The sequence below is a fragment of the Tyto alba genome, unplaced genomic scaffold, assembly GCF_018691265.1.
Source record: "Tyto alba isolate M040663 unplaced genomic scaffold, T.alba_DEE_v4.0 Super-Scaffold_2, whole genome shotgun sequence".
In the NCBI taxonomy this organism is placed as follows: domain Eukaryota; kingdom Metazoa; phylum Chordata; class Aves; order Strigiformes; family Tytonidae; genus Tyto; species Tyto alba.
The window spans coordinates 3,121,227-3,192,299 of record NW_024881282.1 but is presented as its reverse complement, the minus strand read 5'-3'; the positions used below and the strand labels follow the sequence as shown (position 1 = coordinate 3,192,299).

The 71,073-nt window shown below is 46.3% G+C and overlaps 2 protein-coding genes across 2 annotated transcripts; both read right to left on the bottom strand.

Moving 5' to 3' along the window:
• Positions 1-2,727: 2,727 nt before the first annotated feature.
• DGAT2 (diacylglycerol O-acyltransferase 2) lies at positions 2,728-24,784 on the bottom strand. Its single transcript, XM_032991145.1, has 8 exons — positions 24,643-24,784; positions 16,816-16,935; positions 15,695-15,802; positions 14,743-14,813; positions 7,908-8,112; positions 4,658-4,832; positions 3,853-4,055; positions 2,728-3,049 (listed from the first exon to the last, which is right to left on the bottom strand). Exons 1-8 carry the CDS (start codon positions 24,680-24,682, stop codon positions 2,895-2,897), a joined length of 1,077 nt encoding a protein of 358 aa, XP_032847036.1. The 5' UTR covers positions 24,683-24,784; the 3' UTR covers positions 2,728-2,894.
• Positions 24,785-45,144: 20,360 nt separating this feature from the next.
• Positions 45,145-69,777, bottom strand: MOGAT2 (monoacylglycerol O-acyltransferase 2). The gene is made up of 6 exons (XM_009972970.3): positions 69,641-69,777; positions 61,271-61,449; positions 49,738-49,942; positions 48,070-48,244; positions 47,711-47,910; positions 45,145-46,173 (listed from the first exon to the last, which is right to left on the bottom strand). The coding sequence occupies exons 1-6, from the start codon at positions 69,732-69,734 to the stop codon at positions 46,019-46,021; spliced, it is 1,008 nt and encodes a 335-aa protein (XP_009971272.2). The 5' UTR covers positions 69,735-69,777; the 3' UTR covers positions 45,145-46,018.
• Positions 69,778-71,073: the final 1,296 nt, after the last annotated feature.

Below are 71,073 nucleotides of genomic sequence, written 5' to 3'. Positions count from 1 at the left end.
GGAGGGCAAGGCAGCAAGAGTGTAGTGACACCATCTGACACTGCTCCAGCAACATGTAGCACGGTCACCACAAGTCAGAGGTGACAACTTTAATCTCTATTATCATTTAGATTATTTTACAATATGATCTTTTTTGTTCTGGATGCTGTGTACATCAAAGGCAGCCCCTTTCCAAGAAGTCTCTGTGTTACATACCAAGGGAATAAGTAGGAAATTGTAGACACAGGGGATGGTATCTACAGTACCAGGATGCCCCCCAGTGAGTAGTTTGCTAAATCAAAGTCATTAAACACACCACAAGTCAGAGATGAATTTTAGGTAAGGCTCTTATCACTACTCTCCTAAAACTGGCAAGAGAAAGGAAAATCAACTGCAGAAAGACAGTTTGGAAGGAGTCATTTGTCCATGAGCTCAGCTCAGAAGGGTGCTTGAAACTTGCATGAGACTTGTATGTCCTGGGCTGGTACCTTCAGCACAAGATGAGATCAAAGGAAAATTCCCCTCCCATAGACTGGTGGTAAGTATGTAGAAAAGAACAATATTCAGTGGCAATCTTAAATTAGACACTAATTAATGAGACTTCCAGCACAGATAAGAGTTTTGGGCATAGCTGGTCCAACCTCACAATATAAGCATTCTATAGTGCAGCCCTTTGCAGGAATGGATTCTTATTTGAAATAACTCCATCCCCCTCCTCCGCTTCAGGGGGATTTGCTATGCTTTGCTGTAAGTCTTGATAATTGAAAACATTGCTTGGAAAAAGCTCTGCAAGAACTGACCTCCTCCAGTTTGTGCCAAGGGTGGTTTCTAGGGTCTGTCCTGTCACAAACCGTCAAAAGTAGTTTGGGCCTTTCTTGCTGTGCATTTCCAGACCAGTCACTGGAAACCCAGCCTTCATGTTTGCTAGCAGCAAACAGAGGGCCAAATCAATTCTACTTGGGTCAGGACAAGGGGAAGGGAGCAACACACCAGGTTTGTCTTCTGGAACGAGCAGGAAACTTTCAAACTCCATTGACCAAGCCTGAAAAGGGCAAAGAATAAATTTGGCTTTCACCTTGAAGAGCAGCAGTGTCAGCCTGTGAAAGTCAGCCAGCACTGATGGACCACTCTCATGGCTCACTGGCCAGCCCCAGGCCAACAGATAACAAGTTAAACCCTCACTTGTTACTAAAAGGGCCCACATGAACTTTAAAGCAATGCATGCTATTTCTGGAGCACTTTGCACCTCCGGTGGTAGAAGGTTTGGGCTCTGACAGGAGCTGGAAGGATTTCCTCAGCTGAGGACCAGGGATGCAATCCAGCTCTTTGTGCTAGGCAGCAACAAAACCCAAAGTAGTTTGCTGAAAGGAGCAATAGGGCATGAACTTTCTGTATCTGCTCAAAAGAGGTCCACAGATACAGGCCAACTTAGCTCCTTATACACTGACAGGCGAAAACCCACCCTAAAAGTACACAAAGATTTGCTTAGCCTATCCTGGGAGTTCCATGCAGGGACAGTGCAGATCACTGTGGGTCTGCTTTTGGACAGAGAGCCATTTTCTTCCCATAAAAGCCAAAGCACGGCTGCAATCATACAAAAAACTGCTGTAACATGACCCCAGCCACATACCACTGGAACACCAAAGAGAACAAAGCAGCCCACTATTTTTGCCCAAGTTTATTTCTAGAAATTTGTACAAAAATTGATACTCCCTTATACAATAATCTATCAAATATGACAGATGTCTTTAGAGGCAAGATTACAGGAATATGAAGTACCATCATCTTGCATGGAAGAAAGGCACATTTTGGAGCTCAAAATATACTCAACTGAACTGTTGAAAAGGCAGGTCAGACATGCAAGTAGTGCAATGTTTCAGGTTTACACAAACACGTTGTACTCTGAAGAAATCTCACTACAAGCAGTGTTAACTTCCACGTAAACATTTTATCAACACTTTAAAAAGCCACTCACTTTAGATCCTATGTGTGACAAGGCTACTTCTTTACATTCACTGATGGAATATTTAAAAGCCATCTTTGGGCAGAAGTCACTCCCAGTTTTCCCCAAATGCTTTTGGGATCCAGAACACTTTCACAAATAGTCCCACTGCATTTACCCCCACAGGCAACTTTAAGGGTCTGCAACACCGGGGCCACATGATTGCACCATCCCACCACTCCTAGAACTTGTCCTTGGAGTTTTGTGGCTACGAAGGAGTCCCGTATTTCCAGCTACATGCCTCTGTGCAAGCAGCACCTGGGACAGACCTGCTTCTAAACTGACATTCAAAATACAAGTGGTGAAGTTACAGCCACCAGAGCATCCACCACACTACGGATTGAGGTCCACCAGACTCATAACCTTTGGTTTCCTGCACCATCCACAGTAGGTGCCACACCAAGGGGTTTGGCAGCCTGCTTGTGCTTTCAGAAGGGGCTTTTCCAAAGCAGAAATGCCCCTGTTCTACGCAAGCATGTCTCAACACAGCTTTTGTGCAACACGCCTGTAATACTGCCGTCCTGGTCAAGTCAACCTGCTGCTTTTTTGACTGAAAACCAGATGGATTCTACTCTCCCAGAATATCTTGTGCTAGTGGGTACAGTAGCTGTAGGAATGCTACTCATCCATCGCTGGCAACCCAACAGCATTATAGATCAGATTACAAAGGCAACCATTTCCCCATCCAAATCCTCAAAGCAATGGGGAGGTGTGCTTTTTTGGATAGAAAGACATTTGTAACAGGATTTATCCAAAATAAAGCCTTTTTTTATTTTTGAAAGTGGTCTAGCAATGTTTTAAACACTTTCTTTGAGACATACACCCACACATGCTTTCAAGTACACGATGACAACTTGGACTCCTGGAGAAGATGTGTTGATTCTGAGAAGGAGATGCCGCCAAGCCAGTCCCTTCAGTTGACTTCCAAGACCTCAGTCTCTGGCAGGCCAAATTTGCTCTTGTATTTGTCAAAGAGTTTGATCAGGGAGTCCACATAGATGCTGTGGTAGAAGTCCACTTCCTTCTGGGATGGATTATCGATTTTGGGGACGGTGATGGGCTCCCCAACTGATAAAAAGAGGGAAAGATCCACATGTTAGGTTGAATGCTCCTATACAGCCTGGAGATTTGTCCTCTATGTTCACAGCTATGCTGGTTCAGCACGTCCACCCTGGCATAGCACAGCTTGCCATTATAGCAGAGGTTTGCCCGATTCCTCCCAGCTTTGCTAGGTTCTGAAGCCCCACCACCAGGACCCTCATCCCATCTGCAGCAATACCCAGATCCATTTTAGCTATACAAATGCCAGCAGTGCAGGCCCTCTACTATGCAAGGTGGTTGGGAAGTCCCACTTGCTTCTGTTTACAGCAGTGATAAATCCCTCCTCCATTAACAGGAACCAAGACCAAAAGCTGTAGTTCTTGTGTATTCCCCTATACATGTTGCAAAAGCAGTGCTTTTTTCCCCTCCCTCAAAGCCTTGCTGCTTTGGGTTGAAAAAACTTAAGTGCAAATTTTAGGGTTTACTTTAAGATTCAGCTATTGGACAGCATCACATTGCCAGTCCTGGGGGGACAGGGAGGCAGGCAGGCTGCTTTTGATTTCAGCTATCCAAGACCAGAAAAGGTAGCAGCTACAGCATTTTGTCCGTAAACCTCAGTTGCAAAACTGGCTGTCAGTAGAGCATGAGGAGAGGCTTGTAGCACATGGAAACTATTCTAGCTTCTTCTCAGCTGTGCTGGAAGGTTTTATATAGAAGGGAAAAGAGTTTTATAGTCAAGACTCCAAGACCAACCTAGAGTAGGGGTATGGCATAGGCTCAAGTATGCTACTACCTAAGAAGCACACAGCATGTTTATACCAAGACCTTACCAACAGTAGTGATGGGCTTGGAGTAAGGTAACAACCCCCAGGTGTTGGAGGAGAAGAGGCCACGGCCATGAAAGATACATGGAGCAAAGCCAATGTGCTTCTGAAACTTCTTCTGGACCCATCTTCCCCAGGAACCCTCCTCAAAGATCACCTGCTTGTACACTTCATTCTCCCCAAAGGAGTAGACAGGAACTAAGTCCGCACTAGAAAGATGGAGAGATGTTAGGACCCCACACCCCGGTCTGCAGTCAATACTACAGCACCACACCCACTGCTGTGTACTCTTTCAGGCTGCCCATTTGCAGATTTTACTGGCCAGAGCTGTGTTTGCAGCACAAGGCACTGACATCAGTCAACCAAGCTTGACATGATGTAGCAGATACTTTCAGGGCACGCAAGAGAATTGTACTGGCAATGGGCCCATGAAACACCACCCAGTCAAGCTTTGAATGCGTTTCCATATATTCTCATCTCTGATTTTTTTTTTTTTTTTTGATGGACATCCCATTTCAGACACATGGGATCCCTGGAGATCACAAGGGCTGCAGAGGTGATGCCCCATGCGCATGACTGCCACCTGCCTCTCCTTGCCCTGGAAGTCCCCTGCTATCCTGGGCATCTTCTTATCTCATCCCCTGCTCAGGGGCAGAAGCCAGGCTCACGTGTCTGATGCTCTGGGCATACAACGACACAGCACAGCAAGACTGCAGGAAGGAGAATCCACCCAAGAAATCAGCTGCTTCAGGGGATGTGCATGCCTTTCATCTGTTAGCAGCACTGCTCTGACATCGCGGTTGCCTCTTACCCATGTCGGAGAGCCAGTTTCACAAATCCTTTCCTGTTCCTCAGCGTCACAGAGTTCTTCCCTGGGATGCAGTTCAGGGACTCTGCTGCCCCTCCGACCACGATGATGATGGCATTGCCGCTGCCGTTCTTGGACAAGATGTAGTCTATGCTGTCACGGTTCACAGGACATATTCCTGCATATCCAGAAAACAGACATAAAGCTCAAGCTGCAAAGTTCAGATGATCCTGAAAACAGCCATACTTGTAGCAAAGTTTGTGCCTTGATTGCAACTTGAGTTGTCCAGCTTCCCCGTGGTCACAGAAGGTTGGATGTATTATTAGACAATCTGTTTCTCGACTAAACAATCAGTTAGACCTGGACAACCCTAGACTTCATCACAGACAAACTCCAACACTAGCTCCAAAAGCTGCCCTTAACACAAAAGACATCAGCATGGAATTTCTTCTGTGCTTAGTGATGCCAAAGGCAATTGTTTAAGACGTCCTCCCTCCAAGTGAAGATTGTAGTAAAAACTGGTTTATCCTTAGGGGGAAGCAAAGTAGTTCTATTATTTTGATGGATAGGAGTCTGAATTTGACCAGTTCCCCAGCAAAATCAAGTAGTGGAATAGGTTGTTAGTGAAATGAAAAGAATAAAATGGACGAGCCTTTCCAAGACAGATCTATTATGAGTTAATTTTTTAAAATATTTTTCTGAAATAACATCAAGCTCTTGCATGGCAAGAGAGCAATCCTTTGCTGTCCTGGGAAGGAAGAGAGGTATGGGACACAGTACTCAGGTAAATCTGTACTCCAAGACAAGTGTCTGGGAAGGTCTTTTATTCTACAGTTGTTGTCAGAGATTGCTCATGCCTCACTTTTTTTTTTGCCTAGGATAAGCCAAGAACTGACATGCCATCTTTTACATTCCCATCCACACAAAATGTCTGAGTACTTAAGGTCATTGCAGTAGGAAGGGCAGTATTACACACAGTTTAATTTTAGAAGCTGATTCTGCACATCTAGTAGTCATCGCGTGAACCAAGAGCTAAATGATGAATTAGTCTCATGGAATTATATGGGACAAGTTTGCAAGCCTTCATGTGTATCTGGGCATCAAGGTCACCACCTAATCCCAGCTCCAGGCCACAGGGGAACAGACCTCACTTAAGGTAGATCAGCTGGATTCGAAGATGAAAAATTTATTTCTTTCAGCATGGCTACATCTCCCTGACCATGTTGCCTTTCAAACACTCAGGCTATGCTTGCTGTTCCACAGGACAGACAGAAGGCTTTGTACTTCCCCCATTCTGCACACCAAGACTACACAGCCCTGGCTAAGAGGGCAGCACAGGTTTATGTTGAGCCATTTGACACTTGTGAGCCGGAGATTACTACTGCTTACAGCACTGACCACTGAAATCCTTCCTCCAGCAAAATGCAGTGAGGCATGCAGACAAGTAGCAATTGCTGAATTGTACTCTTTAGAACATTTACACAGTACATAGGATTTTCTGGCCATCTCCTCATGCCTGAGGAGATCCCTGCTGTAGCTCTAATCTCTAGTAGACCATAAAACATTGTAATATGCAACAGTTGGTTATAAACCAACAAAGTACATGCATTGGTATAGTAATATTTGTTAGGATTTCACTTGAAGTGGTTCATCCACAAAACAAAGGATCAAGGGAACTATCAGCACTTCCTAAGCAATGTTAAAGCCTTCGTAGTGACACCCTTAAATTCCCATATAGGAAAGAAAAGAGAAATTATGGCTTTCAGAGTTAACTTTGTCCAGTAGATCACACCTATAGTCTTGCTTAAATCCTAAATAGAGAAGAAGCAGAATTTCTCACCAATTTAACTGCAGTGCTTGGGGATAACCAAGCCAGTCCTGTCAGCAGTGATGCTGCTAATGTCTACTCCCATCTTCCTTCCAGAAAGAGGGAAGCAGCTCTGGCTGGACACAAAATTTGTCTGCCACTCGTCTTGAGCAGATTGAGCTTCTTTTTAAATATAGAAAGGCTAATGCTGTGTGGAAACTTAAGCAATAAATGAACTAAGTTTATGGACACAATAAACTGGAAAGCAGATCCCAACTTCTTGTGCAGTGCTGTCCTGTGGAATTCTCAGATTATGGGAATTATGAACTCACACAGCAACTTCCATCCAATTCAGGAAGATAGAAGCCAGCTTGAGATACTGCCCTTCCTAGGCAGGGACAAACACCTTTTCTGCACCCAGTCCAGTTAGTTTTCTTCTCCTTCACCAAATTAAGAGAGTAATCTTGGAAACAAATCTAGCAAGTCTGAGCTAAGTATGGTTACTCCTATCTTCTCACTAGCCATAAGTCAAGTTCAGCCAAAATACTATATATATATAGTATTTATATATACCTGTTACAGTAATTTATTGGTGAATCTGCTCCAGGAACAGCAAACAGGGTACTGGACTATGCAGTTTGTGGTCTTTAAGCATTACTTCTTCATATCTACCCAGCTGATGAGCGTCCTCACTCTGAAAAGGAAGCTCAGGCCATGCAGGAACGTGGTTTCTTGAGGCTGTCACCACCGATTCCTCTACCTAGTCATAACCTACAAGCCCTCCATCATGAAAATACTGGAATCCATCAGAACAGGCCTATTAATGTCATTCAGCAAACTTGTAGCACTGCCTCATCACTGCGAACCATCTGTAGGAATATGTTCAGGGAAGGGGCTCTTCTGAATAGCTGAAAAGCTGAAATCATGGAATACCCTTTTTATGCTTGGCAGGCACCTAAAAATGTAGTTGGGTGAAAAGGGCATCTGTCACCACCACAAAACCTAGACACATGACAGCTCATGGGGTAGCGAGCCCAGGAGTAGAGCTAGCCATGGTAGTCACATCTCAAAGGCTAATGAATACTTTATATTTTCAGTCAGTGCAACTTCTTCATCTACCAGTACCTCCTAACGGTAACTAGGACAACTTGCTTCTATATCTCCACCTTCCATACCAACTGCAGATGTGAAATATCTTCACTATGCCTTTAGACAAGAGTATCCTTGAGTTAAGGATGACTGCGGAGGAACAACAGTCCCCACAGTCCAAGGTAATCACTTTTATTCACAGCTTCCTCTTGACAACTATGCAAAAGCAATGTTTGTGTGACACTATCAGGGAGAAGTGGTTACATGAGCTTCTGCCACAGCTTTTCACTTGAAAGAGGGGAAGGCAGCTTGAAGAAAAGGGCATGAGTAGAAGGAGCACAGTGCTCTTGCACTTACCACCAGACATTAAGTAGTCCCTCAAAATGGGCATCCTGAAGTTCCCAGCCAGAGTAGCAAGGTATGGTCGGATCCCAGGGAATTTCTGACTGACACCTGTGGCCTCTGTGCTGAAGTTGCAAAAGGCACCCAAGCCCATGATGCCATGTGGATGGTACCCAAAAATGTAATTCCTCGTGGTCAGCAGATTGTGGGTTTTAACCAGCTAGGAAAGAAAAGAATGATGTCACATGAAAACAGATATTTTCAGGTAATATGAAAAAAAAAAAAAAAAAAAAAATCGAGAAAAAAAAAGTCAAAGTCCCCAGCTTTTATCTCTCTTCCTACCAGGAAGAACAGCCTAAGAGCTGAGGTATGGGCTATACTGGATTTCAGAGGCTGTGGTAAGAGCAGCAACTCAGACTTCAGTTCTCCAAGCAGAGGGAACAGAATAAACAGGCTGATCTTAAAAGCAAGAAGACTGCCAGACAAGCAGGAATCGGGGTTGGGCTGCAGTAGCCTGTGCCCTTTTCTCTACTCCTCCCAAAGGTATTCTTGCAAGCCTCTTGCCCAAACCAACCAAGTTCTTCATGGCCCTATAGCCACAGCTATGCCTCCTTCCAGGCCCCCCTCTCAGCACATTAGTGGCTCACATCCCAGTATGAGAGGGGAAGGAAGACAGAAGGGGGGGGGGGGAAAAAAAAAAAAAAAAAAAAAAAAAAAAAAATCAATGTCCATAACAGAAGCAAGTATGCTTAAAAACTGAAAAAAGACCCAAACACTTAATATGCCTGCTGGCCACCATCCAAGAGGGAAAATGTGCAGAAGGGTGGCTTACCACTGGAAACTATCCCTCCTTTCAAGAGGTTTTGCTCTGGCCTACATGCCAAAGGACCAACAAGACACTTCACGCCAACCACAGCAGCACTCCAATTCCTGCAGGACATGCTCAAGGACCAGGGATCATATTGTTTTGGAGTTGTGCAATATTCCTAACCATTTACTCATATTTGCCCAGCATGGACACTCCAAACCTGCCATAGCCATGCACAGCACAATCCATGCCCTGGTATGGATTTTTTTTGATGCTGTGAGTAGGACACAAGCGGTCTGAATAAACATACAACAGGACTGCTGCAACACCCTACAGAAGTAGGGATAAAATTTAATTTTTAAGGCCGCAATGGTGCCAGTTTTTGCTGACAGCAACACCCCAGCAGCTCTCAGGTTGAGGCAGGACCTATAAACCCCAGCTGCACCTTCATCACAAGGTGCTAAACAACTGCACCCCATTCCTTAAATTGTATATGCAAAGGTCACTCTGTCAGCTCCTGTAGGAAAAAAAGTGCAGGTTTCCAAGACGTCACATCAGCATTACATACCCTGCTGTCTTGGCCAAGAAGTGCTTTGGCAGTAAGCGAGCAAGTCTGGTTTGTTGAATCATGCTACAGGGAGCTGAAGTGCCATTGCGACACACTGAAGCAGCGTGCCCAGAAATTTGATTCCCTCCTCCCTGCGTTCCCACCACTGTCCCTAGATAAGGCTACAACACTTGTGTTATTTAAGACAGTAGCTGCAATATAGGCATGACACAGCAGCGGGTTAAGCAAGCTGACTACCCTTCTCCATGCTTTCCTCCAGATTTGAGGTCACTTAAGGCTCCAGGAAGCGTGTGCAGATGCTTGTGGCTGTAGCAGCCCTGCAGAACCCCATGGCCTGTGTCATGCCAAGTCATCCTTTCTCCCCTTTCCCTTCTTGCCCAATTAGTAGATGACTTTGCTGTCACTCCCCAGGCTCAGAGGGCTGTCCCTTGACCAGTGAGGACAAACAGGGCTCCCAGACTACAGACTGGAGACCACTCTCCAGGAAAGACTGAAGGGGGGGAAAAAAAGAAATAAGGTAAGCGACCCCTCCATCCGTCAGCTCTTGCTCAGTTGTAGGAGAGACTGAAGGCCTGGTGGCTAGACACACATATCTCGGTTGGACCTTTGGTGGACTTCCCCCCCCTTAGAGCTCTTCTCAGAGCAGGGTGGTGGTTTCCAGGCTCCAAGCCACATCCTTTACCTGCACTATGCACAGACACTTTAAAAAGTAAACTGTCTGAAACAGAGGATCTGTCCTTGTCGCTCTGGAGCATGAGGCATCGGTGAGCCGAGCTTGGCAAAGCCACGCATCTGCTCTCAGAGAGAGGACACGCTGTTCTGCCACTGCCAGCCGTGGCAAGCACCCTGCTTCAGCCCCTCCAACCACGTGCAAAGACACCCAGCTCCCAGTGGAGCCCATTGCTTCTATACCTTGTAGGGGCCCCAGCCAAGCTGCAGCTTTATCACTCTGTTTGCTTTCCAAAGCCTCCTGTGATGGAGGCAAAGGGCTGGTGCTACCCACCACGCTCACCCACACCACTTGCTGATGCAGTGCAGGAGCAAGGCGAGGGGTATGCAAGGAACCAACCCACCTGCACACCCACAGCAAGGCAGGAGGGGAATATCTGAGCCGCACTGGAGTCTCAGTGAGAATCAAATGCTCACAACAGGGATTTACAGGTCAGAGTCAGCCTGGCATTCATATAAATGTGCTTTTCCCCAGTTTGTCCCTTGCAGTCTGTCACTGTACTCCATAGATTGTCCCCCAACAGATAGGTGCACAGAAGGTGAACATGTCTTCCTCCACCCCAGTCAAGCCAGGGCAAGCAAAGACTGCTGGGCATAAGACAGGTTTGTGCCTTTGTCTGCAAGTGGTGCAGGTCTTAGACCTGCCATTGCATAAACTCAGCCCAGGATCTGACCTTCCAACAAAGACAGAGCCTTCATACCTCCCTAAATTTAATCTAGAAGGCATCATTTCTGAAGTGCCGTGCTCACTTATTTCTAGTCTCAAGCAAGACTGAAGCTTTCCTTAAGAGGCTGATCACTCACTACTGGTTTTCTTCCACCTTTCTACTTGACAAGCAAACACTGAGCTGCTGGGCTGCCTTACCAGGTTGGCCTAAGGAATTGGTGTAGCTGTCACTTGACAACACCTTTGCAACTCTGTTCTGAACCTCCAGCAGGTTTTCCTTCTGCCCTCAAGGTCTTCTCCAGTCCCACAGAGTCCTCAGCTCCTTAAAGCCTCAGTGCTCCCATGGTGAGACAGAGGAAGCATGTCCTTCTGCATCCCAGTCAGATGGTTACAGTGCTGGGACAGAAGCTGGACCTTCACCCCACTGCACTAACATGCCTGCTCCCAGCTGCTCTTTGAGACCAAACCTGTTTCAGTGGGAGCAAAGGTCCATCCATTTGTTCTAGGAATAACAAATTTCTTTAAACAGATCTAAGTCTGCCTACAGAAGCAATAAAACAGTGCAATTATGGTAAAAAAAAAAAGAAAAACCAACAAAAAACTAGTGCTAATATTTGTGTGCCAGATATGCCCACAGAACAGTATTGCCAATTTTATTTGTAGGAAAAGGATGAGCAAGTGCCACATTCAAGTGTGGAGAAAGGGGACTGCAGAGACACTGCTGCTCAGCACCAGGAGCCAAAGAACAGGATGAAAATGAGTGGTCTAGGTGGGTGCTAAGCCTACCTGTAAGCTGAGCAACACAGTGACGACAGAAGCATGCATAAAGCATAAAATTAAATGCTCACTACTGCTGCAGGGTGAGCTCTAAGCTTTCAGAACAACCAAACAATTGCATTTAGCTTCATCACCCCCAGCAGCACTATGGAAGAAATTATCTTACCTTCCCAGCAGTGCAGGCCAGGACTTGACGACTCCTCCAGCCTCTCAATATTATTACTATACTACATCACACACAGGAAGCAAAAGCCTCCGTCTCCATTCTAAGTCATCTACAACAAAGGAGAATCTTTGCCAGGAAGCCAGTCAAGCCAGAGTGCAAGACAAACACTGCAGAAAAAGTCAGTGTCTTGCAACAGTCCCTGCTCTGGCATGCTGCCGACTCTCCCATCTCAGTAAGAGACTGAGAAAGTCTCACTGCACACATCTGAAATGCTCACTGCTTGATAAAGGTGAGCCAAAGGTCTGCACTCCTTGCTATCTGAAGTGTCATTGCCTATGGCGATAAGCAGGGGCTGTGCCCACATGCTCAGGTGATGGCTTCTTTACCTAAAGATGACCTTTAGATTGCTGGCACTCCCCACACATCCTCGGATCATTAGGATGTGCTCGGGAGGCTGCTGGGACCTTGCCTGCCTCTGTAGCTGTGGGGGTGAGTCCAGCCAGGCACAGCACCATGCTCACATCTGCAAGAGCTTGGGCTTTACCTGGCACTTCAGCACCAGGATTTAGCTCACTGGCAGCTTCCTCAGCTTAAAGCACTGCTTAGCTTAAAGCACTATTTGCAAGGCCAGTCACTAAGCAGCAGACAAACTTAAGCTTCTAGTGCCCTAAAATAGCTTATTACTGTCAGAGCAGCTGCATGAAGCCCCAGTGAATGTGGAAAACCTCTACTCATGCTGAGGAACTGAGCCAGATCCAAGCTGGTTCTCAAATCCACCAGGTATTACAAAACATGACCTGGTATCTCCAGATACAAGTACAATAGTCCTACTGATGTTTCAGGATGGGAGGCACTGCTGACTCGGGTGCGAACAGAGCATAATCATCATCAAAAATGTCAGAGCCAAGCCTGCTTCTCATGCAGCTACTCTGATAAAGCCAGCCTGATGCCAGCAGGTAGAGCTGTGGAAGAACACAGCAGATGTAGCCACAAGTTCTAACATACAGCTTTGTCAGAGGTCGATGCTGGTGGTGTTTCAGTCTGGCCAGATCCAGCCTGCATCCTCAAGACTGAGCTCACACCAGCTTGGTACCAGGAAACCTTGGCCTTCAGGTCTGCAGCCACTGAGGAGCTCGCAAAAGCTGAGTGTAGCATTACGAGTGCCACTGGCAAGATTGTCACTGGTGTGATCTGCCCTCATGGTGCTTCTGGCACAGGATGGGGTACAGATGACTACCCCAAACCACCACGAGCCAGGGAGGCAAACCAAGCTCTGCTAAGCCTTTACATCAGACAGCCAGGATCCAGTCAAGAGGAATTTTGCAGACAGAAGATTTGAGGATGTAACCATCACTATACCAGTCTCTCTCTTGACTGAAGATGGGTAAGTAGTTTATCCAAGGAGTTCCCATGATTTTAGCAAGTTCAAGCCCAAACCATTCTGGTGACTGTTACCACTCCTTACAAGATACTATGTTCATGACCACAACTGCAGACAACCAACTCTAGCACCTCGCATCCTCATGGTTTTAACCACCATGCAGCCGTATGTTCCCCCACAGCAGGCACAGGAGTTACCCCACAGATGTCAGCCTTCCTGTGCTGCGTTTGCATACCATTTACCTGCAGGCTCTGCAAACCTTGCACAACTGTACCCCTTTAGTGACAAAGGAATTACAGCCATAAGGGCTTCTCGCAAATGGACTGTGTGAACTAGCAAGTATTTACCTAAAACAGCAGAAGTTTTCAGTTTATCTACCCAATCTCATCTCTAAACTGGCTTGATCAACCCAACTGTTTGGCAAACTTCTAATGTCTACAGTGGATCTGACCTGCATGGCTGGTACAGAGTGTGTTTCCATGAAGACACGGGCTAAATACACCATCGAAGGAGTGGTGAAACAAGGGCACCAGCCCATTACTGGTGACCTACTTGAACCAAATCCCGAGGAGAACCTAGCCCATTTTAGCCTTCAGCATTATCAAGGAGGCAGGGTTTAGTGCAGTACTGAGGACTTGGTGCTAGAGGACAACCCATTTGAGACCCTTCAGCACCAGAGCATGCTCTATTCCCCGTTAGCTCTGATACCCGGGTTGATCAGCCACTTGCAGCCTGTGCAGCTGTAGTGTATTTGTCCATGTACACCCGTATTTGCCAAGAACAACCTGTTAATAGCAGCAGGAATGTTCACCAGCAGCATGGTCAGGCACCCTGAGAGTTCAAGGGACTTTGCAAAGGAGGAATCCAGTCTACACCACTTTGGCTTCCTACTGGAATTGGTTTTCCTACTGCCTTCTGAGGATGGAATACCTTGGGGCAGTGGTTCATCAAAAGCCACAGCAAGGTCCCTCAATTTTGCTCAGGCTGAATAAAACTTGCCACCAGCCTTACGTAACAGTCCTTTCAGCTGTGTGTCCTTCCAAAGAGGATTGAGTTCCCTCCTAGCTGAATTTGGCCCCTGCTCCCTTCCAAGTCCTTCAGATAATTCTGTCGTCCCCAGAGCAGACTGACAGCCCTGTCCTCTGTCTGTAACACGTCTGAATTAGCAGGGAAAATACAAGCAGACTGTGAGCAAGTTACAAGCTGGAAAAGTAGAGCTACTCCCACTGCTGGAAGCCACCCTTCCCCAAAGCAGCTAGACTTCAGAGCTGATTTCACTGCTCCCTGTGAAGTGGCAGGAGTTTTGGTGCACAGGGTTCCCAGCTATTCTTACCCAATACACTGCTGCCCTAGGCTGTAACTGGAAAACAGAGCAAAACTGAGCTAGATTTACAAGACAGAAACAGAGGGAGGGCTAGGCACAACACAGGACTGCTGCAGCACAGAAGAGAAGTTGAAGAGATGAGCAGGGAGCCTTGCTGCTCGAGGGCAGATTGCCTCAGGAAGTCTGGTGATAAGACCAGAAGAAACAGCAGCTTCTACAAATCATGATACCACCACTGGTGATGCATTTCAAATTTTATAACCACAGCTGCTCCAAGCAGTAGTATGGCAATAGTAAGCCAGACATGTCCTGCTTACAGTTCAGTGTCATGGACAAACTAGTGTAGCTACATCAACATCTCCATGGGTGTTTATTACAAGTCAGTCTAAAACAGTTAAATCCCAATGCATAGAGTTAAACTGTTACTTACTCTTATTGGAAAATAATCCCTGAAGTACCTCCATATTGTCCAGTTTCTCACCCATTGGGATCTTCTTCCACCTAAAGAGGAAAAAAAAAAAATGTTTAAGCTCTTTCCACATGGGTGCTGACCAAGAAGCCTAGAGGACTCCAGATTGTTGATTTCTCTAGTGATACAGCAAACTATTTCATTCATTTAAGTAGAACACTTCCATCTTTCATTAAAATCAGGTGAAACCATCCATACTTAGGACTTCAGAGTGCTTCAAGCTAAAAAAAGGCCTGACTACACAAAAGGCCTGACTATACAATCAGAGTAGGATCTGACTTGATAATCTGTTGTAGCTGGGCAGTGGACAATTCCAGCTAGGAACAACATGATGTTAACCTCAGATTCGTCATTTGGGAAAGACCAAAATCCTGGATTTCAGTGGTCTTGAAGCAGTGGAGAATTGTGCTAATCTGGCTATGAAAGGAGCTGCCAAAGCTTGTTGCCATTGCTGTAGTGGGTTCTTAGAGCTGGTTTCTACAGGGCGTTCTCTGAAATAAAGTTTTCTGCTTTATTTGCAGCAACACTGGCTCCATAGGCAAGACGCATCTTAATAGTCATGCCACAATCTGAACCTTGCAAAAGCTTGAGAGGACACCAGGATCTTGAGTTTTTATGTGGATCTTTCTGATCTACAGGAAGAAGCTTAGCTTTATATATATGTTGCTGAAAGCAAGCAATGGCATGATATTAGTGAATGTTATCTTGTATTACCCTCGGTATCAATAAGACCTGCAGTCACTGCTTATGCTGAGTGCTGACATTTGTATGCTTCACTGAATAATGCTTTCGGTCAGTGATTCAGCCAAGTCCCACTAAGCAGGGAAGTCACCCCATTATAAGGAAGTGTTTCTTTGTCCAAATATGAGGATAGGGACACTTAAACAGCAAGGATCTATTCTGCAATATTTACCTTTCTTTGGTGTATTCCAGTCAAATACCAGCCAGGCTAAATATAGAGCAGCAATTGCCCAGCAATCTGTGCACAGTATGTACATGAGGATTAAAGTGCAGGCAACACCTGGATAGGTCCAAGGAAGAGAAGAAAACAAGGTTGTATCAGGTTTTAGTCTGCATTTACACTTGCATTAAGAGCCCCTTGCCTTTTGACCCTTCTATACTGAAGCCTTAGTCTCAATCTGATGTCATTAATCCTCAATCAAATCGGATTTAGCTAAAAACCCCTTATGTAGGGCTGAGAGAGCCTACTCTAAAGCTACCTGAAGTACCTCAACCTCCCCTTCATGGTTTCTCCAGGTCTCTCTTCTATAATATCTCCAGGTAGGGCAGCTGCTTCACCAGGCAAGAGCAAGACTTCACAAGCATCAAGATTTTTGTGGTCCACACAGAGGAGGTTACTTCCACACATCACACCAGCTCTACACCAGCCACCCCACCAAGGTGCCAGAGATCCCACCCACAAACGATGTTGCCATTTTAACACAAACTAAATTGAGAAGGAACGGCAAGACTGGCTTGACTGACTGCAATCAGCATCTTTCTCCAGTTTAATCATCGACAATACTATGGAACAGAACAACCTGAGGCTTCACATAACAGAAGCACTCAGAGACAAATAGTCTTTACTGTTTTACTGGTCTAACACAAACACTCCTTGCCCATCTCTGGTACCTCCTGGAAGGAGACCAAGACAGGGGGAAGGCACTCCTGTTAATCAGTTGCATCAGTTATCAGTTGTTTCTAAGATATTTCTTCTCTGTGGACATTCCCATGAGTGAGTTGGGTAAGATATTTCCAATTGTTCCAGTCTTATTTGTATGCTACAGAGTTGAGCTAAACATCAGTAGGTCCTTCCATAGCTCCTATGTTTCTCTAGAACCAGGTAAAGTCATTTATTGCCAAAATATCAAAGCATGAAAGTGTGCTTTACAATATCCACACACCCCAGGAACCATCCTGCTGCAGTACACATACAATAACTAATGCTTATGTGAAAGTTGACATTTTTGCATTAATCTCAATTCTGGAAGAATTTTAAAAAAGCTTTGCTTTAAGCAAAAAGATGTTACTTACCCATGATAAGGAAAGTGAGAACCCATTGCAGCACAGAGATGATCTGGAGTTGTTTCTCTACTTTGGATTTAGACAGCCAAAACAAATCCTGCAGAGCAGAAAGAATGCTCGATCCTGTGCCTAAGGAAAAAAAAAAAAAAATAAAGTTCAATTTGCACACTGAGAAAAGATAACAATATTTTCCTTTCAAACAGGAGGTTTAAAATCAGTGTTCATGCAGTTTGCTTTTAGAGCAAGGTTTGTCAAAGGCTAACATTTCCCATGGAGTTTAAAGCATCCTGGAAGGGGAAGGTTTGCCATCTGCAAACGTCTAGCTGTTTTGGGGATACTGGAGGGGATTAGTGAGTAACATTCATTCCCACCTAAGCAAGCCTCCATTCACTTGACCACAAAAGCACAGAGGACATTAACCCACAGTCCTAACACATGTCCCTGCTTCAAACTGGCAGTTCCTGGAAGTGGTGTTTGATAACACGGAAACCCGTGAGTTCACCATCAGACAAAGATCAGCTGCCCCAAGCCACAGGCAAGCACACAGCAGGCTGCGGTCTGAACTCTTGCTCATCCACCTTCCACCAGGTCTGTTGCACAACTCCTACCTGCATGTTCAAGGAAAGCTCTGCACTCCAGCCTTACACAGCACAGCTCGAAGGCTGGTTGAGCAACACCTCAACCCATAACCCCAGGGATCCACAGCTCCAAGGGTAAGAAAACTATCACAGTGTTTCTAAAGCAGTAAAAGAGGAAGGAAGGGGTTGAAAGCCACTCTTAGAAACTTATGCTATTTGAGTGGGGAGAGACTCAAATAAAATACTTAAGTAAAAGACTTGGCTTCTATATGAGGAACCACTTACTGCAGCATTTGCTGATATGCTCAACACCCTCAAGAAAGAAGCACTTGCAAGCATGTTTTCCTTCTCCATTATTTTATTTCACCATAATAACTGGCTAAAATGCAAATCAAGCTGCTGGCCTATGAACAAGCCAGGAGGTGTTTACGTATTTCCTTTTCTGTTTAAAAATCAGCCTGTTATTAGAAGGGATGTGATGCTGCTAAGTAGCTATTATACTGAATGGGTTCAGTCCTCACTGTTGCTGGCAAGACATGACACTGCTAGTGGTGACACCACAGCAAGTGCTCACACTCAGTCAGATGAAAGTCTGATGGAGAAAAGGTTCTTCTCTAGAAAGAGAGAAGGTACTGTAGCTTTGGCAGTTTCTACAAAGTAGTTTTCAGTTATGAATCCTTTAAATATGTGAAGCACCACTGCAGCCTTTGCTAACTGTTGCCCTTGCTGATAGTCTAGGCAATAGGATTAATGCACAGTAGCTGCACCTGCAGAACTACTACTGTATTAGTTTTGCAGCTTCTTCACTGACCCTTTTAAATGCCATTTAATGTTAAGCCTGCACATGGTCCCTACACTGACAGCTACATGGCTTCTTGAGCATTTTCTGGTAGCAATGAACATCAACAGGGAGCCACACCAGGCCCTTGCAGACTAAATCTAGCGCCAGTCTACCCAGCTCAGACCCTTGGCTCTGCTTAGTCTACATTGAACGAGCAATCCTAGCAATGGGTTAGGCATTAACTACCCCAGGCAGACCAAGTTTTGGTCTAGGATGGGTCACATCACTGCAACTGTCAGTAAACTGAAACCTACAGCACTAATCCAGTCTGAAGGATCAGCTAGAGTTGCAGGCAGTTCTTTACAAGATAACATAGTACAGTATTAAGTGTGAATTCAGCAAGTAAGTGTATCTCCCCTTTGAGATGAGACAGGAGAATGAGTTAAACTGTCACCATGCATTGATTTGCAACACTAGAGTACCTAAGCAGGAAAACTCAGAAATTCCCTGCTGCAGCTCTTCACATTTGGCAGCAAATCCCCAAGTCTGGGGCAAGCAATAAACTCCACCCTTTTTTTTTATAAAAGCCAGAGTCACTTGTCCAGGGGTAAGAAATCTGTCATTCCTGCCAAGGGGTTACAGCCTAGAGGCAGCCTCTACTGCACCTCTAGGAACCTGCTGTCCCCAAAACCTGGTTTACAATATCGCACAGACAGATCTCAATGTGGTCCAAGTACAACTAGTTACTAATTTAAAGGAAGCTTTCAGCAATGGTGGTATCACTGGCCATATTGATGTCCTCAAAATAAGCCAGAAGTCTTAGAGAGGACTTGTGATCCCTAATAAAAGCCCAACCCCATGTAATTTATCCTTCCAGCACCTGCACTTACACTACCAAAGCATCTTTGGATTGATGAATCCAACACTCCAGCCTTGGATCGGCTAAATCCCTATCCTCTTCCCCTGAAGAGAACAACTGTTTATCCCTCCAGATGAGAATTTGTACTTCAGCATTTTCTAGATGCTTTAACAAATTGTAGGCATTGCTAGCCCTGCAAATAGACCAGTATTGGGTAGCATAAGTCAGCCTGTCAGCTCACTTCCCAAACCACATTAAGCTTTTTGTGGCAACGTTCAACTCTCGCAGACAGAGGGAAAGCACAGGTTTGGCAGACAGCTGAGCACCTGCCCTTGGACAAGTGGTGTCCCGGGTCAGTTATTTGCTGAAAGCAAAAACATCCTTCAGAGATCAAGACTTCCAACACCAGAAAAGCCAGTAGTTACCATGGGCTGAATAATATTAACATTTAATTCCTGGTTAAGGACATCCAAGGAGTCCAGTGGCAATGGAAAGGACTGTAGGAAAAGGCAGAGGTATCACCTGGCAAGTGCATCTGCCTGTGCACAGTCTACCTCTGCACCAACAACCTGCACGCTCCAGATGGACCCAGTGCATCAACTTCAGGCTGGGCAATTACAGATTTTAGTGCCGAGACAGCCATTTCCAGCCAGTCCTGAGCTTTCTGTTCATCATGTCAGACTTAACACCTTATGTACTCAACCCTCCATGCAAGCCTTGCTTCCTTTCTCCTTCAGCTGTAGTAGCCACAGGACATTTTGGGGAAGATCCTCCATGCTCTGGAGAACCAGGCTGGTTACTGGGGACAAAGCAGAAGGGCTTTGACAATTCCACAGAAATGTGTTTTTTGGGGACTCAGCCACAGCAGCATAATGCGACACTGATACTTAGGCTCAATTCTTTAAAGAAAACTCCTCCTTTTAAGGGCTCGCCTGGGGGCCCACACCAAACACCATTCACATACTAAAAACTCCAAAGGAGAATTAAGCATATGAAAGACAATTTCTCTAACTTTCAGGGAATACATTAGCCTAATAAAGAAGTTTAATCAAGCCCATTAGACATAGCTATGATTAATTTTGAGATGAAGGATATGACATAACCGAGTCTTTGGTGTCCATTTGTATCAGTCTTTCCAAGGAAGTATTTTGAATCCTGGAGATACAGACCTCCATCTTCCACTGCTGAAGCCTGTCTTCTACGGATTATCTTGTTCTGGCCACCCAGCCAGCCCCTGGAGCGTTTCCCAGGGTGCCTGTTCCAGAACTCAACAACCCAACTCTTTGAGGTCACAGCCTTAGAAACCCATGTCTACATAGTAGAGATCGTACCAACAGCTTTCCTGAGCCCCTCAACTCACACCGCGGCTCATGCCCCAGAGTATTGATGGAATATTGCACAGCTTAAGGACACTATTGGTCAAGAGAGCCAGAGTAGGGACTTCTCCAGGAGACCTTATTACTGCTCAGTGATGGCAGCCACCTGCAGCCTTCCAAGGAAGCTCAGCAACATTAGCCAGCTGTCCCCCAACTGGTGATGGGTTTCCTACACTTATTTCATTCCAGCAGCCATCAAATGCAGGAGGTACTACCAAGGAGATCCTGGAATCAATAAAGGGTTTGACTAAACATCCTACTCATGCCTGCAGCAAAAACTCGGCTAGGGACAGCATCTGGTACACTTCCAGCAAAGTTTATTTCAGATAAAGTGCTCAAACACCATGATTTAGCCTAGGCAGGGAGGCAGAACCAAAGGTCCCAGGAGTGGAAGTAAACAGGACCTCACACTTGGGCACCGGAAAACCCAACCAACAGCATTTAATTGAGAAGCAGCCAAATAAATTAGATGAGAGGAAGTACAAGTGTTACAGATAGTTAAAAATACACTGAAAGCTTGTTAAATCCCAGCTTCATCTGCTACTTTTTCAAGACAATTAGCATGTTAATTCTTGGCCAAGAATTATACTGCATCACACAGCGTATTCAGAGGAAAACCTAATTAGATCCTCCAAAGCATAAGGTGCAAATGAACATTTTGATCTACATATTTGTCAGAGGAGCTGACACCAGAGACTTAGCAAAGCTAGATTAGATGAACAGACCAATACTAGTTTACTTTGAGGGCCCAGCAACCCATGCAGGAGCCAGAGTCTGCACCAGAAGCTGCCACATCAAATGTTACATCTGTAAAACCCCTTGAGCAACACAAGTTATTCTGTGTCTTTGGTTTACTCAGATGCCCCAGCTGCAGTGCACAAGCTCCCTCCACTTCCAGCTTTGTTATTAGTGGTACTAGATAGTGAGTAATTTGTTAGAGAATAATAAATTACCAGTGTGGGCTATAGTTACCCTGCCCTGTACACAGCTGTGTAGCATTTTGCTCATGCCCCAGGAGACTACTCAATAATCCCACATTATCTGCAGTAAAGAATGCGTCTGACTGGAGGACAACAACATAGTTAACAGGGACATGTGACAACAACATTTATTTCAGCCCTTTTAGAAAGGAGCTGGGATTCTGTGCCACAAAAAAAAAAAAAAAAAAAAAACAACAAAAAAACCCAAATTTGTCATGGCATTTGTCTCATGTTATATCTGTATTTACTCATAGCACTGACCTTGGCCTTCAGTCTCAATAGTCACAGCTGTATGCGGGTTAAAGTGATATAACCATGAGGGTAGACCCTAATGCCCTAGACCAGCCAACAGTTAGATTTAAGTCAGCACAACTTAAAAATCTCTAGACAAGAGAAAGGGAACCATCCTACTACGTCTCACCCATGTGTCCAGGAGAGGCATGTAGGAGCTCTGAAAAAAGGGCTCAGTTATGAGCAAACCCAGACCTCCACCTCCCAGGCAGTTTTGTCAAGAGGAGACCCCCCCAGCACCACTAGCAGTGATGCCATATTCCAAAACCAGGAGCCCCCAGGTCCTACCCCCCAAAGCAGAAGTGAGGTCTGCCAAACCTCGGGTGTAGCATAAGACTAACCCCAAGGTAAAGTTAAGCAAAATCATCTTCCTCACCCCAAACTTCCATAAACTGAAACTAGATTAGACAAGACACTTCAGAAAAGGACAGCCCTTAAATGCTCTGGCCACACAGGCACCTTTCCTCAGGAGAGTGGAGCACCTCCTTGCTGCTCTGCCAAGCACAAGGAGAGTTGCCTGGACAGCCTACAGCCAAAGTGGAGCAGGTCAAGATGAGGAGATGACAACCCCTCCTACCCAACCAAAGTGTCTCAAAGCATCATCCAACCCCAGGCACTGGTCTGAGGTCTGCTCTGAGTTTTGCAATACTGGATTACTGTCCAAGAAAGTTCCCCTACATACACACAGGGATGGATAGAGGCAGATGGCTGCACCCCGTTTTTGGGTTTTTTTTTTTTTTTTTTTTAATCGCTTCTTTTTTAAATAAGATGACTTTCAGCCAAATCCACAATCACTGGGACAAAGTCAGATGCTAGGCAAGCAAGAAGCCTGAAGACTAAAGGACAGTATGAGTCATTCAGACTCCCATGCCACAGAAGCCAGCCCTTTTCACAAGCAAGATACTTGGAAAAAATGCTCAGGGAGGTAGAGAACAAAGTCTAGTGAGCTTCTTCTAAATACCCCCCGCAGTGAGGGAAGTTATCTAACACGATCAAGCAGCACATGAGATCTTGTGCATGAACTGCTGTACCACATCGCCTCTGCCCACCTTTGATCTGCAGAGTCCCACGTCATCACCCCCAAAGGCCAGACTGAGCCTGAGCTCCCCTAGCAAGCATCTGGCTTTTGCTTTGACCAGGCAGGCTTTGAAGCTGCTCCTCCACTTCGTTGCCCATGGCAGGCTACAGAACCAGCAAAGGGTTGCGTTGGTGGATGCTGCAGTCGCCAAGGCAACATCTCCCATCTCCTCAAGCAGAAGCACATGAAGAAATGAGTAAGGAAGCACAGATATCACTGCAGGACTGCCATGAGGTGCCTCAGAGGAAAACTGACCCAAGGAGAGTTAAGACAGCTTTCCATCGCTAAGCGGGATTATCTAGAGTGGAGGCCAATCACTGTCCCTAAACCAAACTCCATTTTGAATTATGCACGTGTCCTAGATCCATCATTAACATTCCAGTGCCAACAAGGTGGCCACTGAGGTCTTAGGTCAGACCTACATATTTTATAGGTCTCCTGAATTATTTATTCCCCGTACTTGGCTTGCAGTTAACTCTCAATTTAACAGTCTACAGGCTGTTAATTCAAATGACCTCTCTCAACTCAAAATGTCACTTGTCTTCTGCCGGTTGTCTAAGTAAGCCAAGTTACTTTAAGGACCAGATCTGATCATGGGAAACACCTGCAGATATTTTTTATCCCCAAGTCAGTTCACAACTGATCCTACAGATCCCTCTCTAATATCAGTGAGTGCCTCATCTTTCTGAGATTGATAAGCACCAGCAGCTCTACATGTGGGACTGGGCAGGACACAGTGCAAAAGCAAGAACTTAGGGGTTAATTCACCAGGTTCAGGTCATCTTAGCTCTGCTAATGATTTGCTTAATCAACAAGCCATTTCACAGGTCTCTTCATCCCAGGAGGAATTAACAGTTTACTTTTTCAGGTCAGAAAGTCTTTTGCAACACAGAACAAGCTGCTACTTAAGGACCCTCCACAAGGCACAGTTTAAATTAATGTCCAAGTGCATTTTCCTGCAAAGCCCCTGCTACTTGACACTCCTCCAGACAAGCACCCTTCCAGGAGGGGTGCGAGATTATCAAGCAAAATATTTAGGCTTGGGGAATTTATTCCTGTGAGATCTCTAGAGCTGGTAGTTTGGGATGTCCCATATTCTCTCTCCACTGTCTTTAACCTCCACGTTTCAGCCTGCAGCAGGAAGTGTTCAGCGCCCGCAGCAGCTCTACCCGTGATGGGTGTCAGTCACTGACACCCAACCTGCTCCTCTCGACGAGGAAGTGCCTTACCAGCACGGAAGGTTGTAAAAGCAAATTTGGCTGTACTTTCTAGCAGAAAACCTTGCTTTCACACTGAATCTTCAACTCCCCATTATAAAGCAACAAACAGCAATGCTTTTTATGCCTTTTTTTTTTTTTTTTTTTTTTTACCCACCTCTTCCCTGTTGATGTAGGTGTGGGGAACACACTATTACAAAATAAGGCTGCAACAGTGAATTTCACCAGCCATGCAGTGCTGATAAAACTGCTCCACTTTCCTTCCTACCATCACAGGGAACTAAAAATAGAGCTCACTTCCAAGCAAGGGGCACCCCCCCCACACATTTTGCCAGGGTGCAAACACACTTCGATAAACCAGAGCCGTTTGCAACAGCTCCAGGAAAGCAGCCCAACCCTCCAAGCTCACTAAAAAGCAAAACCTGCACAGAGAGCTGTAATCCTCACCCTTAAGAAAAGCTGCAGCCAGCCTCCCCGCCACTGCACGTTGCTTCTCCCCCCCCCTTAAACAACCGTTCCTGCAAGCGGGAAGGAGGAGGGGGGAACGTCCTAAATAAAGCGGAGCGTTTCGGTGTTGCTTCCACCCCACCCAGCACCTTGGACCGCAGAGATGCTGCACCCCCCCACCCCGCAGCATCCTCCCAGCACCCACTTCTACCCCCCCGCACCCCGATACCTCGCAGCACCCCGGAGTAGGCAGCGATAATGGTCTTCATTGCGGAGGGGCGGTCAGGTCCCAGCCAGGGCCATGAGATGGAGAAACGCACCCAGCTCCGCAGCTCCGGTAGAGAAACACCGGCTGCGCATCCCTATATAGCCCCGGGGAGGAGGAGGAGGAGGGAGGGGAAGGGCGGGCCGAGGGGAGGGCGGGGAAGGGGGAGGGAAGCTCTTGGCCCTGGTGATGCAGCTTGCTGCATAGGATGGAGATTTGGGCGGGGGGGGGGGCACCCCCACATCCTCTGCAAGCTGTTTCCTTCCCTGTTTTCCTTCCTCCCCGTCGCAGGGTGGGGGGAAATCCCCTCCAAACCCCCGCTAGTGATGGGCATTTTAATATACCCTGGCCCTCTTCTTGCTCAGACGTTCTCCCACTCCACTCTTGGCTGATTTTAGCTTCCCCACAGGGATTTGGGAGATCTGGGTTCCTAAAAGCATCATGAAATGAAAAGGTGGAAAAGAGAAAAATATTAGAAATTTTATTAACAGAAGCCTTAATGATTTCCTTAAGTTTCATTTTCATTAAGATAGCCTGCAGGTATGCCCAAACTGCTGACCAAGACTCATTTTCTTTTCTTAACAAGATGTTTCAGGATCTACACAAGAGATCCGCAAGAAATGAGGTGTCATTTACGTTTACATCAAGGTTTTAATGTAGCTCCACTTGCCAAGAGATTTCTGTAAATTTTTGCAGATGGGGACAGATGGGTCTGACCCAGCTCCCATAACATTAAACCAAATTCTTTATGACATGGTCATGCCTGGTCCTGTTATAGGGGGGATTTTGCTATACCCCTGGGCAAAGGATCAAGCCTCTACCCCTTTCTTAATCTCAGCTTCATCTTCTGTAATTTGGAGAAAAGAAAAAGAATCTGCCTTTGAGAAGCACTTTGACATCCCTCAAGAAAAAGCCCATTGAAAGCAATGAGCATGTGGAGCCTCCCATATGTGGAGGACAGGTAGCAAGCACCACCAAAACACTCCCAAAACCCTTTCAACTTTTGCCTGGCTTTTAGGGTGGGAGCAGGATCATGCCTTGCTGAGCCAGCATGATTTTTCCTGTTGCTCCTGGGGATGCCACCGCAACATCCAGTTTTTGGCCCAGAGAGACATGTCTACCAGTGTCTTTCGCAAAAAAAAATAAATCTTATTTTCAGCTATGGAAAGATTAAATCTGATATTCAGAGGTGAAAGAGTGATTTTTTTTTTTCTTCCCAGTCCCCTGAGGCATTCCCATGCCCATCTTTTTGCGTCAAATTGGCACCAGGACTTGTTCGCTCCCCGCTTGGCCAAAGGGCTGTCTTCCAACTGTTGTAGTAGTGGCCTGTTGAAATACATATAAAAATGGAAAATTGCAAGAGCCTGTCTGAAGTAAGGGTCTTGCCCAACAGTTCTTGGATAAGACCTCCAAAAGGGAGCACAGAACAGAAATAAATCACCACTACTATACCACTGAGTGAAAGGGGAATGGGCTCCTGCCTGTCCATGTCCCCTGATGACTTAAATAGAGTTATCTGCAAGCAAAGTAAGGCTTGAGGTAACTTTTGTAACTGGAATAAAAACTTGCAAAAAATTATACTGCCAGGTTGTGACAGCATAAGATAGGTATCTAGAAAAATGTTAGTGTGTTGGGGCCATCATCTGTCCAGATCCACCAACTTTCTATTGACCTACACTCACTTTTTCATACATTTTGGGTGCAAACTCTCTGAATCCTGATCATCTTCTTGCTCCGTATGCTGCAGTGGGGTCCCAACCTGGAAGGATGCATTAATAAAATACATTTTTAAAAATAAATAATAATAATTAAAAAAAACCCTCAGTGTTTAATTGAGCATTACAACTTGCAGGAGTAAAGACACAACTGGTGCAGCCCTGGGCCAAGCAGCAGCTCGAGCGCGTGACTTGCAGGTGCAAATTGTGACACCACATTTCTTGGGAGGAAGGAAAAGTTAAGCCCCGATCTGTGACGACACGGCTGAGCCCCAGGACAGCTTCTGCCTTCACGAGACCTGAGCAGTGGCAGCAAACTGGCTGCCACCCAGCTCCCCTCTCACTTGTTTTACCAGTAACTTGTCCTGCAACCTTCTTTTCCCTCTCCCGTTCAGCTCACTGAAAATCAGAAAACAGCCCCAAATAATAGATTAGAAGTATCTTGGCTCTGTTCGCCATGAAGATATTTTTTTCCCACCGAGACGACACACACCATGGTGTTAGTTTGATAGATGGTTTTGGAAATGCATGTGGTTTGTTTTTCTTAGTGCTTATGTTGACGCAGGAGATATACGACCCTGTCTATTATTAACCCGCGTGTCTTGCACGATTATTCTTCAACAGTAACATCCTTTCAAATAGCCTACTATTACTTCACCTGAGCCTGAAAAACAAGAGTTGTGTACAGAGTAACATGGGCAGGAACCAGTCTTCCAGCTCTCTGCAGCCAAGAACAATTCACAATAGTTTTAAGCGTCTTTATTTCTGTTTTTTTAGCAGCAACTGAATCTCACAGCAAAGCAGCAACACACCCCTACGCAGTCATTTTTTTTTTTACTTTTTTAATGCAGATACTGAATTTTTCAGGCAATGCCTACCAAATAAAGCTTTGGAGGACACATTTATTTTTCTCTTCCCACTTCTATTCAGGGACTTGAGAATGGTTTGCAAGGCGTGGGGTGGGTTTGCAGTACTTTGAGTCAGCCGTTGGTTTATGGCTCTGTAGCTTTGTTTCTATAGGTTATTTAGCAGCAGAAAATGCCCTATTTTCAAAGCATTGGTGTTCAGTGTCTTCAGGCAGGGGCTAGGTGTTTGGATGCATGTATGAAACTGCCTGTATTTGGCATGTCAGGACACATGCACTCAATTTGGGCTTATCTGTCTTTGTAATTCTCCTTCTCTGACTTAAAAACTTGGAGTCATTTCCCTGCCTGTGGTTAACCCTCTGCTTATGGCTTTTTAAGTTTTTTCTGGCAGTATTATTTTTAGCAGAATTTTGTTTCCAGGACTGATACAAGCCTTAAACACAGCGAGTTTACAGTTACCAGGGTTGTCCATTCATCCAGCCATCTCCGCACAGACTGCAACCATAGCATTCGAAAAGGGCCTTTTCTCCTCAGTTTCTCCTCCTGAGCCCACTATGAACAGGATGGGTCTGTCTCTGCACTGGAGACCGTAGCTTGGGTACCACAATCAGGTCCAGCTCACTGTGTAGTTCTTCTGATGGCTGCAGTGCAATGAATTCAGGTTGGAAATAAGGTCTGCTCTCATCGGAGGCCACTCGCGGTGTGTGAGGAGCATCCTCATGGGAAGGGAAAGCCTGGCGTTGAGTAGGAGGATTCTTCAAGCACACCAAGGTTGTTCTGCCAAATTTTGCCCCACCAAGGAGCTCCCACCAGACCACAGGGACCTCCAGATCGCTTCTGCTTTCATCCCTGCACCTTCTGAGCCATAATCATCCCGCTCACTGGGAGCAATGGAGGTCTTATCATCAGTGATGTAAATGACAAACCAGACGATAAGAGCTGGGATTTAATGAGGAGTTTGAACCCAAGTTAGCCAGCCAGCAAGATTTGCTTTGTCAGATTGCCAAGCAGGCAAAACATCAACAAGACCTGTTCTCCCTTCTGCAGCAGTTATTTTTCTACCTCCTGTAAATGTGACTTTGGCCGTGCTTACTTTGCATTGCGTATCACCTACGGTGATCACTTCTGGGGCTCTCCACTCTCCCTCCAAGGCCTTGTGTCCTCTTCCTTTGCTAATTAATTTAGCCATTGGAGCCCAGGAACTGCTCACATGAGACCAAAATGTAACCTGAGCCTCAAAGTGCCACTTGGGAGACACTCACAAACAGCAATGCTGGCAAAACATTATTCAGTCATCTGCGCCCGCCTTGACGAAAGTCCATCCATCTCCTCCCCGAGGGTATTTTTAGCATTTTGTACAGAGGTAACTGAAAGTCATGGGAGGGTTCATCTGTCCCTCCATTATTTTTCTTGCCTTGATGGGTATAGATTGTTGTCCAGGTAATATTTATCAAAGTGTGATGCTAGCTCACACTTCGCTCAAGTGATGGACCTGAATTTTGAGCTAAGGGAGAAGAGGTACGTTCCCACATCCACGCACATCATCTGCTTCTCTACAGAGCTTCAAATAAACCCAAAAGCTGTGTAAGCCCTGGGTACAGAGAGGGAAACTGAGGCACAAGCTTGCTGGGGCACTAAGCTGCTGCATCCTTCTTGAGAAGCATTGCAGATTTAGGTGGTTGTAGGAATTTCATGCTTGGTCCTTCACCCCTTTCCTTAGTCTAAATTCATCAGTTTTAAAGCTCCCCTTGGTCCTTCCTCCTTCCTGGCCGTGGCTTCTGGTGGGATCCTGCAGGTCCTGTTCATTAATGGGTGGAGGGAAGTCTGTTGTCACCCCAGGTGCACATCAGTGCCTGGACTCTATTTTCTGCCCATGCTTTTGAGTTAGGTGTTATGATTTTAGGAGCCTGGACCGATCCTTTCCAATGTTTCATGCCCAGAGAAGTCTTTTCCATATAGGCAGGAAGCAGCCACGTTTCAGACATGCAGTCTAAGTGTCAACTAGGATATCTCTGAACCCACCAACAAACTCTTCACGGCCCATCCTTCACTGCACAGACAACAACCACGGATCATACGCTTCCTAACTGGAGCATAACAGGACAATGTGTTACAGGTGCATAAAGTCACTCTGGGCAAGGCCGCCTGCACGGTCCAGTGATGCTGGCTCATATTCTGCCAGGGTGCAAAGACATCCACCACCATTTCCAAAGCCAGAAAGAGCTGAGTGATCTTGAGCGATACCTCCCTCCCCCGGAGAGATCAGCAGAGCCTGTACTGAGATAGATGTCTGAGCACCACCGTGGTCACTGCACTGGTTGGCCCTTGCACCTGGAGCTCGACCCACTTCATGTGGCCAAAGACTTGTCCAAGCCCCCACCCCACAGCTTGATTTTCAGCCAAGTCCTGCTTTACACCCTCCCCAGACCTCAGTGTCATGCCCTGCTCTTATCTTGCAGGTATTTATCAGGTTTGTCCCTCAAAGAATTTGCTTAGGAAGGGGATGTTTGAAAGACAGAGCCTTGCAAAGCCTTTCCTCCAGAGGGATTTCTGCACGTAGTATGGGCACCTCACATCAACACATCCCTGGGACTTTTTCATCTGGACATCCCCAGGAAAGGAACAAAGAATGAGCATTCAGTCAGCACGGCAAAGCTCGAATTCATCCAGACTATGTTAAGAGCAAATTTGACTGAAGAGCAGCCCAGAAGTGCAGGGAAGGGAAGAGCAGAGGGTCAAACCCCAATGTTCATCCCACAGTTCTTCTGTCCACCTGTAGGACACTGGTCCTGTATCCTTTCTGATGGCTCAGCATATATTAGGTGCAGTACGGGGTAGAAGCACCAACGCTACCAACCCCCATCTCATGTTCAGTGCAGACACAGCCACTATTTTGGGGAGTATTGAGGCAAAGAGTATGTTCTCTGCAAATCACTGGTTAATGGTGCAACCCCTTTGGAGCCCAAAGCTGGAGTCAGCTATTTTCATAGCATTTGGGTTTTTTTTTGTTCATGGAGTCAAAACTTATTTAATGTTACAGAGATTTTGAAATGTAGCCATTTCTTCTCCTTTTAAGCTGCACTTACACCTCTTTTTGCACAAGTGGAAGCAAAGTTCAGGCCAAAACTGCAAGAGGCTTCACAGCGAGCTTTGTGCTGGAGGGCATTAAAAAAAAAAAAAAATTTAAAAAAAAAAGCGCCCCACCCTCACTTTTCCCCACCAGACAGATAGGAAGATTTATGCAAGTCACTGAGCAAAGCCAGATTTTGCCTGTTGGCAGCAAGTCGGGGTATAGCTGCCTAGCTACAGTCTAAAATTAGAGCACCTAAAAATTAACTGTACGGGTAAAGAACTTTGGTCCCTGAGCTGTATGAGCACTGGAAAATTAGTAATAGACAATTAACCACCTCCACTTTTAATCCAATTACAAGGTTTGTTTTTTGTTTTTTGTGTTTTTTGTTGTTGTTGTTGTTGGGTTTTTTTTGTTGTTGTTTGTGGTGGTTTTTTTGTTTTGTTTTGTTTTGTTTTTTTTTAAAAAGGTGGTTTTAGTGTTTTTCTCCATCATGTTTACTTCCTTCATTAAGAACAGTGTGGGGGAATGACACATGGGAAACTGGTTAAATATAATAGGGAAAAAATAGTTTCCCCTTATTGTAAAGTGGGAGACTTCTATGTTCTTTTAGGAAGCATCACATTAATCTCATGTTATACTTCACAAAAAAATGATCATTTTCAGCTCTCCCCTGTGATGAAAACTGCATTTGCCTGAAGGCTTCCCCATTAACTCCTCAAATGTCTGTGTTTGCAACCAGACAGCCCTGGGCCAGCACCAACCTCCAACCACAGGTGGGGAAACTGAGGCACGAAGCTTGGAAGAGTGACCATCCAAACCCAGACCATGCATTTCTGACAAAACCAAGGCAAGGTGAATCCCCAGAAAAGGCCTCATACACCTTGTCCAGGGCCAGTGAGGAAGGCTGTAAAGCTATTAGCCAAGGCTGTCCATCCCCCTGTGACCTTCCAGCCGGGTCAACCTCTTGAGGGCTCTCCACCACCCTGGACATGACAACTCCAGCCCCAAATCCTGTGCAGGATCTGTCAGTCATAAGACAATAAGAAAAAAAATGGATGAAAAAAGGAGAAATGGGTCCTGTAAAACACCCTCAGTCTGGATGGACATAACCAAGAGTTGGCCCATGGGATTTGCCCATTTCTGGTGCTTTGCAGCCTCAAATGATTTTACCAATTGTAGCAAATCTTTCTGAGCCCTTTGGGGACCATCCAGCAGCAGCACCCTTGTGCAGAGAAAAGCGGGGGCTGGGGAAATCCTCCTTTTGCCCCGGACTCCTGCAATCCTCCCTTAGTGTTTCAGCCCTGCACAGAGCAGGGGGTGACTTCTACTGGGGGAGCAGAGAAGAAAGATGCGCCCCATCCTTGCACAGCAGCCTGGTGAATAGAGACCATCTTTCTACAGGGCAGAGAAGCAAGTTAACCACTGCTGCATGGGTATTTAGCTTCTCAAGGTGTAGTCATGGCATATTCTGGGTACCTCTGCTCTACAAGAAGAGGTTTTTGATTGTTTGCTTGGAGACTGCCTCTCTCCAGCTGGTAGGTCTCTGCTCCATGGTATATGATGCTTGTCTCTTCCTTTGGCTGGAGAAAAGCTGATGTTTCTTAGAAACTGGGAGGATGCTTGTGGTCTTTTTAAGACATAAGAAAGGGCTTCTTATGATTGAAAACTGGGAGACATCAGTTTGGAGTCAGCAGGCTTTGTTTTGGTGTTAAGACTGTGTACATATCTACATCCAAGAATTTGTCTCAGAAGACGAGAGGAGGTGCAGGATGCGTGTGGATGACCCAAAGCGTGTGGCTTTCAAAGGAAAAGAGAAAGGGGATGGGCATGACAGTGCAGGGATCCCAGCCCTGAAACATTACAACTGGAATTTCCTCTAGCTTGAGCTGCCCTGGCCCATCCTCAGTCTGCAAGAGCAGAGCTTGTGTGAGCTGCTGTGCTGGGTTTGTGTGGTGCGGTTTTTGGTAACAGGGCAGGGGGCTACAGTGGTGGCCCCTGTGAGAAGCTTCTTGAAGCTTCCCTGGGTGCAAGTCCCACCTCTGGGCAGGGCTGAACCATTTGCAATGGCAGCTGCGCCTCTGAGATAACGTATTTAAGAAGGTGAACCTGGGAGGAGGAGTTGGAGTTGTGAGGAGGAGTTGCAACATCTATGTGAACACCAAGATCAGTGGAAGGAAGGAAAAGGAAGTGGGGGAGGTGTGCAGGAGCAGAGACACCCCTTGTATCCTGTGGGGAGAGGGCAGGGTAGCCCCCCTGCCACCCAAGGAAGTCACTGGCAGAGCAGAGGCCAACCTGCAGCCCATGGAGGAGCTCACACCAGAGCAGGTGATTGCACCCGAAGGAGGCTGGGACTCTGTGGGGTGAAGCAGCCTCCGCTGCTGTAGTTCAGTGCTGGTAGGGCTGCGACACGCAGGGGTGACCCACGCTGGAGCAGCTTGGGAAACTGCAACCTATGGGAAGGACTTATGTCAGAGAATGTTTGTGGAGGACTGTCTCCCATGAAAGGGGGACCATGAGAGAGCAGGGGAGATTGCGAGGAGTGTTCCCCATCCTGAGGAGGAAGAAGTGGCAGGACTGGCCATACACCCCATGCCCTGCCCCCTGTGCCGCTGAGAGGGAGGAAGTAGAGAGATTAGGAGCAAAGCTGAGCCCCGGAAGAAGAGAGAGGTGGGGGGAAGGTGTTTGTAAGATGAGGCAATGCTTCTCACTGTCCTACTCCAACTGTTAAGTGTTGTTAGTGTCTGTATTCAATTTATGTTCTTTTTTATTTCCCCTAACCAGTCTGTCTTTTGCCTGTGACTGTAATGGATGATTCATCACTCCTTGTCCTTATCTCGATTCTTGAGCCTTTTGATTCATTTTCTCCTTCCCAGCACTGGGTGGGAAGAGGGGGAGTGAGCAGCTACGTGGTGCTCAGCTGCATTCTGGGCTCAAACCACGACAGTTGCTTTGTGATGGGGAAAGGTGCAAGAGGGGAAGGACATGGCACCTCCTGCACCATTTTCCCCACTGCATGAGGTATGGGTCTGCCCGCAGGTTTAGGGACACACTGCCACCCACCTACCTGTGTTTCATGCATATCTTAGAGGCCCAAGTTAGGCTCTCCAAGCTGCCCCTTGAAGTCTTGAACCAAATGGTTTCTGCCAATGAGGGGTTGAGAGTCAACCAAAGGGACTCAGGAGGGTCTCAGACCAATCAAGTCTCCTTTCCAAGGATGCTCTTGCACACGACATCAAGAATGTTGGAGGTCTGTCTGGATGTGAGCATCATCATGTGAGCATGTGGGCTTTAGTCTCCTTTGCTATGGCAAATTTCACCACTTGTATCAGAGATTTTATCTTTTTCCTGTATTTTCACAGGTTTTCCCACCTGGCTAAGTCTGGCTGCAACTTCTATCACCAGCTACAAGGCAGGATTGTGATATGGACTCAAAATTTACTGCGATACTCCCTGGACCGTGGATGAGAAGCTCCTGCAACATAAATCAGTAATAATGACCTTAAATTTACCAGGACATCCAGAAGAGGCCCCAGATTTGCTGCAGATACTACCTTTGAGAAAAGCTGCAATTAGACCCATGCTGGCTAACTAGGCCTCACAAATGTAGTTTTGCCTCCTTTCACCCTGTCCCAGAGCTCTCCCTTGGGAATGCAGGAGAGCATCACTGTTGATGGTTTGGGAGAAGAAACCAATGCTCTTGCCCTGAAGTGCCTCTATCTAGCAAAAAACGAAGCTTTTGCTTCTCTCTGCTACAGAAATAGCTGAAGGGAAGTTTCAGGGGTTGCTTGCAATGTTTTGGTTTAGAGCAAGTATGCTCACCAGCCACCAGTTTTAGGTGAGTTAACAGTAAACAATGATTAAAATTGAGGGTTATTTTAGCAAGGAAAGGAGTTAAGTTCTCAATTACAAAATTGGAAATGCAGCTGCAAAGAGAAAAGCATAAAACCACTAGAGCAAAGACCTGACACCTACCTGACATTTCTCCTCTTGCTGTTCCTGCTACTGGGATTTGTCTTCAGGCATCTGTTACTAAGACAGCAGGAGACCCTGCTCAGCAGGGATCTGCTACTAAAATGCATTTGTCTCTGCGACTTTGACTCCCATGCATGCTTGGAAATTTTATATTCGGTCTTGAATTTCAAAGCACACCTCCAGAATACACGCACGGTTGGAAATGCCTCCCCCTGATGAATGAAGAAGGATCTTGGAATGGAAATTCATCTCCTTCTCTTGGGAAGTCAGCTAACAAACCATCCCCACTGGGCTCTGCAAGTTGTACAGCAGAAAGGGTTTGTGGGCACCCCGCAGGAGGCTGTCTTTTGATTGCTGCTGGCTCAGCCAATCTGAGCAATAACCTGAGCCTTCCCGTGGTGTTAGAATAGCTTGCAATTTATGTGCTATGAAAAGCACATTAATTCTGCTATATTTTTTACAATCCTGCAATTGCAGGGCTCTATGTAGAGATCACGTGTGATGGTTCAATGGACTAGAGCTGCCCTGGTCCCCCATGGTGTTAAATTTAGAGTGTTGCATCACAGCCAAATATAAAACAACTCAGAATTAACCAAGTCTGCAGGGAAAAGGTACCAGATTTGTTTCACAACTCCTGCAGGTCCCAGCAGAACCATCCCACAGATGCATGTGGACAGCAGGCACCATCCAGGCCCTATCCTGCAACCCTTTACTCACTCAGGGAGTCACGCCGACTGCAGCAGGGTTGGCTCTGCAAATGCTCTCTGTGCACCCCACAGCTGCAGGATCAGGCCAGAAAATGCAGTATAAGGGTGGTACTCATTGGTGGCATCAACTACCCAAAGGACAAACCATGATCTGGTCACCTTAGGTTGTCTTTACTCTCTACAGAGCCTCTGAATGGCTCTTCAGCTCATCCCAGGATGCTGGAGTGTCTAAGAAAGGTTTCTAGGAAGATGTAAAGAGAGAGAGAGAGAGAGAAGTAATAATATCAATCTAGGGAGAAACAGGCCAAACAAGCTGAAATTACAATTATTTTAAAGCAATCAAGGTGGAATTACTGATTATTTTAAAGCAAGCAAGCTGAATTGCTAAATACTTACTTAAAAAATTAGAAGTAAAGAGGTGATGACCAAATTTGACAGGCATTTAGTATAAAACTTGTTCCTTTCCTTGGAAAGAGTAAATGACAAAGATAAAGCAGGAGTCCTCTCCAGGTTAGGCCCGTGGCTCAGCAGTCCCAGCAACCTCACCTCCTCTTTTGGTGGCTGTCTCTGTTAGTCTCTAGTTCCCCTCTTGTTCCTTCTTAACCTGCCAGTCTAGTTGGCATCAGCTCCCTTGCAGAAACACTTGCAATAATGTTGTATCAGACCTCCCTGTGTCTGGGATGTCCACATCCTTCAGCCAAGGGCTGGGACAGGACGGATTTCACGTCCAGCTGAGAGCATGTGTGCAGCACAGAGGTCACTGCTGCCCCGGCACACAGCACTGATGATGCCAAGACATGCTGCTGGTTCTCCCTTGCCAAACTTTAGGGCTGGGCATGGCTGGAGCAGGAGAGGTGACACAGGAATGAAACAAGGAAGAGTGCGGCCACTCAGTCTATATCTAGTCCCTGCTGGGGTCAGTAGAAAGGATTTTTCTGCTGAAAATATTTCCTTCTCCACCACCAGATCCTTCCCTCTCCTCCCTGGCCATGACTTCCTTGTCCCTCACAGTCAGAAAACGCTCTCCTTCGTGGTAACCTCCAAAGGCCACGTTCTCCAGCTTGACATGGGGCTTTCTACTGCTTCCCATTGGGTCCCACCAGACCTCTAGACCAGTATCCAGCCATAGGATGAACCACTTGGTCCAGCTCACAGGCAGTAACTCTCTTCTGGGATTCCCAAACCTTTCTGGAAGGTCTTCAGGGACAACTACCCATTACAAGTTGAAATACAGGGCCAACTGAGTGAAAGGTAAAGGCCTGTGAGATGTGGAAGATGATAAAACCTGTGGTTTTCCTGATCTTTCCCAGATATTTTCTTTCCCCTTTGCTCTGCTGTGGGGATTTAAAATTTTACTTGGTTACTTTGCTTCCATTATCATTATTTGGGTAGGATTTCAGGCTGCCCATCTGAGATGACGTATATATGAAGAAGGTGTTTGCTCTTTTGTGTATAAGAAAGAAGGCAGATGACTAGAAACTGAGAAGACCAGAAACTGCAGTTGTGCAGGAATTCCACATATGGCACTCCAATTCTTAGGGATTGTTTTGATGCTAAATCATCTCTATTTGATTTCACCTACTGCTCCTGGGAAGGGGTTTAAGCTACTTTTTAGAAAACCTACAAAAGTAAGGATGTTTCTTTGTTCACGTACTCCTACATAGCCCAAGCAGCCAAGTGGTGATGGGACATGAGGAAGGAGCTGATGTGCTTGCTTCAGTGTTTTGAAGAACATGGATGTTTATGCAGGTTTTGGGTCAATCAACCCATGTCCTGTCTCTACTCATGGTCAGCAGCGGGTACTTACAAAACAGGGGAAGATTGGCATTGCTGTGATTTTCTCTCCCAGGAGAGAAGGAGATGGCATTTCAAGTGTTGCATTTAGGAGTCCAGTGGACTTATCTTCCAAATTTTTTTCTGATTCTTTTTGGACCTGCATGCTTTGGGGCACCCCAGCTTCTAATGACAGTGTCCTCTGGAAAAAAAGGGTAAACAAAGCAAAACTTCTTTTGATTTGCTCCAAAACTGTCTGCCCAAAGATTTATGTGGATGTTCCCCATTCCCTGAGCTCCTAGAAACAATTGCTTCATCACCTTCTCCTCTCCATTCAGAATTTCACAGGCTACTGCTGCCATCCCCTCCATTATCTCTTTCCCAGGTTGAGGGCTCTTACCATGTGCCTCCTGGCAGAGGTTTCTATCTCTGCTTATCCTTTTTTGTCCTCCTCAGAGCAGAACATCACTCATTGTTTGAATATTAAGGCACATCATGAGTTTATTCAGTGGTACAGAGATGCTTTATTTTTCATTTTTTATTCCTTTCCTAGTAATTCATATTATCCTGTTTGCTTTTTTTTAACCAGTACTAGGCAAATAGCCAACCTTTTCAGAGAACTACTCACAAGGACTTAAAGATCTCTCTCATACGTGATGAAAGAAATTTAAGGTCCAGATGCATTAAAGTTTCTAACTTTGGAAATATTATCAGCTGTGAAGATAAAAGTTTGAAAAAAATCTGAGGGAACAGGGCAAAAACATTCATAGAATTTATTGTCAAATACAAAGAGATCACCTGGTCAGGAAGACTGAAACTGAAAACTGCTGGGAGATGGGAAAGTGTCACCGAGGAGCTTTACATTGTGCTCATCTCGTTCTTCTCAGGCATCTGTTGTTAGTTGCTCTGCTGGTTTTGGCTGGGATAGAGCTAATTTCCTTCATAGTGGCTAGTATGGGGCTATAATTTATATTTGTGCTGAAAATGGTGTTGATAACACAGGGGTGTTTTAGCTACTGTCGAGCAGTGCTCCCACAGAGCCAAGGCCTTTTCTGCTCCTCACCCCACTCCACCAGCGAGTGTTTGGGGGTGCAGAAGGAGCTGGGAGGGGACACAGCCAGGACAGCTGACCCCAACTGACCCCAGGGGCATCCCAAACTGTATGGCATCATACTCAGCATATAGAGCTGGGGGATGAAGGAGGAAGGGGGAATGTTTGGAGTGATGGTGTTTCTCAAGTCACTGCTACGCGTGATGGAGCCCGGCTGTCCTGGGGATGGCCGAGCCCCTGCCTGCTTGTGGGAAGGGGTGAATGAATTCCTTGTTTGCTTTGCTTGTGTGCACGGCTTTTATCTATTAAACTGTCTTTATCTTAACTCACGAGTTTTCTCACTTCTACCCTTCTGATTCTCTCTCCCCTCCCACGGAGGGAGTGAGCGAGCGGCTGTGTGGGGCTTAGTTGCTGGCTGAGGTTAAACCATGACAATCACCAACAGAAATGCAACTGAAGTAGCTGGACCTTTGCTCTGAACCAATAAACCTATTTTATCTTCTTAACCTGTGGTTGGGAGGAGGTTTCTGAGGACAGAGTTGAAGCTGGAAATGCTCTGCATGTGCTGGAGAAGTAGCATTTGAGTCAATGTGGCCTACCCATACCTCACCATTGTGGGAAGAAAAGATATCTGCATCCCAGACACTTTGTCTGTAGTCTTCAGAGAGCTGAATCCCAGCACATAAGTTTGAAAGCCCTAAGAGAGAGGGAAATCCTAGGGCCAAGGGCTGGAGAAATTAAGACAGCAGTAAGTCCTCAAAGCCAGCAGCTTTTCACCTCCTACACTGGGGGCCTGGATTCTGGACCTCAGTCCAGAAATAAACTTTTAATCTTCATTGAAATCTTTATTTTGGTAAGGAGGCCTCCTACCACTTCACTTTCTTTTGTATTGACCAGCGCAGAGCAGTAGAAGCAATGAAACCTAGTAACAGGCAAAAACATTGGACACTGGTGTCAGTAAGAAGGAAGAAGTATTGATCACTTCCTAGCAGGCCATGCTAAAGCTGGCCTCACAAAAGATCTGTTGAAACCTATTAGCTAAGGCACATCCTGGGGGAAATCCTCTTAGAGCAGTGGAGGTGAGAATGCAGATGATATTACTGTTTCCAGCACTGCAGTCATAGAGAAATAGGGCTGGGAAGGGATATTAAGAGGTCAGTGGGGCCATGCCCTTTATCTCAAGGGAGGATCAAGTCCATCCATGTCATATGTCACCAGGCAGGCATGGTGTTAATGTGCTCTTAAAGACTCTCTATGATGAAGATGTCATAAATTTTCCAGCCAAACTATTCCTAACCAAGTACTCCTGGCTGTAGTTTGGCCCACTGCTTTTTTTTCCTGTCCACTATGGTCATGAAGACAAAATTATTCCCTTCTGTTCATCTGCCTTCATATATCATGTCTTCTCAATCCACAATTCTGCAGATTATACCATGTTAATTTGTTCAGCTGGATCCAGCAAAACCTCCATAATCATCTGTACTAGTATGGGTGCTTGTGTGTACATATATATGTGTGTGCATGTATGTGTATTTTGATGGTTATCTCAACTTCTGGAGTTGGACAACACAGGGTTATCAGGACTGCCATGAGTCTGAATGTGCTTCCAACATAAAAGAGCTGTTGTAAATTGGCTTGTGAAAGGAGTATTCCTCCTCCTCCCATTTATACCCCAAAGCTGTCTATCCATTGTTGGGCATCCCCAAAACACTGGTCCATTTTTGGCCATAAATTTCTCATATGGCAGAGCACTGAAAAGACCTGCAACATAAAAATGCAGATGACAGATTCAGGAAGCGATCAGGAAAGGAACATCAGAGCACACAAGTTACTTTTCTGCTTCTTTCTTTCATATGTGTTTGTGATACAAATCCACCCCCATCCACACTTTGAGCAGCCCTGAGGTTGCTCTGATTTCCATCCTGTTGTCACAAGGTCTTCTCCAGGGCCGGGAAAGTAGAGAACAGCTGAAGCACAGGCTGCTCCAGCTGTGAGTGTTTTCCACCTCAGGGAACAACCTACTACAAATAGAGCAGCCTCATTATTCAGCAAATTGCCATAAATTAACCTCCATCCTGGCTACCTTGGAGTGACTGACACATTTAGTCAATAATATATAATGTGCAGCCTCCCAGTTTTCTAGTAGGATGATCTCTGTCCTTGTAGGGTTTGTAGTGAAATGGCAGATTACCCCAAGGCCAATGCTAGGGGCATCCTCTGGATTTTTCTGCAGATGAGAAGTGGTGAGTTATCCCAGCTGAACAAGCCCTGGCTGCAGACACCACTCTATTTTGCTTTTATGGAAAAAGCTCATTTTGCTCAGTAGAGGTGATTTCTTAACGTCTCGAGGCTGGATGGCCATCTGGCTCAATGGTTAGAGCCCTATGGACAAGACTTGAAGCACCTGAGGCTGGAAATGGGAATCTAAAGCAGGAGCAAGCCAACATCAGTGATAAAATGAAACAGCAAAAAAGAGCCAGGAGAGGACACCAAGCCCCGAAGCACCAGAGTCACCCAGGGAGAACATCAGACTGCACTTGTTACCCACCAGGCTGGGATGAAGCACTCTGCAGATTCCATGTCTCCAGCCCTGATGCTGTGAGCATGTCCTTGGATTGGTCAAGTGCAGCTTGGCCAGAATAGCTGTCCCCATGTGAGGAGCAAAGATGTCCTTGGAGGACAGTGCTGCTCCCATGGGAGAAGGGGATTTGCTGATCCTGCTCTTACCAGATTCACACCCAGGAGCTTGCCTTTTTATATGACTTACACATGTGTCTCTAGGATACTTTGATCCATAGGTTTATTTGGTAAGAAATCTTCTCTCAGAATAATTTCACAAAACCCAGCTTTAAGATAGGGTTTAAATTTCCATCCCATCTTTAACTGCAGCGTGTTACCTGTAAAGCTGCAGGATGTCTCATATTGACTTAAGAAGACCCAAGACATTTTCTGGATTCACATATAAAATAAACCATGTTCCTATAAAGATCCCTTCTTGCTGATACAACAACAATTTGAAGATATAGCAACAGGCAAGTAGACATGCTGGGATGTCTCCTGATATCATTAGGGGTTACTCATCACTTGTACAGACAAATACCCCAGATGTTCCTGACACTGGCCATGGGTAATTGATAGCTGGTAGGAGACAGTGTTATGGGACTGGTACTGGGACACACCATCAGTTGCTTGAGTGTTTGGAAGAAAAAACCTCTCTGTGTCTCTTTCAGGGCTCCTTCCTGTAAGGGGTCAAGATCCAGAGGACCTGTCAAAGTGTTCATCCCACTCCTCTGGTATATTTGTCAGGGCTTTGCGGTTGGGGTACCCTTGAATCCCGCAAATCCTTTGGCAATGATGGGAGACAGGCTGCCAGAATGAGACCTTAGAACAGCGGTCGGTCAGGAACAACATTGAACAGAGGATATTTAAAAGGATGCATCTGGTGGTTGAAATGGGTCAGATATCTGCCCCAATCTTGTCTTCAGGGCTTAACTGTAAGAGAACAGGCAGTGCCACAGTTAAGACCCCAGGACGTGGGATGGAGGATTCAGGTCTCTGTTTTGCTACAGACTTCCTGTGACCTGGAGCAGATCAGTTGTGTCTAAACGCACCAAGGATTTGGGCCACAGGGTCATGATTATTTTTTCTCTCTGGCCCTCTGATGTGCACGGTCTCAGGTTGAGAGCAGCCCAGCAACAACCAAGGGGTTAAAGGAGCTCCCGCTCCACCTCTCTGGGGATTATGGAGCGTATTTACTTGTAAAGTGCTTGGCAGTTCTTGGAAGCAAGACACAGTGGGATTTGGTGGCAATGTCATGGGACTGATATAAAATACAACGTGGAAAAACCCATAACCCAGCTCATTCCCTCATCAGAGGGACACACTGCAACTCCAGCAAGTAAGTGCATAGTGATGCAGAGTCTCTAGAGTCAAGATTTTGGGTTGCTGATGGGTAAAATGAGGTACTTAGCCTTGTTAGGAGATCCTGCTGTGCAGCAGCGTAAAGGATCTCCTTCACAGAATGTTGAAGCTAAGCACTTTGCAAACACTTCTGAAAACCCTGACCTTACGGTATCTCCTCGATGGAAGAATCCTATAGCATTGTTTACGTGCTCTTGGCAATGCAGGGTTGTTCTCACAGTTCAAAGTACTCTGTGATGTGGAGGGGAATTCCTCCGGCATCCACACATACACTTGACCATGAATCGTTTGTTTGCAGTAAGCAACCAAGTTCTGTGCTTGATGACTGTGGTGCATTTTTTTCCGTGCATGCACAATTTTCTCTGCGTGCACAATTTTCTGCTCATGTATTTTCTGCGAGCATTTCACAAATCCAAGTGATTTCAAATCATTTCCACAGTGCTTTCTGTATGTAATTTTCAGTGCATCTTGTGTTGCTCATTGAAACCATGTTTGGGCTTCTTTTTCTTGGCTTCAAACGATCTAATAAAACATGAATGGGACACAGCCAGGAGTAAGAGTAGGCACAAGTTTGAAAAATGGATCAACCATACCCACTATTTCTTTTAAACCAACCTGTTTCATTCAGCACACTGATCACTGCAGGTTATTTCTCTACTGGTGGTTTTTTATAACCTGAACAAGGCTGTCTGCCAAAATCCTGTATCAGATGGTTAGTCCCAGAAAGGCTGTGTCAAAAGGTGATCTCGGGTGATGGGAGGTGCAGAAAAGCAGCTCATTGGGTTCAGATTAGACAGAACTAAAACATTACCCCAAAAAAGTGTCCACATTCCTGGGGGGATTTGTGGGTGATTTTTGTGGTTGATTTTTAAATGCTTTAAATGGTTTTGAAAGCAAAGTTATGGGTTTCAGATGCATTTTCAATTTTATTTCCTTTCTTGAAAAGGCAAAGGCTCTGTGGTGTGAGGGAGGGATGCTTAACATACCACATTTTGGGTCTTTATTGAATTACAAGCAGGAAATCTTTCCCTGAGTAGAAAACCACACATTTTTCTAGTTGTTTGCCGCAACGGCAAGCAACCTTTTAACCCCATTCCCAGGGCAGTAAAACAATTTCGTGGGACTAGAGCTACAGAAAGACAGAAAAAGCATTTTGCTTGGCTTTCCTCCTCATGAGGAATTAGTCTATATTTTGTATTCTTCAGTCACTGGAGGTTTTCTTCTGAGCCTCATGATCTGAACCCGCTAAGTAAGGCAAATCCAGATTAGTACCTCTCACAACAGAAATACTGGAAAGCTCACGAAGGAAGTGGTTGGAGGAAGAGACAGGCAGGAGAGGAATACCAAATCATCACACCTTTATTTTTGACCATATTTTCCAATTTGGAATTTCTGTAGAAGTCCCAAAAAGGCTGAAATTTGTGCAAGAGCAGTAATTAATTTATCTCTTCTCCTTGGGCTTGTTTCTCAAATCAAAGCCAGTAGCAGAAATAAGGAGTGATTTATGCTGGCAGGAAACATGCTGTGTTGTTTTAGTTTTAAATGGTCCTTATTTTGGGGTGACAGCTTGGATGTCCCCCCATCCTAGCATTTGTGCCTCCAGTTGAGCCAGCCCCAAGCTGCAGACTCCAAACCCAATTTACTTTGGTTGGACTGGCTGATTCAGGCATTCCTCTTTTCTTAAGGTTTTTCTGGCCTTGTGTTGCATCAGAGGAGTTTTAATCCTTCAGACAGATCTGTGCAAGGCTGAAATAGCACAAAAGCTTCTCGTCTTACGGCTTTTCGCTCAGAAACAGCTATGGACATTTGAGAAGATGAGACCTCTCATCACGCTGAGCCTGGTGCATAGCTCCAGCTGCAAGGACACCTATGAATTATTATTCTTAATGTTATATGTAACACAAGCCCAGGCACTGACCTCTCCAGGGTTATATAGGTCCCTGAGGGAACAAGGATGTGTTCCAGTCTGTGAGATAAAACTGACCTCAAAGGAAACCAATTATATATAGCCAATACCCTCCTCTGACCCTTCTTCTCCAGAACTGCAGTCTTCCTTTGCCTTCGGGCCTTGCATGCCCCTGACCACCCCATCAGCCCTCAGGCAGCTCCAGCATCCTCCTCTCCTCATTCCTCCCTGTGATTTTTTCATGATTACCTGTTTTCTGCCTTTTCTGTCTTTCAAGATGGTCCGGAAGTTGAGGGAGCATCCCACCTCCCAAGTAGGTGTGCCTCCGGCATCAGAGGTGACACCTTGTCAGGTCCCCAAAGGGGAAGACTAAAGCCTCCATGGACAACTGGGGAGCACACCTTCCAATACAGCTTCTCCATTGTGTTGGGGCAGAGTCATGTCACTCCTACAGACCCAACCCCTCTTGTCTGTACCAACACTTGTCATCTTTGTCCATGCCACGGTCTGGACCTTGCACCTGCTCCCTCCCTATTTCCTACATCACCACATGCAACCACCCATCCGGCATCTCCTCATCCAACAGCAGCATCTTTGCTCTTTTTCCCATTACATCAAGATTGCAGCTTCCTCTCTTCACCCCTGGAGACCTCCACCATCCCCACAGCACCCCATGTCCCTGGGGACATCCCCATTGCTTCCGTCCAGCACTGATCCCCACCGGGTTGTTTGCAGAAGGTCATGGCAATGTTCCTGGGACTTGCAAATGGCATGGCCAATAGTAAGGAAGGCAGAGGAAAGCACAGGAAAAAAAAACCTGGAGTTAGGGTAAAGCTTGGATAGTGACAAACACCAGAAGAAAAGGGTGGGAGAGAATTATTTTTATTTTCCTGGTGCTTGCTTAGTCACCTCTGTCCTTAATTAAGGACAAAAGAAAAAGTCTTTATAGAAAGCAAGCAAGAATTCATATCAGGTGACCTGCTTTATTTGATTGGATTAAGCATGGGATTACAGGAGGGTTTAGAAATGTCAATAAGGGCTCCACCAAATTCTTCCCTGTTGCTGTTTGTTTTTTGAGAATAGGAGGGATTTCCAGTGGGTCATTCAGATTAAGAATCCAGTGGAGTAATTTGATCAGGGCAGGAAGAAAGGGAAAAGAAAACAAAGCATAGTGATGGCCCTGGTATTGTCAGTTGAGAAACAGTTCTGTGTGTTTTCCTTGTTAAATACAATTCTTGCAGCTGCAGTAACAAAAATCCTGGGTGCAATGAAGTGCACGTGCTCCACAGGATTTTTGGTGGCTCCTTGCAAGGGGGGAATGGGACGTGGGGAAGGGAAGGAGAAAAGAAGGGAGAGAGGGAAGAAGGCGATGGTATAAGAGTTCTATAGGGGTGATGTAAAACTGATCTGAGCAGATGGTTTTCTGCCACCTAAAACTTCCATGTTGCAAAATCCCATTAAGTACAGAGTTTAATAAAGTTCTGGATATCAAGAAAAAGCAGCTATTTAATGCCTTGATCACCTGCCAAACGTGGCTTTATGAGCCATATTTCCTGTCCCAAATCACTTCGCCCTTCTCTTGGCCATGCTCTCCCCTTAGCAAGTGGCCTTGTTTGTAAAATTAAATGCACAGTGACAGCGCTGCCATAGCTGATGACTTATCCAAGGTGTTCCCATGCAGGGGTGTCTGGGGTTAAATTGATAAAATTCTAAGCAGAACTCCTGGATCCCAGATAGGGTTAACCCTCAGGATGAGCCTTCGCCCTTTATAAATGTTTTATTTCTTTTACCCCAGTGGGGTACAGCATCAGGTGCCTGGTATCATGCTGGCAGTATGAGCTTTCTGATAAATCATGTTTCAGGTAGTGAGAAAAGAGCCCAGAGCAATTAAAGACATGAAGAGCATCACGCAAACAATGATCGCTTGTTGATCTAGACAAATTATACTTTAAAAAAAAAACATGCATTCAGCAGAAATTATGGCTCATCATCCCATTTCTGAATGAAAATAATGCAAAGGAAACTTTCAATAATTCATATCTGCTTGGAAATATCTTAAAAAACTGGCCTCCAAGCCAGACTGGAAGTGTGAGTTTTCTGCTGGGGAGCTTCAGTAGTGCTAACTGCAGGTGGGATTTTTTTTCTTCTTCTTCATATCTTTTATCTGTCCTACAGAGAGAAAAAAAATAAAACTCTGGCCTTACACCCATGCAAATGCTGGGAAAAAATCAAATCCTTCTACCTACACTGTACAGACCATATGTCAACTGTGACTAAGCTGAGGTTGTGAAATAGCTCCAGAGATAGGGAAAAACTTGGATCTTGATCTCCATGGTTTCACCTTCCTTGAAGAGCCCTATATAAATTCCAGATGTCTGTCTTCTGGGATGTTATATTTAGCTTTGTGCTCCTCAAAGAGCTTGCACAATTCATTTAGGTATTTCTGATGGACTTGATCAACCTCTTCCTTGGAGGGTCTGTGCTTCCTCTGCACTGGAATTGGCTTCCCAACTGGAAAACAAGCACAGGCATTAGGAGGAGCCCATGTCAGGTCCCTCTGAACACTTTGCACACCTTTGCACAGAGCTGGGGTCCACCTCTCCAAGGATGCAGTGGATGGATCAATATGAGTAGTCATGTCCCAGAGTGTGGGAAGAGGCAGAACCAAAGACACAGGGAGATGGAGAGTCAGATCCTGACTCTGCTCTTGGTCGCCAAGGTCTTTGCCTCAATTTCCCCATCTGCAAAGTTGATTAATGTCAAAGACCCACTGTGTAGCATTTTGAAGTTAAAAGTACTGCATCCCAGTGCAGTCCCTACAGCTGCTCCTTACAGCTCAGATGTGCCGCAGATAAAGACAACATCATCCTAATATTTGGGTTGAGCTTTCCAAGCTGTCCCCACATGTCCCTGAGAATCTGCATTGCCAATGGGGAAATTGAGGCCTAGGGGAGCCCAAGGCTATCTAAATACACTAGCAATTGAGGTGCTTCCACTTTGACCAGATTAAAGTTTCTGTGAAACACCTGATTTTTATTAGGTACCAAATTATCCAGTTATCTTTAGAAAATCATGTTTTTTTTCAATGACAACTCCAATTAATTCAATTCCTATCACTAGAAGTCCCTTCCCACCTCTCAGAGCCACCAGCAGCAGGACCTGCAGGGGACAGGAAAGTCCAAGAGATACCTCTCTTGCTCTGGTCTCTTACTCAAATTGTGTTTGTCAAGTGATGGAGAGTTTCATCATCATGTAACGCTGTTCCTCATCAGGCTAATGAAGAGCCCTTGTGATACTGCACAGCTCATAAAACCATTGAGACAATCCAAACAGGTTGTAAAACAATTAGAAGTAATTGCTGGCTGTCAAACCTAATCAGTGGGGTGAGCTCTGACCTTTCCAAACAGCCTCTTTAATTAGACTAATTCACACAGCATCAGCCACACTGGTGGGCCAAGCACGGAATAGCTGAAGCCCAACAAAACTTCCTCAAAACCAAAGACTTTCTTGATATTTGATCTCCCATGGGCATGGTCTCTGGTCAAAATGTCTTGCCTTGTTCACATGCAGATAGGTTGGGATTTGTGGCTGTGTCTGCACGGGACACTGAGCAAACCTGCAAACTGATTAGGTGTTGTCCTACTTGTGTTTGTAAAATTGGCTTGGAAGAAGTTTAACCCAACACTATTGCAGTGGTTTGTATCACCAGGTTGTGCTGGGGTTGGGGTTGGCTACATCCCATCGGGATGATGGGGTGGCCCTGTTTGCTCTGGGGCTCTCCCAGTACAGCCCAGATGACCTGGGCTCTGTCATAAGACCAAGACAGAGTCCCAAACACATGAGCAGTTGGGGATGTTGCTTTACGAGCATGTTTCTAGCCCATCACATCTCGTGCTCTCTGACATGATGCTCCAGCATATCTCACACTCTCTGCCAAGATGTTCCAGCCCAGAACAAGGTTGACACAACCCAGGGACTGTCCCCAACCCCCACTTTGGCCAGATTGAACGTGGCCAGAATTGTGCTGGTGTGCTGAGGAAGGACTTACCTACAGTGCAGATGGGCCGCCGATAAGGTACCAGCCCGAAGCTGTACTGGAAGATGCCTCGCGCGTGGAAGAGGGGAAGGGAGATGCCCATGATCTGCTGGAGCCAGTGCTGGAGCCGCCGCAGCCAGGAGCCCTTGGGGTTCTTCACCTGCTCAAAGAGGTCGTTCTCCCCAAAGGAAAAGATGGGGACCAGCGGGGTGCTGCGGGGAGTCGAACCCAACGTACAGGCATGAAGATTAGCAGATCCCACCCCAAAACACCTCCCCTCTGCCTCTCAAACGAGCAGGAACACCCCGTTAGCCAGCCACAGACCCGAACACCCCTCCCCAAGCACCCCTTGACCCCATCCCCTGCATCACCCATGCTCGATGGCCAGGCGGACGAATCCCTTTCTGTTCTTCAGCAGCAAGGTGCAGGATCCCGGCCGGGCGTCCAACGCTTCCTGTGCCCCTCCAACGATGATGGCCAGCATGTTCCCACCCTCCGGCTTCTGCAGCACATAGGATGCGCTCTCCTTGTCGGAGGAAACAAGGCCTGGGGGTCAGAGAGGAAGAAAAAATGAACATCTGTAAAACCTACAGAACTGTGGTTTGCTTTGTACCTTTTTTTTTTTTTTTCCCCATTATCCAGCTCTGGTAGGGTGCTAGACGCTATTTTCAGAGTTTGCCTACACATGGGTAATCTCAGCCCATCTCCCCTGAAAGGTGATGGATTCACGCACAGCTCTGCTGAGTGAATATACAATTAGCCCTTTGCTATCTGGCCCAGAAGTGAGAAACAGGAAAAAAAAAATCAAGAAAAATATAAACTGACAACTAGCTGCACTTAAACCTCAGGGAAAACCTGTTTCAGTTTGTTGTCAAATGAAACCATGTCCAAACCTGAATCATTCTAAAGTCAGTGAAACATTTGCTTTAAGTCAAAACGCACACAAATTTCAGTGGATGCTACTAATTTAAAGTGGAATTTCATGCAGAATTTGGTCCCTTGGTGTTACTTACTTGCAAAAGTTAGAAATCCTTAGTTCAGAAATGACAAAGCATCATTGTTTTTCTTCTTTTAAAAAAAAATCCTTGTTTCAGGGGCTGAAATAATTTGCAAATTAAAACCTTTTTGTCAAATGGATTCAATCGACCTGAAAATGAGCTATGCACTGATGTGCACCTGCATTACAGTGATTAAACCTTCTTTCACCTGGGTCACAACTCTCTCACATCTCATTGTTATGATTCCTCACTCTCCGTGTAAATATTTTTTCAGCAGCAAGAGCCAGAGTTTATGTGGAAAACAGGGTGATGAATGCCCTGGGGTATCTCAAATGGAGCTGGATGCCCACATTTAGTCTATTGAACTTTGCCCCCAACATAAACCCATTTGGCTGGAGAAGTGGCCAGTCCCCAAGTCCACTGGTGAGAGATGGAGGTCACCTCCTGCCTGTCTCCAAAAATCTCTCCAGACTCCCTTTCCCCTCTTTCTATTTCATTTTTACCTATTCCTTTTCATTTCTTCTTACTCTCCAGCCATGTGGTTTTGCAACAGCATGAGCTGCTATTTGCATCCTCTCTCCTTGGATGCTGCTTCCCTGCAAGCAGCAGCAGCTTCAGAAAAATAGATTTTCCCCTTCTTTCAGTGGCAACCACAATTTCAATCCTGAATGTTATTTGCATGGAAAGAAATCAAGAAATACAGGACCACACTGCCCTGCTGGTCTCAGCATTTCTGCTCAGGATTTGTTCCACATTTTGCTGTTACACAGTGCCCAGCACAGTGATGCCCTGAGCTCAGAGGTGATCTATGAAGTTGAACAACAGAGGTAACAGCCAAGAGGGCAATTTTTAACTTCAGAGAGTTTTTGGGTGGCACCTCCAGTAGCTGTGTCTACACATGGGATCCGATTGGCCACAGACGGGGACAAACAGACTGTTGACGACTCTTCCCCTCGCGTCATCACTCTCTGCTCCCCAAAAAAGCACCCACCCATCCCACCCCTTGCCAGAGGGGTTGGCCTGTGCTGCTGCCCTGCTCACCTCCGCTCATCAGGTAGTCCCTGAAGAATGGGATGCGAAACCACAGGGAGAGCATCATCAGATGTGGGGTGATGCCCGGGAAGAGTGTGGAAAAGCCCGATGCCTCTGTGCAGAAATTGAGAAAGGCTCCTGCTGCCAGGACCCCATGGGGATGAAATCCCATCAGGTAGTTCTGCCTAGGGTCCAGCTCCGCCGTCTTCACCAGCTAGACACAGGGATGGAGCCAAAACGGGGCCACAAATTAGTGTTGTCACATTGGGGGGATGGAGCATTGGCTATGAAGAGCAGATAGAAGATTTCTGGACTGAGGCCCATAGCACCCACCACACCACTGTTGGAAAAGATCAACTGGAACAACTCTATCATTTTTCACTAGATGTATTTCATTGCTTGTATTTCCACCTCCTCCCACCCACTCGCCCCAAAGGACATTTCCAATGGCACAGTTCCTCATGTTGCCTTGAGCTAGCCTAGATGCTGTTGAGAACCTACTTCATTTCAAATGTCCTCCAATACATTTGCTAATATGGAAAAAAAGCTAAAAAGTGAGAAAAGGGTGATTATTTCCACACATACCCCTCCTTCACCCCACAACCAGAACAGCAAAGGGAGTGCAGAATCACTCTGGTAATGATCCATGTAAAGCTGGAACTTGGTGCAGGGATATGTCCCTGCTCAACAACACGGTGTATCCCCAAGGTTTGTCCTGTCCTGAAGTATGTGTTGAGTGATTAAAGGATGTTTTTGTATGTGGTAAGGTGAGATCCAGCTCCCAGGCATCTAACAGACAACAAGCTGATGGTTTTCTTTCCAATGGGGAAAGCCTGCAAGAACCCAGCTGCTTGTGCCTGTGTAAGGTGCCCAGGTAATCCATGAGGACTTCCAAGAGCAAGGTTGCTTCAATTTTACTGGGAGGAGGGAATGGGGAATGCCTATGTCCAGATTTTAGAAATGGGCAGCACAGATTGTAGATACAGTGCAGCCCTTGAGGTTTGGTTAAGAAACTAGCTGAAACATTTGACCGAACTGAAAGTGGATTTGGAGACTGGGAGATACTACATGGGAGAACAGGGACCACAGCAGAAGAGGGGACGATTAAAGGGTGATAAAGGGACACACAGGAGTTGGACTCTGTGTATTAACCTTGCTATGGTCTGCCCAGAGAAGGGCTGGCATGATGAACCCACCTTCCAGCTATGCCACTGAGAAGACCCTGCCATGCCAACATCGGCCAGCTTGTGCATAACCCAGGCAGGAGCAGTCAAAACTGAACACTGACATCTCTGCACCCTTCCTGTGGGTGCTGAGGATGTTCACAGAACCAGGGAAGGATGAACCTTTCCAATCTTAGCCATCACAGAGCCACCATGAATTTCCAGACAGATCAAAGCCACTTGCTCTCAAGAAGAACCAAAGCCCTGTGTGTTTTAGCGTGTCACCCCCCCGGGTACCTCGGTCCCATCCTCGCTCCAGGAGCAGCTAATGGTGCATGTGTTTTCCTAAAAGCAGCCAGAACCACAGGTTAATCACAAGGGTGTATTTTACTTTCTCACATCATCGTGGCTAATTTCCCATCTGTCCTAAGGCACTGTTGACTGTACACATGTGCCCATTCAAGCGCCTGCTCTTAATGAGAGGAACAGACAAACACGAGTCCCACCACTTCTAGGGTGCGAGGTGCCTAGGCAGGAAGAGGGGCAGATGGCTGAATCACTAAATACCCAGGGCCCCTGCCACCATTTGCTCATTTTTGAGTAATCTCAGCTTACATCAATGTTTCCTGCATTCATCTTCGGCTTCCAAACAGCCTTTCATCTCTGCGTGATTTATAAGCAGGGAGGAGAGATGCCTGGGTGTGTTACAAACCACTACATTTCTGGCTCTGTGTGCACAGGGTGGCAGGAAGGGGGGGAGGGTGGGGGGGTGACAGCAGGCTCAAAGCCTGGTTGCACCCCAAGCTCACACCATCCTCCTTGCTAATGAAGATCCAAACTCAGGGTATCCGTTGAGCTGTGAAAACTGTTTCAACAGCAGAGTTCACCTGTGCTAAGACATCGCACACACTTAAAAACCCTCCCTAGGAAACATCCAGGTGCTGCCATGGTGCTCATCCCAAATGAAAGGGGAAGCAGGGACAAGACAGGGAAGAATGAAGAGTAGGGCTTGTAGTGATAAGACAAGGGGTAATGGTTTTAAACTAAAAGAGAGGAGATTCAGACGATATAAAGAAGAAAATTTTTACAATGAGGGTGGTGAAACACAGGCACAGGTTGCCCGGGGAGGTTGTGGATGCCCCATCCCTGGAAACATTCAAGGTCAAGTTGGATGGGGCTCTGAGCAACTCGATCTAGTGGAAGGTGTCCCTGCTCATTGCAGTGGGATTGGACTAAATGACCTTGAAAGGTCCCTTCCAACCCAAACCATTCTATAATTCTATGGTAAGAAGTGAGGGAAGAGGGAGGTTATGTCCCCATACAAATTACTGGACACCCACCAACCAGCAATCTTTCCAGCTCTATTTCTGGTTGATCATATTTTCTCTTTGTGTTTTTTATTTAAATCACCTTGTGATTTATTTTATTTGTTGTAGTGCATACCCATTTTCAGATACTGCATTTTTCATCTTGCTTTGCATTACCATATTATTTGCTAGGCTTTCTGAGTTGTTTTTTTTTTAAGGCTAATTCTGGCCACAGGCAAAGCTAAATGCAATCCCAATGCATATCTGTCTCTGATCAATGACTCTTCATCTCAACACCACTAAAGTCTGGACTTCTACCAACCATTGTTGGTTCGGGATTGGGCCTTTTAAACAACACATTCACTTTGGATCTTGATCACGATCTGTATATCTGATTCTATGTATCCTTTGTATCCAGCTGAGAGGAATCTCTTGACATGCAACAAGAAAAAGGACAAAGTCCTGCACCTGGGGAGGATCAACCCCAAGCACCAATACATGCTGGGGGTCACCCAGCTAGAAAGGAATTGGCAGGAAAAGACCTAGGGTTCCTGCTGGACACCAATTTGAACATGAGCCAGCAATGACACCTTTCAGCAAAGAAGGCAAATGGTATCCTCAACTGTGTTAAATATATTGCCAGAGGTGGAAGGAGGTCATTCTTGACCTCTGCTCAGCACTGGTGAGGCCACACCTGGAGTGCTGGAACTGATTATGGGCTCCTCAGTACAAGAGAGACATGGAAATACTAGAGAGAGTCCAGCAAAGGGCCATGAAGATGTTGAATGGACTGGGACATCTCTGCTATGATGAAAAGTTGAGAGAGCTGGGACTATTCAACCTACAGAAGAGAAGGCTCCGGGGGATCTCATCAGTGTATATAAATACCTGCAGGGAAGGTGCCAAGAGGGCAGAGCCAGGCTCCTCTCAGCAGTCCCCAGTGCCAGGACCAGAGGCTGTGGGCACAGACAGAAACACAAGAGGGTCCCCCTGAACATCAGGAAACACTTTGTCACTGTGAGGGTGACCGAGCACTGGCACAGGTTGCCCAGGGAGGTTGCGGAGTCTCCATCCTTGGAGAAATGCAAAAGCCACTCGGACACGGTCCTGGGCAACCACATCTGAGTGGTCCTGCTTGAGAAGGGGGTTGGACCACATGACCTCCAGACAAAAAAAAATATCTGTGATTTTTGACTCCCTGCTCTAAGTCATGGGTGGTTAGAGGGCAGGAGTCTAGTTGCTTGAGAGTTGATGGATCTGGTTAATGCTTCTGCAAGACCCATCCCCCGCAGTATCACTAACCACATCTTAGTGACTTAGTTGAATTATTTGCCTCTTTCAGTTTTGTAGACTGGGCTCCTTCTGGGGCATAAGCAAAAGAGAGGAGAGAAGGTCCCCATTTTGTCACAGTGCCTGCTCACTTTTGGATGATTTGGCCAGAACTTACAGAGAAACCAAAGAGCTTGTACAAGACTGAGAAGGAAATCTGTAGCAGAGAAGAGACTTCAGCAAAGTCTCTTCTGCTGTAGGTCAGGCCCCTGGACTCTAAATCACCCTTTTCCTTCTGGAAACTCTTTAATGCAGAAACTCGATCCTCCCATCTGGATTGTTCACGCTGTTTATTTGCTTTTCCCCTTTTCTCCTATGAACAAAGTTAATACCTGACATTGCACAGCCTGTCTCTCCTGCACTCCAACCCCAAAGTGCTTAACAGGCCTGGAGTTGAGGTGCAGAGGACTGGGACTCTCCTCCCTCCTGACTTGGCTGGCTTGTCATTTCCAGATGACGTTTGCTGCTCTGGTCTTTCTGGGTGGACTGAACCTTTAATAATTGTCGAAGGACATAAGGGTCCAGCCAAGACAGTCTGTGCATAAACACCTAAGTGAGGCAAGTGCTCGACCCAAAGGTTTTTTGGTGAGACAAGACCAGTTTCTCATCTCAGAGGCATCTGAGGGATGCCAAATTATGATCTGAAGGCCAGGAGCTGTTAGCAGCTCAGGGATGTGCTCTCCAAACTGAGGCATGGGCTTCCCCAGGCTTCCCTTCGGCATGGTCAGGATGTTGACTGGTTTCTTCACTGCTGACAGCAGTAGTGACCCTTTGTCAAAGGTGTTATGAAGCCTTTCAGATCCAAGATCTGGGGTTATATTGGCCTTCCCAACAAATGAACTTAAATTTGTGTTTTGAAGGATGAGGTCTACTTTATGCTTCTCCTTCATGAAGAAATATCTTGATAGCTACAGTTGTTAAGTGCTCACAGTGATTATTCTGTAGCAGAAACCTTCCCTGTATTCTGTCTACTCAAATGTGGGTCCAAGACATGGGTGAAATCCTGCCCCAGTTCCCCCAGCCCCTGCAAAGATATGGAGACCTGCTCCATACACTGTCAGCTGCATTAGGGAAATGTATACACAGACTTTCAGGGGCTCTTATACGAGCCCACGCAGTGGTGAGGATCTCAAGCAAATTAACACAAATTAATTTTAAACTGGATTAGTTAAACTACATTAACATCCCAAGTAGATGCTCTTAGCTGGAATTAAAGTACCCTTCATTTGGTATTTGTTTTGTTTTGTTTTGTTTTGGGTTTTTTTGATTCATTTTGGAGTGGAATTAAGCTAATTGGAGTTAGGGATTCTGAGTCACTGTATCAGCCCAGGAGTTCAGCACTGGTTTAACAAGACTGCTTTAATTCACTCCTTGAGATGTGGATGGAGTTTTCTGGCTGTCCCCTACAGACTGGAATGTCCTGCCCCAAAACCATGTACAGAGGGAGGACGGATGATTCCTTGTGTAAGGCTGGTGCACTAACACTTGAGGAAAATGAAATTCTCCCTGAATCCAAAGGGTTGGAGGGCTGGGTGCTCCAGCATGCCCTGGAGGTGAAGCAATACCCAGGCCCCCAGCCAGCATTGTTTGCAGGCCTGAAGGGATTAAAAAGTCATTAAGTGAGGAATTAATCAAATCAAATTGAGATGAGTATGGGTACTGCATGGTGCTTGCCATGCCGGGGGACAAGTAGTCAGGGAGGGCACGGACATGCCATGACATTGCATCCTTAGGGATCCATGAACATGTGCTAGGAGACAGGGAGTAGCATGGAATTACCCCCACAGCAGTTCACAGGGCAGAAGAGGATGTGGTCAGGAACGCTGGTCAGCAAGCTTCTGCCTTCCTCATTTAAAGTCTCCCAAATTGAACTGCTATTGGATTTCTATCTTTCTCTGGCCCCAAACTCTGTTTCCAAGGATGTTACGTTCCTTTATCTGCTCTTCAGTAGGATAAACCTCCTTCCAACTTTGTCCTAAGCAAATCCTCAGGTCTGTTGCTGTCTACCCAGGCACCTCCAAAGAGCATCTCTCACAGGTTGAAACACACAGCCATTTTTTTCTGTGAGATGGAACCCAACAGAGAAATCCAGAAACCCATCCAGATCCAAAGAAGAAATTGTGCCAAGGTGACGAGACGTTGGTAGCCCACCCAAGAGTGTCTGGATGGGAGACCAAAAGAAGGGCAAATATCTGAGTACTGCCAGCAGCTGCTGAGGAAGATAGGTTTCAGGTCCCAGCAATGGTGAGGGTCTGAAAGGGACAGTTGGAGAGATAGAGGGGTTTGGGCACTGGGGTTTTCTCCAGGGGCTACAATGCCAGGTTAGAGATGTGTTTTCAGCAAGTATCAGGGAGTCAGACCAGCCAGGTGGGTTTAAATTGAGTTTGGCTGGGACTTCACCACCCTCACTCCCCAAGTTGGGTAAGGATGGCAGGTCCAAAATGCCCAAGTCTTCCCTTGCTCTTGTGTGATGCTGCTTTTGGGGGTCTTGTATGACCTTTATCTAGTGGTTTAGCATGTTACTTGGCAGTGCAGATGGTGGGACACAGTTCTCTGGTGGACCTGACCTTGGCCATGGCCTATCTCTTACTTAAGGTCACCCAAGGTTAGAGAAGAGAAGGCCAGGACATGGGACAGAAAAGTTCCTCAGAAAAGGAGAGAGATGTGGCTTTGGGCCATTTGGCCATGTCTTGCTTTAGTTTTAAAAATCCCTCTTCTCTCCTCTAGCCAACAGACGAAAGCAAAGTGAAAAGTCAAGACTGCTGGAAATCAGAAATTATATTTAACATCATAAAATCCTTATTTACAAGTAATACCACTCTTCCATGAAAAGAAAAAATACATTCCTGGCAGGGCTTAGTTCACACAAACTGGAGCTGTTCCCTCTCTGCAATGCTTCGTACTTCCCCAGAACCACAACACACTCAAATAACCCCCGTCATGGTTTATGCAGTTATGAGAATGAATGAGCTGTGGGACGGAACCATCTCAGATCACAGCTCCTAGGGTTCAACTAACTTTCCAATAACTCATTTTAGTTATGCTAATAAAAAAACAATAATGCCAGCAGGTCCCCAAGCACAATGACAGAGGTTGGGACTCTGCCAGTTGTTATAGATAATAAGGTCCAACTGGCACTTAGATAACCCCAAGGATAGTAAGAAATGTCCTGTGGCTCTTCACAAGGGGAAAATAGTGCAGTGAAGACCACAGGGACCTTCTCCACTCAGCATTCACTTTTCAGGCTGCTCTGAATAGGCTGCTAGATTTAACTCGTAATCCAGGTTGTGTGATCCGAAGTTGAAATGTCTTGTCTAAGCCAAGCATCCAGCCCCAACTGAGAGTCATCAAGAAGGACAGTGACTTCTGTTTGAGGACTATGGTAGAGATGGATCTTGTCAGGGTTTTGCTATCCCCATTTCAGCCCTGTCCTCACCTTCTGCACATCCATGGTGCTCTTCAGCTGAGGTTATCAGAGGATATTGGGGGGTATGAGGGAGGTTGGTGACAGCACAGTGGTAGGAGGGGCTGGAGAGAAGAAGCAGTGAAGATGTGCATTTGCTTGGCCATGTGATGGAGAAATTTGTTTTTACTGTAATGCTGGGTGTATCCTTCATAAAGATGTGTTGATAAATAATGGGGAAGGGACTGTGCAAATGGAGACAAAGGTTTGGGCAGAGACCTGGCAGCAGCAGGCAGATTTTTGTCTGGTTTTTGTACATAGCATAGATAGAGCAGTCTGCAGGATCCAAAATCTCTCTGTGGGCAACATGAGTCCACAGCAGACATCACTGGATATCTGTTCAAATGCACTCTGCCCCAAACAGATTAATTCTGCACCTTTTGGTATATCTTCCACAGTTTTAAGATGCAGCTGAGCTCAGCCATATATTGCAGGCCTATCATGAGGGTGTATTAAAAAGGACTAGAACAGTGCTAAAATACAGGGGGATGAAGCAGAAGTAGTCTTCTTGGGCAATGCACTTGACCCCGCCTTGAATTCTCACTGCTTTTATTCTCTTCCCCCTTTTAAAATCACCCAAACTGGTCCTGCCTGACCCTATAACTCCCAAACCTCTAATTAAAATACAGGCAGCTCCAAGGGGAATAAACCAAGCAGTGAAGTGGCACTTGTGCAAGGGTGGTATCGGCAGAGGGTGCTCCTTGCACAGCTCAGAGCCTGCACGTTCCCATTCTCTCTGCAGCAAAATGTAAAATCACATTGCCCATATCCCCGGAAAACAGATGCTCATCTCAACCTCTCTGTTTCCACAACAGAAAATATGCCCAGGGATCCCTTAAAGGCAGAATTTGCAGCTACTTCTTAAAATAAAAGATCAGGCAGCTCTTCCTGCCTCCAAACACTGGTGCTTGGCCATGCTGAATTTGCTGCTAGTATCTGGGAGGATTAGGAGCCACAGTTAATCTTCCCAGAATGACTAATTCTCCAGGGCTGAACAAACTCAATCTACATGAAAACAAGGCACAGGGTGCTGAGTGTCCACCCGGTCCATGTCCCCAAATCCCGCTCCCTTTGGGTCCCTGTTCTGGCAAATGAGAGATCCATGGGATAATCCAGCTGTGCATGTTCAGACTGAAAGCTCCGCTTAATTCATCATGAGAGCAGCGAACGGGATGGTTAAAGTAATATTTACAGTCCTTAACTTCCACTCTGCTAGGAACAAATCAGCTCGTGCTTGGCAGTATGAAATTAAATGCCTTCCAAGCAAGGGAGCAAACACACTTTTGGTCTTGAGGTGGGAGAAAAGCTGTCAGATGGGGGATATAAATAACAGAGCATAAAACCAGGAGTTTCATGGGTAGGTGGGACAGGATTTGCATGGGCTAAGCAGAGAATTTCCAGCGAAATGATCAGGGAGCAGGCAGACTTTCACCCTGTGAGATTCACCTGGGGAGCTCCTTGCTGCAGGATGCTGGGGATGCCAGGCATTTTTCCATGCTCTTGTAGTGAGAAATGGCAGCAGGTGAATTCAGTAAGGTGCTAAATCCTATATTCTGGCTTAGAAAGTCCTTGAGCAAACAAAGTGTGGAAGATTGAGAAAGTGTTTTTGGGAAATAGTATTATGTGATTGCTTAACTGTAATACTTTTTTTATTATATTTTCGTTTTCTGCTGGAGAAAGGCTCCACTGAACCCTCCCTGCCTTCACCCAGTGAGCTGCATCCAAACCCAGTAGCCACGCTCCCTCTACTGGTCTTACTGGTCATGCTGTCAGGGCTTCCCTGCCCGGCAGTGGCACCCAGGGAGGGAAGGACACACAGACAATGCAGTGTGGCGTTCAGGAGGGGGTTTCCATGTCCTTACAAAGGGACAGGAGAGGAGTTGTCACTGGGCTGGGCTGAGCTGGCAGCAAAGTTTTAGCAGAGAGGGTGGTCCAGCTCTGCCCAAGTGGTGGCCGCAAATAATTTACAGAATATATATTGCATATAATCATTACAGCCACATAAATAGCTCATAGTGATTCTAGCAATTTCTAAGGCAACCTTGAGAATAATTTATTAGGAACTCACTTGGTGTCTCCTATTAAACTTAATGAAATATTACCTGTCCCTTATTGTAAAACTCACCACAAGCTTTCCTGGGATGTGTTACTTTTCCTCTGCAGAATATTATGATATACTTTCTGGGGGCCTTGATTTGAAGCTCCCTCAGAAGCCCTTAAATCACAAGTTAATCTCTGAGATGAGCCATAAAATAACTCACTCCAGGTCCTTGGCATCACTTTCTGCCATGCCTTTGAGCAAAGAAACTCAATGGCAGCAGGACAGACACAAGGTAGACTTACTTTGATGGATGGTCTTGGAGAGAGCCAACTTGGAGATGCAGATCACCCAGCTGAGACATGGGAAATTTGGCTAACTCATGCCAGCTTCCAGCACAAAATTCAGTAGATTTATTTGAATTGTCCACCGCAGTGGAAAGGGAGGGTGATCGTCTGGTTCAACCCAACACATCTATCTCTACCAGTTGCACCCAGGTCCTGTGAGAGGCAATCCCAGCTTGCACAGTGAGATATGCCATGAACCAGACATAGTCACAGACAACACTGTCCTTTTCTCCTTCACCTTCACCAACCCAAGAGGCATATTGGAGATGAGATGAAAATCAAAGTGAGGGGAGGGAAAATCAAGTGAAATAAAAAAACTCTGATTTTACTGGTGCAACATCTGCTCTTGGAGTAGTCTGGAGGTGGTGCCTTTACATCCAGATCTAAGTATATTCATGGTGTTGCTCTTCTGGATGCTGCAGTTTGCCTTGATATCAAGTGATGTTTCCGCTCTGATGAAAAGGAGCAGTGTTTGCTGGGACACACTGTGTAACTAGGTTTTGGCTTGGCAAAGCCCCCGTTTTACCTGCAGCACTAGGGTCAATATTGTACTGAGTGGTGGCCTGCAAAAGAGGATTATGTGCCATCAGAAGATACACTTTAGGCACCATCATTTGAGGAGCAGATGTGCTCATCTGAGTTGTTATAACACAACTATGTGTAAGATACACTCAGAAATGGTAAGAGAGATCCAGACAGACCCTATCTTCTAATTTTTTTTGCCCAGTCTTGACTTCTACTCTAACTTAATCTCCTTCTACACCAATCTTGCAGTCTGCACTCCAGAACCTTGAAAATTTCAGGTGTGTTTATTGTGGATATGTGGGTTTTTTCTCCTGGACAAACTGAAGAGGCAAATCTCATGTTTTACTGTTGAAGTGCAGGGCTGGTATTCTAAAGAGCTGGCTCTTATTTCTGATTGAGCAACAAATCTGATGGGTGACCTTGGGCATGTCATCTCTGGTCCTCACTTTGATCCAGCTCCCCCTAATCCTTATTCCAGGCCCTACTTTGTGCAGGATGGACTCTCAGACTGGGTTCTTGTTTTTCCTGTGGGCTGATGAGTCCTTTGGCTGTTTGGGGTCCCCACTTCATTTTAGCTGGATTGCAGCACCCAGATCCTGACTCCAGGCTCTCTCTAACCACCTGTGTGCATCCCATCTGAGTTCCCTCAACAGACAAAGTTTCATTAAATGAATTATCTTACCAATTGCCATAGCTTGGTCCACCCTCAAAACTCACTCCTTTTCATGGCCCATGAACACTTGTTCTGCACTGTTCAAATTTGTACTGACTTGTGATGGCTCTGAGGCAGGACTTTGTGCTGGTCCATGCATTCATACCGTGCCAAGGGGATACCAGATAAAGAGTAAGGGCAAAGGCGAGCCACATGCATTAAAAGAAATCAGGAAATGTCACAGAAGTCCCTCTCAAGGGAACAGCAACTCTGTGAGACTGCCCAGTGCACATCCAGCTTTACCCACCTAGCCTGTTCCCCAGCAGAAGGGGATGATGACCTTGCAGGTCACCAGGATCTCTTGGAATTTGGTCAAAACTTGGCCCTGTGTCCACTGGGTAAATGCTGAGCAACCTGAAGAGCAGGAGTGTTGCAATATAGACATGGAAAACAGGCAAGGGGAGATTTCCCTAACTGCTGGAATACAGTGAGGTTAAATGGGTGTGTAAAAGGCAGATGATTAAAGGATGTAGTTGTGAAAATGGTGGTCTACCTTTTTTCTTGGATCTTGCAGGTCTTGGGAGCTGGGAAGACAATCCTTCAACACTGACCTCCCAGCACCCCATGCCATGACTGCTGGCCCCAGACCACCTCCAAACACCAAGGACAAATTTGGTCCCTGAATCTCCTGAGAGCTGATGGGATCGATGGTACTTACCGTGATGGGGAAATAGTCCCTCATGTACCTCCAGACGACGCTGTTCCGGATGGTGTGGATCCGCCTCCCACCCTTGCTGGGTTTTTCCCTGTCTATGAACCACCATGCTGTGTAGAGGGCACTAACCAGCCAAAAACGCGTGAAGAAGAGGGTGATGAAGACAGCTGTGCAGCACTGTGCTGAGAGAAAAGCCAGCAGTGAGTTGACAGTTGGGTTAGGTGGACTTTAGGAGAGGAATTATTCACTTGCAGGGATTCTGTTTGGTGCTGGGATGGAACCCAAGCCTTCACTGGGTTTGCTGATGAATTATTTTTCCAGTATGAAGGCAACTTTGATGCAGAAGTGGTTTCTTTCCTATCTGACCCAGGAACCTGGAGAGGAATCAAGCACCATCCTTGCAGCAACCACCTATTTCTTCAAAGGCCACCATGTCCCCCTCTTCCCACAAGACTGATGGACCTCACTGCATCCAGAGGGTCCCTGAGAATCAGATCACTATCCCTTTGCTGTCTGGCTTTTCTCTGGAGTCAGTCTGATCTCTGCAACCGTAATGCTTGTGTTTTACCCCAAAACTCCTGTTAATACCCCTTGATGACACCTGGCATTTTGCAATGGCAGCAAAGAGGGGGCACTATGCCTTGTCTGTACAGTCCCCAATAGCTTTGTCCTGAGCTATCAATTGTCCATTTTAACTGTGTTCTTGATTTTTAATTTTTTAATCTTCCCATACGTAAGATTTTACCCTTTATTGTATTTTTCTTATTGATTTTGGACCTTTTCTTCCACTTCTTGGGTTCCCTCTCGATTCTAATCATGGCCTCTAGAGGATTTTCAGTCATTTCATCTCGGTGTCATCACAGATTTTATAAGAATGCTCTATTTAATTCCCTAAGACACTAATGACTTGAGACTTTCCCATGTCATTAAAGACTCTTCTGAACCGCTTCCAGTCAGTGCTCATCTTTGCCCTCTACCTCCCACCTCCCTCATGCCCCATGTTTTGGCATAGGAACAAGAGAAGAGAAGTCTGTGTGCAAACAAGCACCACTTGGTACATCAAATCCCACCCAAGCCAAATACTATCTGTCTGCAGAGACTGGGAAGGGTTGATGGCCACCAAGCTGCCACCTGGTAAAGCAGATGCCCTAAATAGTGCCTGGGAAGAGCTGTGTCCTCTCCATCTGTCCCTCTGGAACCCTTGGCGTTGTCTGGGAAGGGGGGGACTGAGCTAAAAAAAAAAAAAAAAAATCATCCAAACCCTTTGCCTCGCCCAGCTCATGGGTTACATCATGTGTAGCGGGTTATATATTTTGGTTTTCTCTGGGTATTCATCACAGATCTGGCACCCAGGGATGAAGGACACGAGGATGGAGATGCCCTGTTCAGCTTCAGCTGTGAGACAGGTGCACCCATGCCCTTATCCTCTGGGACCTGGATTTTCATCTTTGGGAGTCTCCTGTCCTCTCCAGCTCACCTCAGCTAAGGCTTATCAGAGAAGACTTATTAGATGCTCTCATTTAAGATCTCCTTGTACCTCCTGTTTGCTTTTATTTAAGGATAAATAAGTAGGACTGGTTTGTATTCTTTTTTTTTTTTTTTTTTTTTTTTTTTTTTTTGTGATAAGTCACCCTGATTCCAGAGCTTTGTGTGTAAAAACAAATACCTTCCCCATTTTAAAACATTGGCGTGATGGTACTGATAATTTCTATGGGGAAAAGAAAAGAAAAAAAAAAAAAAACAAAAACAATAATCTAGCAGGATCCTAAATCTCCTTAAAGCTGAAATGGGATATTATGTCCTCATATAGTAGAGACATGGGGAAACACTGCAGCTCTCTGCAGAGCAACAGGTCTAAACTGTAACGCATCCTCCAGGTCAGAACCAACTGCAGCTCGTACCTGGTGCCACTCCTCTCAAATGCCACAGACACAGTCTCTATAATTCTTGACAAAAATAGCACACAGCGTGAAACGAAGCTCCAGGGTCCACATGACACATGAACACTGCTCAAGGAACAACGCAGAGGTTGCAATTTTACTGCACCTGGGAGCCAGGTCATCAGGTCTGCTGCAAAACTGCAATGCCTACTTCTCTTTTTATCATACCGTGCAAAGCTCAAAGTACATTCTGCAGAATGAAGGAGTTGTTCTGGTCCAAATCCATGCACTTCTTATCATCCGAGTGAGGCTTTATCTTGCAATTATATAATTATTAATTTCTCCCTCGATTCATATGCACTTCATTTTTTTTTTTTTTCAGTGCAGAATTTGCACACAGTGACTTTCACTCAATTTTAAAATATTTTCTCTTTTTTTTTTTTTTTCTTTTGTGCGCTTGTAAAATATTACTGTGCCCTGGTTGCTGTGGGAAAGGAGCCAATTCCTGTTCCAGAATGGACAGTCTGAAAATTGCTGTGGATGGAATCAAAGAGACAGGAAAGTTCTAGAAAATGCATAGCTAAATCCCACTCCCTGTATCCATACCAACCCCAGCCTTAGGCAGACACGTGATTATTTATAGGCTGTATTTTGTTGAGAAGGGGGTTCTTGGTACCGCTGCCTGGTGTGTGAGGGGGAGTCACCATAGCTGCTTGATTCAAGGGAGATTGCTGTTCCCCTTCCAACTTTTTTTGCAGATGTCTGTGTGTCACGTCCTCAAACTCTTCCATGAAAACATAGCAGAGGCAGTGTGATCCCGTCGGTTAGACACCAAGATTTTCTCATCCACCAGCACACAAGATATTTGCCACAGAGCTGTATCGCTGCTTCCTAAAAGCCATGTCAGGTCCCCAAGAGGGGTCCACCACCAGCCCCACCACCCAGGTCTTCATGCTCTTCAGCCTGGCTCCAGTGTCCCTTCATGGGCACAGACTTCACCTCTTTTAGGTTACACAGGTGACTCTTCACATCTTAGAGATTCTTTGTTCTCCAAGCCACTGAAAAATATCACCCCACCCAAGAAAGGGCCAAATCCTGCATCCATTTGTGCTAAAGGCTAGGGGGAAGGACTATGCACCAGGAGCCAAGATCCATTTCTATTCCTGCAAATCCTGAGTCTTTCCTGAATCCATGCTGGAGGGCAACACGCACTCCCCTTCCTCCATGGGTCATGTCCCAGAGGCAGAGCAGCAAGGACAAAATAAGCCACCGCCTTGCTCCTTCTGCTTCCTTTCTGCAGGACAGGGCAGAAGGGATGGGTGGCAAACAGGAATATTTGCCTGCTGTGAAGCCACTCCCCATAACAATTTCTTTCTTGCCTTGAGGGTAATCCCAAGAGGAAAATGAGGAATGATGAGGGTTTCTTGCCTGTCCCTCCATGGACTGGGGACCACTTCAGGTCTGCCCGGACGAGAGCCATATTTCTGTCAGCATCTGCTTTTCTACAAACAACTGTCATTTTCTGGGCTACCTGCCAGGCAAACCATTTAAAGGATATCACGAACATGGCATTAGGCTCTTGGCCAGGGAACCTCAGCAGATATCTCCCTCCTGGGGCCAAACTCCAGCCTATGTACAACCCGCTGTACCCACAAAGCAACCTGCAAAGGGCTGTTGGGTCTTGGAAATGCTGCTGGAAGAGATGAAAGTCTGTCATGATGGTGATGAGGGGAAAACCTGCAAGTCCCCAGTTCATTAGAAACCCGTCTTTGAACCCCACTGGCTGCCAGGGCTCTGCTGGGCCAGACAAGCTCTCCAGCTAGGAATCATAGAATGGTTTGAGTTGGAAGGGACTTTAAAGACCATCTAGTTTCAACCCCCAGCTTGGCCAAGCTCTCCATGGGAACAAGCTCTCTGGTGGGAAGGGGGACTGCAGGCACATCAGGCATACAAATGGCAAAGAGATGTGATTATAACACATCTCTGCCTCGCTGCCTTTACAGTATTTTTTAAGTGAAAGGAGGGGAGAATTACCTTTAGTATTCAGCCACAGCATCACTACAATATCTATCTTCCACCTTTCTGTCCCTGTAAGTCCCTTGATTCCCAGCCTCAGGCTGCAATCTCTCAAGCCATGCCTTTACACTCAGGAGGAACAGGTTTGGGGGTGAGGTTGTAAAGAGATGTGATCCTCATCTCCTCCCTCTGCAGGTGTGGACTCTTGCGAGGTAGCCCAACCGCACATGCTAAATTGCTGTAAAATGGCTTAAGCCCTTACACAGAGACCTTTCAAGGCAGACATCACCATGGGCCGCAAGAGGAGGTCAAAGGGAATTATGGATGTCTTTGCAATCACATCAGTTTGGCTATCTGAAAACGGCCAGGTAATCCTAGTCTGGGCTGAGATTAGCTGCTGCACTGTCTACACTGTCATGGAAAGTGAAGAGACACTCCTTCAAACTAAAACTAAAACCAAAAGGCCCTTGACAAGAAGGAAAGCTCCATATAGACCCTAAATCTTACACTTTCTGTTCAGGCCAGATGCGAGGACGTTTGTCCATGGTTGTCCATGGTGGTGTGGCTCTGGGTGAAGGAGTCGTAAGACATTTCTGGACTGCAGGGCCACCAGGATCTGCACCCATCCTGTCAACCAGGCGTGCTTCTGAAGTAGTTCCTCATGATCCAAGACCCAGCACCTCACATCTCCATGGCCATATGGGAGTCAGCAAAGAGAAGACACGTCCCTGTGGGTGTGATGGCTTTGTTGGATCCCCTCACAGGCTGAGTGGTTTCCTGGACTGGGCTCCCTCAAAGAAACCCAGAGCAAAAATGAAGTGTTTGGTGGTGGGTAACTGGTGTTAAGTAGTTTTATTGTGAGCTGCAAATCCCTCCCTGGACGAAAACGTGGGCATATCACAGACAACACAAATGTATATGCCCCAGGCTCCAGGTGAGCCACAGGCTCCAAAGCACACAGAAGACTTTTCTGGCCAAGTCCAACCAGGGACCTTGTCCCATCAGCGTGCTGTTGGGCTCAACATTGCTGCTAACCCAGCATTTGCTTATTCAGCCTGAAACAGAGAAAACGGCAGCCTGTGGAAAGAGACTTTTGGCATCGCAGCAGCCCCAGAGTGAGTCAGATTCATACTGCGGTTGTCAGGAGGGTTTGCAAGATGCTCATGGCTGAGGTCCCCAGTGCCAGCCTGGAGTCCCCAACAGTGCCAGCCTGCATGGGTGTCGCACCCCTCGGCACAGCCAAGCCTGGCCAGGCTGTCCGAGGCTGTGGACTACGCTCAGCCCGTAATGCCCTTTGAGTCAACCCTGCTGACTGAAAAGGTTCAAAGGCTGGTGCCATAGGCTGCCTCCGCAGAGGTGGTACTCACAACTCTCCTGCACCCTGCGCTGCTTTTTTTTTTTTTTTTTTTTTTTTTTTTTGCACGGGTTCAGCCCTACGCTAACGCTTCTGCGTGATGCATCTGGATGGATGCCCCACGCCCAGGTTTGTGGAGATGGGGAATGAGAGAGGCAGCGGGAAGCAGTGCAGCAGGTTTGGGCACCAGCCTGCTGATTTCGGTGACCCGCAGAAGCCTGACTCCACCGTTTTAGGAGGGGGCATTGGTCAGTACTGGGATTCTGCAGTTGGTCCAATTCCTCACCCCGCATCCCATCCTTGAACCGTGCACTTTCTTTCCAGCCACTGTCAGCATCTGAAGCAAACGGCCCCTTTTGTCTCGTTGCCCTTGCCAGGAGCATCCTCAAGAAAACCAGCAGCACCGACAATGCCTGCCTGTTGCAAGAGATGCTGCAGCTGAGCTCCCTGCCAGCACCGGGGTCGAGCTGCTGTGCTCATCCAGCACCCCACAGAGAATGAATGAATGAGCCCCTCGCCTGGCACTTGGCTTCTCAGGGGATCCATTTGCACAACCATAGCAACAGCTGCCTGCAACCAGTGCTGCCAAGCGGCCGGCTGCTGGGATCTCCAGCCAAGGGGCTGTGCAAATGTCTGGCAGTGGCCGACGTTGTGTTTTCGGGAGCCCTTTCCTGGCAGCAGAAGCACAAGCCTGTCTCAGAGAGAAAGGAGCAGTGAGCGGCCAAATCCTGCCCACGGAAGGTCTGATCTCTGTGCCTGTGGGCTATAACTGAGTGAGGCATGGGGTACTGGGCAGCTCATGGGATGAAATTAAGGGTGTCCCTTAGCATCAAGATTTCGCTCTTGTTAAACTGGGAGCTGTTGAGTGGAAAGCTCTAGACTTAAAAAAACTTTGTAAAATTTATCAAACCAGTTGGAATCGCTTCATAAGTTTTGGTTATCACCTTCCTATTGCCTTATAGCATTTCTTAACTGCTTTTGGTTTCAGACTGTATCACAAAGAGAAAAAAAGAAAAAAAAACAAAAGCAAAATAAAACTGTTCCAGGGAAAGAGTAATCTCTAACAGGTCAGCCATGGAGGAGGGGTGGGTTTGGGTCTCATGCTCATTCAGAGTAAGCTGCATTTCCCCGGAGCAGGAAGAGGCTGTGTTTCGAGTAGCTCCCCATTACCCTCTGACTATGGAGGATTCCCTCCCCTGCCCATTTTCTGGCTTTCTGCTGGCTCCAGAAGTATTTCCATCACTGAAAAGTCAAATTTCAGCTTGTTCCCAATACCAAGAAGGGAAAAACCTAAAGTACAAGTTGTTTTGCTTGAAAATACTGTTAAAGCTCCATAAGACCCAGCTTCATCCATGCTGGGAATGGGGATGTGTTGTTTTATCCCTTGTTAACATTGCAGCCACATCTCTACTACATCCCATCCAGGCACCATGGGAGGAAATCCAAGTGCAGGGGCAGGGAGGGAGCTACAGAGCACCCCAGAATGTCCCAGTCTGGCCATCTGGGTCTAAGGCTGCATGGATTTTACCAGATCTCCCCTCCCCTGCGCTGTTAACAACACCCATGTCTCCTCCTGTACGGTGGTCTCTGGTGTGCAGGGGAAGGTTGATCACAGCTGGGATCTCTTCTGCACTGGAAGAGCCCCGGGGTTTATAACACCAGTACAGGATGGCACCATGTGCCCTGCACTCTGCCATGCCATAACCATGCTTTGACGGTGGCTCAGCTGGCTGTGCCACCACTGCCACACTGGGATTTCCCCTTCAGATGGAGAGTGATGTCCTCCAGCTTGTCCCAGAGCAACCCAAGAGGCCACACTGGTTCCACCTCTCCAAATCACCCCAGCAGAGCCCGTTTGCTGGCCCAACAGCTGAACAGTCATGCCCATGTTGCTAGTTCTCTTCTAATAAGAGGCAACCTCACCCATCCTGGCTACCAGCAATGGTCCCTGGCCTCTGCCATTGCCCAGACTGGGCTAACCTGTAGTTTGGAGGAGTGTTACATGGACCAAACCTATGCCAAGAAGCATGCAAACAGCTACACAATCTGGACCAGTATGGCCCAGTTCTCCAGTCTGTCAGATACTGGTGCAGAGGTGACCTTTCAGCCTCAGGTCTGTAGCAGAGTTTGGATGGAGCCATCTCAGAAACTTAATGAGACTCTGAAGCATAGCCTCTGCTTTCTCTCCAGCTATTGTTTTTGAGATGCTTGTGTGCCTGGACCCATATATACACAAAGATCTGCTGCCTCTGTGTATTGGGACTAGTCAACAACTATCCTGCCACAATAAAGCAGAAGCTTTACACAGATCCCATCTGAGGTTAAGAATTGGCATGACAATGGCAAACCCTAGGTTGTCACCTTCCAGCTTGGCCTCTGATGGGCTGTAAATCATCCCAGACAGTTTGCACTCTCTGATAAACTGCCTCTGGGTCTCCCATCTCCTTATTTCCCAGTGCATCCTATCCAAAATTGCATGTCTCTCATCTCCATCAGCACCTGGTGCCCTCCACACAGTAGCGAGTTCGTCTCTTCCCCAACCTGATTGGGTTTTCCTGGAAAAATGTCCTTTTGGGGTGTGCAGGGACATCTGTATAAAGTGAGGTGTCTGTTCCCAGGGTTGCAAAGCAGAGTCCCTCATGCTCTTCCCATCGTACCATCCCTCAGGCATGGGAATGCCATTTCTCATGACTAATGCTGAGCAGGGCCATACCTTAGACCAGGAAAACACAAAATCTAAAGAGCAGGAGAAGCTGAAACCCCATGCTGGTTTAGCTGCTGGGTAAGACCCGTCGATGTTCCCGTGCACAGGCACGTAGCCAGGCACTTCCCTAGCTCCACTGTGCTCAGATTGGATGGAGAGAAGAAACCCAAAACAAACAAACAAGCAAAAAAAACAAGCACTGCTCTTCTTACAGTGAGACAGAGACATGCAAGTGCAATTTCTGCTGCTAATCACTTGTCCTAACAGGGCCTGGGATTCACTGGAAGCTCTCAGAAGATGTTTTTAATGCCACTTTCCTTTGGTCCCAGACCTTTGGTCTTCGTTCGGGTCAGGGAGAGAAGGAGTTGGGACAAAAGCTGCTCTGTCTTCTCAGAGAAGGAAAAGGAGATGTCTCTTACCTAGACATAGGAAGCTGAAGACCCACTGAACCACCGATGCTGTCTGAAGCCTCCTCTGCAGTGGCACGGAGAGCGGAGCAAACTCGACCTTCATCTTGGGCTCTGCGTGAACGTCTCAAAAGGAGAAGGAAGGTCCGCAAGTGGCGAATGCAAAGTGCAAAGTCACCTGTCAATATTTACCCAGTCTTACAGTATAGTATTGTGCAACATACAGTGGTGATGGTGACCGCCCGCAGCCACCCGCCCGTATGGGGAGGAGAGGAATGCTGCCGGGCCGTGTCACCAACTTCATGCCAATATGACTCACCACGTGGTTAGAGGGTGAGGATTTCATGCTTTTACGACACGAATCTGGGAAGTAAACTCCCTTCAGGACCCAATCCTGCCTTCAGTTGCCTGTCTCTTTCAAATTTTGCAATATTTGGGTGTTCGCAGAAAGGATGAGGCATTTGTGCGTGTGAGCCAGGTTTTATTTCCCTCGTTCCCCTACAAACTACCCCATGCACGGCAGGAAGGGACAAAGAGAATGGACAAGCACAGACAGGCCACTTGTGTTTGCAAGTGATATGGTGTGGATGGGTTTCAGTCTCCGTCAAGGAGGTGGGAGAACAACATAAGGGTGTTTCACTGCTCAGCAGTGGGGTACACGAGCAATCTCACACCTCTGCCAGGACATACATGCATGGATAGATGGATGGATGGATGCATGCATGCATGGGGCAAACAAGCCTCCATGTGCATCCTTGCACACATTTATATGGGTGTGTAAGAAAGGAAATACTACCTCCCTTTTGCATTTCTACCTCCAAGCAGGTACATGGTCTGAACCTTTGCCTCGTCACATGCAAAGAGCTGCAACTTACTGAATGGAAAAAAAAAAAAAATCAGAAATTTGGGGAAAAATTCCTCAGGGAACTGACAGGCTGCTTAGGTAAACAAAGAAATCACCTCGTGAGAGGCCTGGGAAAACCAAGGGTCTCGTAACCAGGATACAGAATAATACCGTTAACAGGCTGAATTAAACAACAAGCCGATCCACTGCTAAAGCACCGGCGCACACACAAAGGCGTCACTCGCTTGTCTAAGGGGCATTTCAAATCCCCAAGCTCACCGCCGCCAAGAATTACAGAACAAAACTAAGAACAACCCTTGGCAAAAGCGAATCAGAGGTGTTAGCTGAAAAATAACCCCTCCTCTTTGACAGGCCCTAGGAAGACGCTGGGCTATGAGGAATTTACATCTGTTAGACTTCATTTTCCAGAGTCACTAGAAACAACAGGGCTCTGGTAAAACCCCAAAGGCTCTTTTTTCTAGAGACACCGTTTGCTTTAATTCTTTAATTGACCTGAAACCGACTTAGATTTCGCTTGAATCTCTCCCCATCCTTTGTCTTCCGCTGCAAATGTCAGGCCCTGTCTGCTTTGAGAAAACAA

What these genes read in the sequence shown, in the direction of transcription:
- DGAT2 (XM_032991145.1), bottom strand. Translation starts at nt 24,682, where the DNA reads ATGAAGACCATTATCGCTGCCTACTCCGGGGTGCTGCGAG. An exon ending in GGGATTATTTTCCAATAAGA is followed by an intron (nt 8,113 to 14,742) that starts GTAAGTAACAGT and finishes TTTCTTTCCTAG; the next exon opens with CTGGTTAAAACCCACAATCT. An exon ending in CAAGCCCATCACTACTGTTG is followed by an intron (nt 3,050 to 3,852) that starts GTAAGGTCTTGG and finishes TCTTTTTATCAG; the next exon opens with TTGGGGAGCCCATCACCGTC.
- MOGAT2 (XM_009972970.3), bottom strand. Translation starts at nt 69,734, where the DNA reads ATGAAGGTCGAGTTTGCTCCGCTCTCCGTGCCACTGCAGAGGAGGCTT. An exon ending in CTTCAGCTTCCTATGTCTAG is followed by an intron (nt 61,450 to 69,640) that starts GTAAGAGACATC and finishes CTTTTCTCTCAG; the next exon opens with CACAGTGCTGCACAGCTGTC. An exon ending in GCGGCCCATCTGCACTGTAG is followed by an intron (nt 46,174 to 47,710) that starts GTAAGTCCTTCC and finishes CTTGTTTTCCAG; the next exon opens with TTGGGAAGCCAATTCCAGTG.